The 72089-nt window shown below is 40.2% G+C and overlaps 1 protein-coding gene across 1 annotated transcript; it reads right to left on the bottom strand.

Moving 5' to 3' along the window:
• Nucleotides 1–35001: 35001 nt before the first annotated feature.
• Nucleotides 35002–67609, bottom strand: rhbdl3 (rhomboid, veinlet-like 3 (Drosophila)). Its single transcript, XM_059561065.1, has 9 exons — nucleotides 67576–67609; nucleotides 66026–66141; nucleotides 60446–60628; nucleotides 58006–58230; nucleotides 55028–55176; nucleotides 52193–52305; nucleotides 40675–40775; nucleotides 38013–38084; nucleotides 35002–35456 (listed from the first exon to the last, which is right to left on the bottom strand). Exons 1-8 carry the CDS (start codon nucleotides 67607–67609, stop codon nucleotides 38016–38018), a joined length of 990 nt encoding a protein of 329 aa, XP_059417048.1. The 3' UTR covers nucleotides 35002–35456; nucleotides 38013–38015.
• Nucleotides 67610–72089: the final 4480 nt, after the last annotated feature.

Below are 72089 nucleotides of genomic sequence, written 5' to 3'. Positions count from 1 at the left end.
TGGCCAAACAGTGCTTACTTTATTACTCAAGATTGTTGGAAATGCATCTCTATTGGCACCTCATGCTGCATTACAATATAACAAAATTGAAGATTTACCTTATTATTTTTTTTAATTATCTTTACTACTGGAATATGTAGATAACAACTTAGACTGGTACTGTATATTGTGTATTAAAATCCAAGTAATGAAACACAGTCTAATTATTTTATAGATGTTTATTTCTCATTTGTAACATCACAGTACAAACAAACAACCTACCTTTTCTGCTATAAGTACAAACAATACTTTTCAGCGCCGAGTTTGTGTTCTGACTTAACTATCAACAATAAATAACTTTTTCCCTTCAAAATAACAGAAAATTGGGAAGGAAAGATGTAAACCAAGAGTGAAATCAAGTAGCACGTAATTTTGAAGTAAAAGTGTTGGATTAGAGTTAAAACTAAACTCAATCTAATAGATGTGAACACAGATATTAACCTAAATAGCATGGCTGTCTGGCAAACACTTGATTGGTTAAATATCTTGAGTAAATTTTTTCTGCTTTTCACCAAAAGCTAAAACAGTTTCTGGTCAATTCATTACATGAGAAAAAGTTAAGCCATAGGTGAAATACAAAAACATGCAGTAAAATCAGATCCTTTACAATCTAATCCACACAGTGGCTCTTACCTGCAGACCAGGAAATGCTTCCAAGCCATTGCAGAAAATAATACTGATAACTGAGAAATAACAATCAAGCATGTCACAGACAAATGTGTGGGGCATTTTAAATCCAACTTTTGATAAGATCATTCATGCAACTAGGTTACCAAGCACAAATGTGTACTGTTAAAAATATTAAGGAGTGATTATGGCTTTACTCTTTACTATAAATTATGTTTAATGGTGTTAACACAAAATATATTTATGAAAATTCCAGAACAAACTTATTACAGAGTGATTGTATCTGTAGCATCATTATGACTTTATCAAGAAAACCAACCTGCCTGAAGACTCCACTGTTTAGGAAACACACTCACACAAAAACAAAATCAAGAAAAAAAAAAAATTTAGTATTTTTTATTACAATACATATAGTACAAAACAACAACAAAAAATTCAAAAAAAGACATATTTACCCTTGTGCCATTTAAACCATGAATAAATGGATGCAAACAGTTAAAAGAAAAAACACCATAACAGTGATCTGAAGCCCTCACCAAGCTGATGTTGGGGAAGTACTGTAGAGTCCAACAGCACAGTATGCTGCTGTGAGGGCTTCACTACTAAGACAAAAGCAGAAATCTTACTGGGAACTTGCCTGGAGTATGGAGATACTGTTAGGCCAGCAGCTTCAATATATTATGAACCTTTGTCTAATATACTGTACTTGTACAACCTGAATGAAACACAATAGGAAAAAAGCAATACATGTATCAACTGTAACACTGATACTGCTGTTATCTTCTCGGTCTTTATTTAAGGGCTGAAATCCAAAACACTTGTGTGATATTAAATATCTCAAATGTCCAGTATGCAGTTTTTCTTCAGCAGTGGGTTTAGAGCTCATTGGATTAGCTACATTAAAAGCACAAGATGAGAAAAGGTTTAACCTCCAAACCTAGTGGGATGACAGCGCAGTTTCAGTATCGGCTGCCTGGAGACATTAAAGGTGGCTTTATCCCCATACGAGGCCCAGGTGGGCCAGCTTGATATGGAGGCACCATTGGGGCACTCTGTCCATAAGGAGGCATGCCACCAGCCATATAACCAGGCATGCCCTGTGGAGGACCACTATACTGGCCTGGAAGCAAAAGTAGTGACTAAACACCTAACCTTGAAGACTACCATACTTAATGATTTAGGTGAATGCAAAAACTTGAGCAAGTTTTTGCACTTAAAAGCACATTTTGCACTTAAAAGTCCCTTATTTTAGTAGGTCAACATGTGTTTATGGTATTCAGTGATGATCTATAGACAGTTTCATCAGGTGCACGCACCTGGCCCTAAGTTAACTTCCAGTCTGTGTTTGTTTATCAGACTTATCTGACTATGGCGCAGTCTACAAATGCAGTTAAAGTTAAGGTGATAAGTAGACTGAAGTTTGGCTCAAATGGTTGTGCTGTGGGATGCAACATTTAAAAATGATTTGCGTTTTCACATATCCGCGAAAACGGGCAAAAACGCTTTATTACGTATGCCAGGCCAGTAGTTGCCGCTGTCACCTAGTTAGTAAGCATTACCATTAAGGAAGTGACAATTATATGTTGTATATGATGCGCCTCTGCTGTTGGTTGTAATATTGGTGAAGTAAATCCACACTTTGCTGAAGAAGCATTAGCAAATTCTTGAGCAGCTACAGCAGTACCATGTACTGTGCCATTGTTGTCTATGGTAGTTCGCGCTTGCCTTTATAATCGACTAAAATCGTACTACGCAAGTGCATGGCATCACTGTTTTCAAAGATTCCCATATTGGGTGTTTACACAGAAATGATAACAGTGGCGTTTTCAGTCCCCAAAACGCTGTTGTCATGTACAGTCGTGGCCAAAAGTTTTGCGAATTACATAAATATTGGAAATTGGGAGTTTTTATAATAGCAATTTGCATATACTCCAGAATGTTATGAAGAGTGATCAGATGAATTGCAAAGTCCTTCTTTGCCATGAAAATTAACTTAATCCCAAAAAAACCTTTCCACTGCATTTCATTGCTGTCATTAAAGGACCTGCTGAGATCATTTCAGTAATCGTCTTGTTAACTCAGGTGAGAATGTTGATGAGCACAAGGCTGGAGATCATTATGTCAGGCTGATTGGGTTAGAATGGCAGACTTGACATGTTAAAAGGAGGGTGATGCTTGAAATCATTGTTCTTCCATTGTTAACCATGGTGACCTGCAAAGAAACGCGTGCAGCCATCATTGTGTTGCATAAAAATGGCTTCACAGGCAAGGATATTGTGGCTACTAAGATTGCACGTAAATCAACAATTTATAGGATCATCAAGAACTTCAAGGAAAGAGGTTCAATTCTTGTAAAGAAGGCTTCAGGGCGTCCAAGAAAGTCCAGCAAGCGCCAGGATCGTCTCCTAAAGAGGATTCAGCTGCGGGATCGGAGTGCCACCAGTGCAGAGCTTGCTCAGGAATGGCAGCATGCAGGTGTGAGCGCATCTGCACGCACAGTTAGGCGAAGACTTTTGGAAGATGGCCTGGTGTCAAGAAGGGCAGCAAAGAAGCCACTTCTTTCCAAAAAAAAACATCAGGGACAGATTGATCTTCTGCAGAAAGTATAGTGAATGGACTGCTGAGGACTGTGGCAAAGTCATATTCTCAGATGAAGCCCCTTTCCGATTGTTTGGGGCATCTGGAAAAAGGTTTGTCCGGAGAAGAAAAGGTGAGCGCTACCATCAGTCCTGTGTCATGCCAACAGTAAAGCATCCTGACACCATTCATGTGTGGGGTTGCTTCTCATCCAAGGGAGTGGGCTCACTCACAATTCTGCCCAAAAACACAGCCATGAATAAAGAATGGTACCAAAACACCCTCCAACAGCAACTTCTGCCAACAATCCAACAACAGTTTGGTGAAGAACAATGCATTTTCCAGCACAATGGAGCACCGTGCCATAAGGCAAAGGTGATAACTAAGTGGCTCGGGGACCAGAATGTTGAAATTTTGGGTCCATGGCCTGGAAACTCCCCAGATCTTAATCCCATTGAGAACTTGTGGTCAATCCTCAAGAGGCGGGTGGACAAACAAAAACACTAATTCTGACAAACTCCAAGAAGTGATTATGAAAGAATGGGTTGCTATCAGCCAGGAATTTGGCCCAGAAGTTGATTGAGAGCATGCCCAGTCGAATTGCAGAGGTCCTGAAAAAGAAGGGCCAACGCTGCAAATACTGACTCTTTGCATAAATGTCATGTAATTGTCGATAAAAGCCTTTGAAACGTATGAAGTGCTTGTAATTATATTTCAGTACATCACAGAAACAACTGAAACAAAGATCTAAAAGCAGTTTAGCAGCAAACTTTTTGAAAACTAATATTTATGTAATTCTCAAAACTTTTGGCCACGACTGTAAACAAACAGGCAAAACGCATAAAAAGTTTCCTATTTTTGGCTGAAAACGTTGTGTAAACAGACCCTTAGCCAGTGCATCCATTTATTGCCTTGTAACCATTCTGCTAATCATTCCTGAAGAACTACATTGTTTGGTCAAACTACATTTGCTATTTTGTGTGTGTGTGTTTATTTTATGAAATGTTGTTAGGTATAGGTATGTAGTTTTATACAAAGAATAATTATAGCAAAGCTGTGGTTTACAGTGATTTTAGATCAGCACAGTTTAACAATTCCCCTTATCTGCTCTAAAATCCCTGTAAACAACAGCTTCTAGTGCGTATTGCTTTAAATAAAAATTACATGCAAGTTTTGATTAAGTGAATGTTTTGCTTTCCAATGCAAGTGCATTTAAGAAGTTTATCATTTGCTGCAAATTGTTTGTTGTTGCTTTGTAAATGTCCTTCCCTTTAATGGGATGGAAACAAAAAAAATTATGCATGCTATAAAGCAAATAAAAATGTGATTTTAAATGCTGGGTTTTAATCTTTATTCTAAATAATTCCCCGTTTATTGATCATTATAGAAAGTCTGTTAGTCAATGGAAAAATCAAGCAATTTCATTGAGTTGTGTGATTTGATGTAACGTCATTTCAAACAAAACCCGTCCATAAAACTTCTTTGTACTACCATTGGTCCGTGAGGATTACATCATAGTTCAAGTTCAAGTCTGCTTTATTGTCAATTTCCACATGTACAGTACATACATACAGAGAATCGAAATTGCGTTACTCTCAGACCCCGGTGCATACAGATAACATTAACATTAAAGCCTAAAAAAATCTAGATCAAATATAAAATGTACTGTAGATACAACTATATAATAAGGGAATGTAAAAACAAAAAGGCATATAATAAAATTAAAAATAAAGTTAAATAAAGCAGTGCAAGGCAAATGACAGATATAGTGCAAATCAATGAAGTGAACAACAGTGCAGATAAAAGATTTTTAGTGCAAAAAAAATCACTTATTAAAAAATACCTTATTAAGTCTGAGAAAGTGACAAGTGACAAGTGACAAAGGGCTCAAGAGCAGTTATTTTATTTAACTGACTGATGAGGTAGTGGAATGACGTTAGTTCCATGCCGAATAAGGTAGTGAGCAGACCAATGCTGCACAAAGTGACTTGTGCATGCCATCATATAATTAGTGTGTGTGTGTGTGGGGGGGGGGGGGGGGGGGGTTCATAGTTCAGTGGTGCCTGGGGAAGAAGAGGGGAGGGGGGGGGCAAGTTCGGGAGGGAGTTCAGCTTCCTGACAGCCTGATGGATGAAGCTGTCCTTCAGTCTGATGGTCCTGGCCTGGAGACCTCCCTGATGGCAGCAGGCTGAAGAAGCTGTGTGATGGGTGAGTGGGATCACCTGTGATGCAGAGGGCTTTGCGGGTGAGACGTGTTCCATAGATGTCCTGGAGGGAGGTGAGAGAGACACCAATGATCTTCTCAGCTGCTCTCACTATGCGTTGCAGAGTCTTTCGGCAGGACGCGTTGCAGGAGCCGTACCACACAGTGATGCAGCTCGTCAGGATGCTCTCGATGGTGCCTCTGTAGAAGGTGTACATGATGGGGGCCGGGGCTCTGGCTCTCCTCAGTTTGCGGAGGAAGTAGAGACGCTGTTGAGATTTCTTGGCCAGTGCTGCTGTGTTTTCAGTCCAGGAGAGGTCCTCTGTGATGTGCACACCCAGGAACTTGGTGCTGCTCACTCTGTCCACAGTCGCACCATTGATGGTCAGAGGAACGTGCTGAGTGTGTGCTCTCCTGAAGTCTACAACAATCTCCTTTGTCTTTTCCAGGTTCAGAGACAGATTGTTGTCACTGCACCACTTGGCCAGGCGGCTAACCTCACTCCTGTAGTTGGTCTCATCTTTGTTGCTAATGAGACCCACCACAGTTGTGTCATCTGCAAACTTAATAAAGAGGTTGGAGTTGTGTGATGGTGTGCAGTCATGGGTCAGCAGAGTGAAGAGGAGGGGGCTCAGCACACATCCTTGGGGGGCCCCAGTGTTCAGTGTGATGATGCTGGATGTGTTGCTGCCGACCTGTACTGCCTGAGGTCTTCCAGTCAGAAAGTCCAACAACCAGTTGCACAGCGAAGTGTTGAGCCCCAGCTGAATCAGTTTGTAGATGAGCTGTTGAGGGATGATTGTGTTGAATGCTGAACTGAAGTCTATGAACAGCATTCTGACATATGAGTCCTTTTTGTCCAGATGGGTGAGTGCTGAGTGGACGGCAGTGGCGATGGCATCATTGGTCGACCGGTTGGACCGATATGCAAACTGGAAGGGGTCCAGGGAGGGGGGAGGGCAGACTTGATGTGGTGCATGACTAGCCATTCAAAGCACTTCATGAGGATGGGGGTAAGTGCAACAGGACGGTAGTCATTGAAGCAGGATGAGATGGCTTCTTCGGAACTGGAATGATGGTTGTAGTTTTGAAGCATGTGGGAACAACAGCCTGACTCAGTGAGATGTTGAAAATGTCTGTGAAGACATCAGTGATTTCTGCTGCACAGTCTTTCAGTACACGCCCAGGGATGTTGTCAGGACCCGGAGCTTTGAGAGCATTGATCCTTCTGAAGGATCTCCTCACACTGTCTGAGGTCAGCGTCATCACCTGGTCGCCGGGGGGAGGTCAAGTCTTCTGTGCAGTGGTGCTGTTTTGTTGCTCAAAGCGAGCGAAGAAGGTGTTCAGCTCGTTCAGCAGAGAGATTTTGTCGTCACAGGTCCGTGGTGGGGGCTTGTAGTCCGTAATGGTCTGTATCCCCTGCCACAGGTTCCTAGTGTCTCTGCTGTCGCTGAATTGATGAGCTATCCTCCTGGAGTGCTGTTTCTTAGCCTCTCTGATGCCACGGGACAGGTTGGCCCTAGCTGTTCTCAGGCCCACCTCATCTCCAGCTCTGAAGGCAGCGTTCCGTGTCTTCAGAAGTCTGTAGACCTCCCCTGTCATCCATGGCTTCTGGTTGGCCCGGACAGTGATGGTTTTTGTGACCGTTACATCATCAATACACTTGTTGATGTAGGCAGTGGCGGTCTCTGAGTACTCCTGGAGGTCAGTGGTGTTATTGCATGTGACAGCCTGTTTAAACATGTCCCAGTCAGTTGTGTTGAAGCAGTCTTGAAGAACCTCTGATGATCCTTCTGGCCACACTTTAAACTGTTTGTAAACTGGTTTGGCGACTTTAATGAGCGGTCTGTATGCAGGCACTAGCATAACAGTGATGTGGTCTGAGGATCCGAGGTGGGGGAGGGGGAGGGCTTTGTAAGCTCCACTCTGTGTGGTGTAAACAAATTTCAAAATGTTATTACCTCGTGTTGGAAAGTTGATGTGCAGTATTTTTGGAAACACACTCTTTAGGTCAGCATGGTTGAAATCCCCAGCTATGATGAGAAACGCATCAGGGTGAGCTGTCTGCTGCTCACTGATGTGCTGGTACAGTTCATTTAGTGCGTCGTTCCTGTTTCTGATAATGTTGAATGGGGGAATGTACAACGAAATGAGCAGTATAGCAGTATATTCCCTCGGCAGATAGAACGGCCGGCACTTAATAATCATAAACTCCACCAGGGGTGAGCAGTGTTTGCAGATCACAACAGTATCGTGGCACGACGCGTCATTGATGTAAACACAAAGCCCGCCGCCGCGGGTTTTTCCTCCCACGACGAGAGCTCTGTCCGCTTGATAGCACGTCAGCTGGTCGAGCTGAATAGCGCAGTCTGGAACGCTGTTGCTGAGCCATGTTTCCATGAACACAAAAACACAACAGTCTCTTACAGTCCTCTGAGTTGAGCGTAGTAATCGAATGTAGTCCAGTTTATTGTCCAACGAGCGTACGTTAGCCAGTACGATGGTGGGGATAGATGGCTTGTGTGGGTTAGCCGTTAGCCTAGCCCGGAAACCTCCGCGCTTACCCCTCTTCTGCTTCCTCTCATGCCGCTTGTGGCGCCTCCACTGTGGGCGAGATGCAGTAGTGGGGGTCGGTGATGGTGAAGGCCTCTGTAGCAGACCGAGATCCCGCAGCTGTTCTGCATGTGTGGAGTTTAACTGTAAAAATGCGGGTCTGCCGACATCGAGCAGAAACTCGCGACTGTATTTGCGCTTACAGACAGGTAGACGCGACGACAACGTACAAAAACACTGCGACTCACAAGGCAAAAAACGCGAAAACACCGTTCCGTCGGGACAGAGAGAAGCCGCTGCATCTGGACGCGCCACCATCTTGGTAGGGAATCAGGAGGAGAAAGGAGATGTGCTCTGAGGCTCTGCCTTTTTTATGTTGAACTCTTTTCTGGGTTCATTTTTGTTTGTTTGTTTTTTTGTTTATTTGAACATGTAAAAAAAAAAAAAAAAAAAAATACAAATAAAAATTTATATACACATACAGACATGCATACATAAATAAAATTAAAATTAAAATAACAGCCAAATTAAGTCATGTAGTTCTTGATAAACTCTAGAGCACAATCTTTCCATATTATTGTAAATAATTCAAATTAGAAATTCTCATGTTAAAAAGGAGTAGGAAGAAGTTCATAAACTTTTCAGGTCCTACCCGATTTCTCTATTTTTATCCTTTAATTAAATACAAAACAATTTGATGCTTCACTTATATATACATCTTTGCATACACCCTATATCTACCTACCTTCTGTTCACATAAACCTATACATAGATACAGATGCATACACACACATTCCCATTTTTTTCTTCTTTTCCATCTATCTATAACAAATCAAATAATAACACCTCCATACTATGCTTAGCATGTAGACCAATGAACCTGTATACAATACTATCACCTCAAGTCCTTTTCGTATTCATTTAATATATTCAGTTTAAATAGTCTTTTAAAATTACTTATTGTTGTACATGATTTCATTTCTTCACTGCAGCTGTTCCATACAATAACTCCTTTGCTTGTGATGCATTGATATTTAGAATTTGTTCTTATAGATTTCTTTTTAAATACAAATGTTCCTCTTAAGTGGTGATTGCTCGATCTCATAATGTGGAAGAATGCATATTAGCCGTCGGAAATATTGTTGGTCATGACTGTATTTTAGCGGCATCTAGGATGAATAATGCAATTGTGTTGTTTTTAAATTCTGTTGAGAAAGCAAACGAAGTAGTGGAGAGAGGTATAGTTATTAGCGGTTTGTTCACCCCGGTGCTTCCCCTCTCCACCCCCGCTAAAAAATCACTTTGTCTAACGTCCCGCCGTTCATAAAAGACGAAATGCTGACAAAAGAACTGTCGCGTTTCGGAAAGATAGTCAGCCCAGTGAAAAAGATGTTTCTTGGCAGTAAATCAGACTTGATCAAACATGTGGTATCTTTTAGGAGGTTCACTTACATGATCTTGAAAGATAACCAAGACAAACTCAACCAGAATTTGAAACTCAAAGTCGATGACTTTGTTTATTCTGTTTTCGTAAGTACGGATGTGATGAGGTGTTTTGGCTGCGGGAAAACGGGACACATATTACGAGTTTGCCCAGATAACAACGGTACAAATAAACAAGATGTTTCAGGTGAAGCCTGTGACCAAGTCAGCATGGGTAATGTTTCTGATCCAGGGCCATCCACTAGCGACCAAACTGAAACACTTCCTCACTCACAGACTGAGGTGAATCAGGACATGGCTGGGAATAATCGGGAGAATGATTTATCTATCCCTGTGCTTGAAAAAGGTGAACCTAAGGCTGGTGACAGTATGGATGTTTCACATGATAACATAGTGTCTGATTCACAGTCTCCTTCAGAGAAGGTCAACTTAAGTGATGATTTAATGATGTTTAGGGATATAGATCAGGCAGTTTTCAAAACCCCTTTAAAGAGGAAAAAGATTGATGAGGTCTCTGAATCAAAGCAAACTAGAAAAAAAGAAAATGAAAATGAGTTTGAAGTTGATAGAGATGATGGTAATGAGAGCAATGTCTCAGATTCTGGTGCTTCTAGTTGTTCTCAGACTGAATGGACATGTCTAGAGTATGATGCTGGTGAAATCAAGAAGTTTTTAAAGGTGTCAAAAAACGTGAGGGGAGTACAGGTTGCTGACTATTTTCCAGACATAAAACGTTTTGTGGAAAATACGAGGGCTTTCATGACTGAGGGATGTTTCACAAATAAGGAAGTCTATAGGTTGAAAAAGTTTGTGACCAAACTAAAAACTTAATGGTTAATGGCAGTACAAAGGATTCTTTTTTTGGCCCTTTATGGCTGTTTTTTTCTTTATGGTTTTAGTCTATTTCTTCATACTTTTCAAATGGGTGACATTCGCATTGCATCCCTAAATGTGAATGGAGCAAGGGAATGTATAAAACGCACATTAATATATAACACTATGAATCAGAAACAACTTGATGTTTTACTTTTACAAGAAACACATAGCGACACAGCAAATGTGGATGAATGGACGAAAGAATTTAAAGGTCTCTCTTTTTTTAGTCACAAATCCTCACTTAGCGGTGGTGTTGCTATTTTATTTTCCGATAGTTTTACTCCCTGCTCTACTGAGATGGAAGAGGTTGTGAAAGGAAGATTGTTAAAGGTTCGAGCCAAGGTTGAGAATCACACTTTTATTTTTATATGTGCATATGCTCCAACTTTACCAACAGAAAGAATGAGCTTTTTATACACCCTTTGTGAGACGCTGAACAAATGCAATGGTGAAGAGCAGTTATTTTTAGGTGGAGACTTTAATTGTGCAGAAAGTAGTTTGGATAGAAATCATGTAGAGCCACATTTACTTTCTCGCAAACGACTTATTCAGGTGATTGAAACAAATGACTTATGTGACGTATGGAGGAGTCTAAATGGGAATCTAAAGCAGTATACATGGGCACATGCTCGTGATAACAGGTTGTCTTTAGCACGTCTGGATAGATTCTACTGTTTTAAACACCATCTTAGTACTTTTAAAAATTGTTTCATAATTCCAGTTGGTTTTTCCGATCATAGTCTTGTTATATGTACAGTTACTTTACACTCTGTTAAGCCGAAAAGTGCATATTGGCACTTTAACAATAATTTATTAAGTGATGCAAATTTTAGAGAAACCTTCAATTGTTTCTGGAAGAATTTTAGGAAAGAAAAAGATGATTTTCAGTCTCTACAGAAGTGGTGGGAGTTTGGCAAAATACAAACCAAACAATTATGTCAACAGTATACTCACAATGTCACAAAAGATATAATAAGATCCATGAAAGAATTAGAAGAGGAAATTCTTAAATTTCAAGAAACAGCACAGTTAAGTGCAAATCAGACACATATTGAATCCCTTTTTTTTAAAGAAATCTGCTTTGTCTGACATACAAAGAATAAAGGCACAGGGGGCGCTAGTGCGATCACGTTTTAATGATATAGACCAGATGGACGTATCCTCAAAATTCTTCTTTAGTCTAGAAAAAAAGAACGGTCAGAAACGCTTTATACATTCTTTGTTTTCTGAGACCGGTTCTCTTGAATCAGACCCTATTGAAATTCGGAAAAGAGCAAACAGATTTTATGAAAAACTTTATAGTTGTGAGCACAGAGAAGATCAGGTTGTTGAGCAGTGTTTTTATGAGGAGCTACCAAAGGTCTCTGAGGACCCTAATGCAGAACTCAAGAGAGCTATAAGCCTTGAAGAACTGCACGAAGCCCTCCAGAGTATGGAGAATGGCAAGGCTCCTGGGATCGACGGAATCCCAGTTGAGTTCTATAAAGCCTTTTGGCCTGTGATGGGGAGGATCTGCTGGCGGTTCTCAGCGACAGTCTAGTCGGAGGACTTCTGCCGCTGAGCTGTAGAAGGGCGGTCCTTACCCTGTTGCCAAAAAAAGGTGATGTGAGAGACATAAAAAACTGGCGACCTGTATCATTATTGTGCTATGACTATAAATTGCTCTCGAAAGTTCTAGCTACTAGACTAGGAAGGGTTTTGGAAGAGGTAATCCATTCTGGTCAGTCGTACTGCGTACCGGGAAGATCAATCTTTGATAATATTTATTTTATTAGAGACTTATTTGATGTGTCAAAAATATTGGGAATTGACATGGGTTTGATTTCCTTGGATCAAGAGAAAGCGTTTGATCGTGTAGAACACGATTACCTTTGGAAAACTTTGCAAGCATTTGGTTTTAGTTCTGATTTTATACGTTATATTAAAATTCTTTATAATGACATTGAGAGTCTACTGAAAGTTAACGGTGGCTTATGTGCTCCTTTTAAAGTGTGTCGTGGTGTACGACAGGGGTGTTCTCTGTCAGGAATACTTTACACTTTGGCAATAGAACCACTTTTAAATAAGTTGAGAAGAGTTTTAGAAGGGGTATCTTTACAAGCCTGTAACAGCACTTTGTGTTTGTCAGCATACGCTGATGATGTGGTTATTATACTTAGTAAGCAAAGTGACGTGGATCTATTATTAAAAACATTAAGAGAGTTTGAAACCATATCTTCAGCAAGAATTAATTGTGGTAAAAGCGAAGCAGTACTAATAGGAAAGTGGGAAAGAGGGGTACCAGTACTCCCAAGTGGATTAAGTTGGAGAAAAGATGGCTTAAGATATTTAGGAGTGTTTTTAGGAGATGAAACAACTGTTCAAAAAAATTGGGAGGGAACAGTTGAAAAAATTAAAGGTCGCCTATTGAAATGGAAATGGATTGTAAAGAGTTTATCATATAGAGGACGTACTCTGATTATTAATAATTTAGTGGCCTCTTCTCTTTGGCACCGACTGGCATGCATTGATCCACCTGTATCGATAATTGTTAAAATTCAGTCCCTTTTAGTAGACTTTTTTTGGGAAAAGATTGGATACCTCATAATGTATTGTATTTACCAAAAGAAGACGGAGGACAAGGGCTTGTTCATCTGCAGAGCAGGACTGCAGCTTTCCGGCTACAGTTCATACAGCGTTTCCTCACTGGTCCAGAGACTTTAAGCTGGAGGCCGGTGGCCAGGATGATTCTAAAGACTGCTGAAGGACTATGTTTGGACAAGTCATTGTTCTTGTTAGATCCCGGAAAAATCAACACCTCCGGATTGCCACAGTTTTACAAGAATCTTTTTAAAGTCTGGGACCACTTTCAAATCAAAAGAACTGATTCTCCGTCATCATTGTTTTGGCTGTTGAAGGAACCTCTGATTTATGGATCACGGTTGGACATTCTAGGAGCGTGTGGGACAATATCAGCAGACTTTATTAAAGCTAAGATCACAACACTTGGGTGTTTAATTAAAGTGTCTGGTCCAAGCTTTGAAAAAGCTGAAGAGGTAAGCTGTTTTATTGGGTGTTAAATCCACTAGAATTGTGGCACAAGTGTTAAAAAACTGTACTCTGCCTTTACAACGGAAGAGAAAACAATGCTTCAAGTTTACTGTGAAGGGGAAGTTATCCCTAATGAGAGGGATCCGTTTCCGAATCTGTCTCTTTCACCAAATTTAGGTGAATATGCAGGAATTTTTCTAAAATCTGAAAAGTTGACAGATTTGTGTGAAAGCAATGGAAAAATGTTTTACAAAGATTGTGTAAAATCTTTTAATAAAAAAGAGTTACACGAAAGAGTTGACACACCATGGCGTACTGTTCTTAAGATGAGTGACAATGTCAGACCAGAGTGGAGAGCACTCTACAAGCCACCGTTAGCTAAAAGAGATGGAGATTTACAATGGCGAATTTTACACAGTATTATTGCCGTTAATGCTTTTATTTCTGTTTTAAATCCGGATGTTGGCAAAGAATGTCCTTTTTGTTGCCAGAGAGAAACAGTTTTTCACACCTTTCTGTACTGTTCAAGACTAAAACCTTTATTTGATAGTTTGCAGAATCTTTTTAGTTGTTTTAATGAGAAGTTTTCTGTACAAACTTTTATTTAAAAAAAAAAAAACAAAAAAAAAAAATTGTAACAGGATTTACATTGTTTTTATGTGAATATTTTTGATAAATAAAGATGATTGAAAAATCAAAAAAAAATCTCTCTCGCGCGCGCTCTCTCTCCCTCTCTGTCTCTCTCGCACGCTCTCTCTCTCTGTGTCTCTCTCGCGCTCTCTCTCTCTCTGCCCTGTTAAACTTGCATGTGTTTTTCAGTCCTGTCAATGAAAAAACTTTCACTCTATGATGGTTAAGCTGTGCAATTAATCTGCGAATCACATTCGTCAAGGGCCGGGGAGCAGCTGGCCCGTACAGTTAATGAATAACAGATCAACTACGACAGCCTACATCGTGGATTCGTACATCGCGATATCGATGCTTAAACGACACATCGTGCAGCCCTACTTCCAACATAATTTTTAATCGATTATTACTCCCAAAAATTTAAGTTCTTTTACTCTATTTCAATATCATTTATCCTAAGCTTTTTGTTTAAAGTTGTAGCACGATTACCAAAAATTATAAATTTAGTTTTACTTAAGTTCAGTGTTAGTTTATTTGCATCAAACCAGCTCTTCATCTTTTGTAATTAATTTTCCACTGTATCCAAGAGTTGTTTCTCCAGAACGGATTAAATTAGTATCATCAGAAAACAAAATGGTTTTCAGTGTTTTTGACACCTCCCATACATAATTAATATACAAGTTAAACAACAATGGTCCCAACACTGACTCCTGGGGGACCCCAAAAGTAATTTTCTTTGACTTTGAAATATGGTTTTGCAGTTCAACATATTGTTGTCAATTGTATAAGTAGCTTTTTAACCAAGAAAGTGCATTCCCCCTAATTGCATATTTGTGTAATTTCATAATCAAGAAATTGTGGTCTACTGTCTGTCGAGTCCTTGGAGGTGAGATGTCCGCGCAATGGAGAGCCACTTTATAGTAGCAAATTAAGTTTTGCTTTTGATGAAATGAGACACTGGTACTGTTTAGGTTTAATACTGCTGCTTGCTTTTAAGCAATATATTGAATAAAGTGCTGTGTAAATACCATAGACTGTATAAAAACATGGACGTAGTGTCCGTGACGTCACCCGTAGACTCTTTAAGTGTGTTTTTGAAGCTTAAAGTGTGCGAAGCGGGCCGTCGCCATCTTGGCAGCGCGTCACCGCGCGACTCTCCCGGATAATCAAAAATGGGCAAACAGGCGGGAGCTACTTGCTGAAGCCACGCCCACCTAGCGTGACGGCAGTGTCAGCAGCAGCAACCCACCTGTCACTCAAGGGGCCACGCCCTTAATTATGCAGAACTTTAAGTCTTAATATAATTTAAACGGATGAGTTATAAAAAAATTTACCCCCCTCACAGTTGTCATGAAGGGAAAAATTAGCTATTTAGACCAAAATAATTTTTTTTGCACCCGGCTGTAAACATTTTTTTCTGCTGTAAAGTTGGGCATTTTAACATGGGGAGTCTATGGGACTGACCCCCTTTTGCAGCCAGCCTCAAGCGGCCAGTCGATGAATTGCAGTTTTAGTCACTTCCTTATTGGCCTCGCGAGAGAGAGCGGGAGGTTGGCGCTCGGTAAATAAACATGAAGTAACTTGTAAAGTGCTAACATACCATGTTGCTATGAACAGATTTTTATGAATAAATATTCTTGCCGTTTTCTCCATTTTTGTTGTGTTTATTTTGTTACTGAGGAAAGCGTGCGGCACATATTTACATATTCATAGAAACGTTGCCTTCACCAGAGTGGGCACTATCGGGATGTTCGAGTTCAGTTTATAAACAAAATAAAAATAAATCTTGAAAATGTATGTGTATTTACGATACCAATAATAAATAAGAAAAAAAAGGAATATTAAATAGAAATAATATGATCCACAGACATAATCTCACCATGAGATGCATGTGCGTCAGTTTGGTTTGAAATGTGGTGGGGACAGAGACGCATTCAGAAGTGCATTTTCAGAAGTGCTGGGTACAACGATGCATTTTTTTTTTCTCTTTCGCGCAGGTCATGTTTTGAAAGACGTCCTGTATCTTATTAATGTAAATAAATAAAAATGTATACAAAAATGTGATGATGTCCGACTCGTTTTATGAAGAAGAAAGCCGTACAAAGCATTAAACATATGATATATGACCCACTAATCTGCTTCATATCATCATATAAGTACCATGTTGACAATATGACATGGCCATGATGTGGTTTAATGTACCTAAACAATGATTACCAAATTTCTCTTTCATGTTGCTTTGTTATAACCACTGAAAACGGGGAAAAGAATCTAACCCAAAATTGGGCCTTGCTCTACATTATCCCGCTTATTACATGGCTACCCACCAAATAAATCAATAATTTGACACAAAATATTGATTTAAAAAAGAGTTTATTGATTTAAACACGATTGTATTGCTACCGCTAAAGAAAATAGTTCTGTCTCTATGATTAGAATCCTGCCGCGTCCATAGCAACGCTCTGTTTTTCATGGCAACGGTGTTATTATCAAGAAATAACAGACTTCATTCTACAGTGGAATTCAACCAAGCCATGTAATAATTTGATTTAATTCCCAGTACAATTTACCATATCTACACACAACACAACTTAAGCACTACAAATTTTATCAAGATTGAAAAAGCAAAAATACGTGTAGCACAGATGAACACTATTGACTATCACACCATGATCTGACTGCTCTCAATTCACAACAACATGCATCCATCCAATCTACATCAGGCATTTTGACTAAAACTTGATCCATTCCTCATCATCATCATCACAACTATTCCAGAATTCAGCAATAGATTCAAGCAATAATTAAACAAGATACTGACTACTCAACAATCATCTCCCCCAATACTTGCTGTATGAACGCAAACCATAACTAGGTAATTAAGTTGGTGGCTAAGGAAGTCTAACGTAACATTAATTGCAAGAGAAGAATTAAAACAGCCGATCCCTTGTGTGCAAATGCACAAGACCTAGCCATAATACCAGCAAATCTTAATAAACATAAGTTATCGCGTCTTACCTTTGTGTCAATGGTCTGCAGACCCATGCTGTGTGTACAACAACATCCATTTGTTCTACAGGTTATCACTTTGATATGTTATAGTCCATGGCACTAGGATGCAACCTTGTGATATTGTATGAAGGCTAAATGACTTGCTCGTCTATGATACATTCGCCAGAAATTCTGGCCAATCCCAGCAAAGACTAGGTAGCCTCGTTCCCGCTCATTCACTGTCCATTCCAAACTGTCAACTCATTTGAAAAACATTCTTTAAAAAAAGAAGCGCGAGGCACGTCACTTCCTGTTTGTTGTTGGCGGCTGTACTGCGTTTGAGCTCCGTCACTATATTCTTTTCATTGACTATTTTTAACCCAAAAATCAATTTTATACATCATTGTTTCCGTTTATATAACGTGTGAATATATCCTCTATTGTATTCTACAACAAAAACAATCAGAGCGCCTCACTATCACTAGTTTTATTTTGATCTCCCGGGTCCGCTATTAGCTTTTAGCCCGTTAGCATCAGCGGCGTGGTTGCAGCTAACTGCGCTTACATTGCTAATACTCTATTCACACACATTACCACTGCTGTACTCACTGTTACTTGCTTTAATGGCGGATGAATGTCTCCACTCTGTGCAGCTCGAGCTCGAGGCCGTGGGAAAGCAGATTCGCGACCTGGAGGTGAGGCAGGCCCAGCTGAGAGAGCGGAGAGCCGCACTGGATTCATCCCGGGCTGACGCTCACAAGTCCGGGGTAAGTATACAGCGATCTGCTAACAGTCCCACCACGTCTACTCCGTGTGTTTCTCTGCACAGGCCCGGTGCACCCAGGACGCGATCTTCCCAGATGTCCTTCACTGCGACGCCGGGACACCACGGACCCTGGGTGCATCCACAGCGGAGGACGCGAGCTGGGTCCCGGGCGACGACTTCTCCCCCTCCTGCCTTCGACATCTCCATCCGGAACCGCTTCGCTCCCCTCCGCGAGACAGGACGCGACGCTGTGATCATCGGAGACTCCATCGTCCGACACGTAAGTGCTACGTTAGCCGAAGGTAAAGTGCACACTCATTGTTTGCCTGGTGCTCGTGTTCTCGATGTTTCTGCGCAGATACCCGCGATCCTGAAGGCCGACGAGAGCCCCAGAGCGGTCGTGCTTCACGCCGGGGTTAACGACACCACGCTGCGGCAGACGGAGACGCTGAAGAGGGACTTCAGCAGCCTGATCGAGACGGTTCGCAGCACGACGCCCGCGGCGACGATCGTCGTGTCAGGACCACTGCCCACGTATCGACGAGGACACGAAAGGTTCAGTAGACTTTTTGCTTTAATTGAATGGTTGTTGTCATGGTGTAAAGAACAGAAACTGCTATTTGTTAATAACTGGAACCTTTTCTGGGAGCGCCCTAGGCTGTTTCGCGCTGATGGATTACACCCCAGCAGAATCGGAGCGGAGCTGCTCTCTGACAACATCTCCAGGACACTTCGCTCCATGTGACTAGTAAGACAATTCTCTAATAACTATTATGATGAGTTTTGTTCCACCCGCTTAAATGATAAAAGTACTTGCGCTGTAAAAACTATTAAGACTGTGTCTGTTCCCCGAATAGTGAGGTCAAAATATAATGTAGGATCTAGAAAAAATCTTATCGTAATTAAACCAGAAAAATGTAAAGTAAATGAACAAAAACAATTTTTAAAGTTTGGGCTCATAAATATTAGATCACTCACACCCAAAGCAGTTATTGTAAATGAAATGATCACAGAAAATAGTTTTGATGTACTCTGCTTGACTGAAACCTGGCTAAAACCAAATGATTATTTTGGTCTAAATGAGTCTACTCCACCAAACTACTGTTATAAGCATGAGCCCCGTCAGACTGGTCGTGGCGGAGGTGTTGCAACAATATATAGTGATATTCTCAATGTTACCCAGAAAACAGGATACAGGTTTAACTCTTTTGAAATACTTCCGCTAAATGTTACACTGTCAGACATGCAAAAGAAGTCTAATGTATCTCTTGCTCTGGCTACTGTGTATAGACCACCAGGGCCGTATACAGAATTCCCTAAAAGAATTTGCAGATTTCCTCTCAGACCTTCTAGTTACAGTTGATAAGGCGCTAATCATGGGAGATTTTAATATTCACGTTGATAATGCAAATGATACATTAGGACTTGCGTTTACTGACCTAATAAACTCCTTTGGAGTCAAGCAAAATGTCACCGGGCCCACTCATCGTTTTAATCATACACTAGATCTAATTATATCGCATTGGAATCGATCTTACTGCTATAGATATTGTACCCCAAAGTGATGATATTACAGACCATTTCCTTGTATCGTGCATGCTGCGTATAACTGATATTAACTATATGTCTCAGCGTTACCGTCTGGGCAGAACTATTGTTCCAGCCACCAAAGACAGATTCGCAAATTGCATGGAAAAACAGTATGTCCAGCTATAGACAGGCTCTAAAAACTGCTAGAGCAGAGCATATCCACAAACTCATTGAAAATAACCAAAACAATCCAAGGTTTTTATTTAGCACAGTGGCTAAATTAACAAATTACCAGACGCCACCTGATTCAAATATTCCACCAACGTTAAATAGTAATGACTTTATGAATTTCTTCACTGATAAAATAGATAACATTAGAAATACAATAGCGAATGTAGATTCTACAGCGTCTAACACTTCAGTTTCATCCATCACACCCAAAGATAAACTGCAGTGCTTTACAAATATAGGACAGGAAGAGCTAAATAAACTTATCACTGTATCTAAACCAACAACATGTTTATTAGATCCTGTACCCACTAAATTACTAAAAGAGCTGCTACCTGTAGCCGAAGAACCGCTTCTCAATATCATTAACTCGTCGTTATCTTTAGGTCACGTCCCAAAACCATTCAAGCTGGCGGTTATCAAGCCTCTTATTAAGAAACCAAAACTAGATCCTAGTGTACTGGCAAATTATAGGCCTATTTCAAATCTTCCATTTATGTCTAAAATTTTAGAAAAAGTTGTGTCTGCTCAATTGAGCACCTTCCTGCATAAAAATGATCTGTATGAAGAATTTCAGTCAGGTTTCAGGCCCCACCATAGCACGGAAACTGCACTTGTTAAAATTACAAATGACCTGCTTCTTGCGTCAGATCAAGGCTGCATCTCATTTCTAGTCTTACTTGATCTTAGTGCTGCGTTCGACACCATAGATCATGACATACTCATAGATCGATTACAAAACTATACAGGTATTCAAGGGCAGGCTCTAAGATGGTTTAGATCCTACCTGTCCGATCGCTACCATTTTGTTTACTTAAATGGGGTGTCATCTCATTTATCATCAGTAAAATATGGAGTGCCACAAGGATCCGTCCTAGGTCCCCTTCTATTTTCAATATACATGTTGCCCCTTGGTAATATTATTAGAAAATATGGAATTAGCTTCCACTGTTATGCTGATGATACTCAGCTATATATCTCAACGAGACCAGATGAAACTTCCCAATTATCTAAGCTAACAGAGTGTGTTAAAAATGTAAAAGATTGGATGCCAAATAATTTTCTCCAATTAAATTCGGATAAGACAGAGATATTAATTATTGGACCAAAAAACACCACACAGAATCTTGTAGATTACAATCTGCAACTAGACGGATGTACTGTTACTTCCTCTACAGTCAGAAATCTGGGTGTTATATTGGACAGCAATTTGTCTTTTGAAAATCATATTTCCAATGTTACAAAAACTGCATTCTTCCATCTTAGAAACATTGCCAAGCTACGAAACATGTTATCTGTTTCTGATGCAGAAAAGCTAGTTCATGCTTTCATGACCTCTAGACTGGACTATTGTAATGCACTTCTAGGTGGTTGTCCTGCTTCGTCAATAAACAAGCTACAGGTAGTCCAAAATGCAGCAGCTAGAGTCCTTACCAGGTCAAGAAAATATGATCATATTACCCCAATTTTACAGTCTCTGCACTGGCTACCTATTAAGTTCCGTATCAGTTACAAATTATCATTACTTACCTATAAGGCCCTAAATGGTTTAGCTCCTGCGTACCTAACTAGCCTTCTACCACGCTACAACCCATCACGCACCCTAAGGTCACAAAACGCTGGACTTTTGGTAGTTCCTAGGATAGCAAAGTCCACTGAAGGAGGTAGAGCTTTTTCAAATTTGGCTCCCAAACTCTGGAATAGCCTTCCTGATAATGTTCGGGGTTCAGACACACTCTCTCTGTTTAAATCTAGATTAAAAACGCATCTCTTTCGCCAAGCATTCGAATAATGTATCTCTTAAATTGTGAGTGTAGTTGCATCTGCATTTTTATTCTTTAGCTTGGGTTAAACTAATTTTACTTTGTTGGATCAGCAGCTATGCTAATGATGTCTCTATTTTGTTTCTATGTTTTGCCAACTAGGATTTATACAAGCTCCAGTCTGGATCCAGAACACCTGAGAAGAGATGATGCTGACCCTCAGAGGACCCCAGATGATCCTAACCTTGAATCAACAAACTAACAATTATTGCTACATGTGTGACTGCATCATATAATTACTATTAATTAATAATATTGATAGTTCATCATCTAGCTGACTACGTCTTGTATTATTATTATTTTCTAAAATCCTGTCAAACGTGCACAAACTACTAGCTACTACTAAATATTGTAGAAACATAATTTTCTGTAAAGTTGCTTTGTAACGATTTGTATTGTAAAAAGCGCTATACAAATAAACTTGAATTGAATTGAATTGATAGTCATATAGAGAAAATAATAACAGCATTATGTCAAAAAGAAGTGGACAGGACATCAGAGCTTTTTTTAAAGCCAAGCAGACATGCACAGTAAGTGCCGGTATCTTATCGGCTAAATGAATAACCCATTCTGTCACTCTTTTTGACAAACAATGTTATTAGCTAGCTAGCTAGCTAGCAGTTACCCATGCAGTTACCGCAGCGCAGTTTGCTTTGCTCTTCATGTGGGTGTACCACTTGTTAACTTCCCGGTCAGAAGTGACCGCACACCTAAAAATGGTGCCATCTGTTGATAGAAAATTAAATAAAACTTGTTATTTCATGGGTTTACCACTAGATGCCTGTATAGCTCTCTATGGAAATTTTTGTGAAATCTAGTTGTTTTTGAACCCAATTACTTACTTTTAAGATGTGGATTTGAATGTATTTTTTTAGATAAATTCCCAAATAATACTTTTTGCCAAGGTTTATACATTATTTTTAAATAAATTTGATGTGAAGTGTACACGTTTTTTGCATTATTACTACAGTCAAACCTGAATACAGAGAAAGCATTTTGTTACAGGTAATTACAATTCAATAAAAATAAAATAAAAAGCAATGCTTTTATCACAGCTTATTATTATTATTATTATTATTAAACATTATATTAATTTTATAATTATATTAATTATAATTATTATGTTATGTTTTTTACTATTGATGTTTTAAAGGGTCACCCCTTCATTGCGGAGCATTTTATTTTCTGCATCGAGGCCTTTTTGTAGAGAATATTTGTGCTTTTGTCAATTTCCCATTCATTTCCTATGGTCGGTTCGAAGAGCAAAAGTGTGACAATTTTTTGTACGACCACTTAGCCTGTTCGAATCACGCCTTCAATTTCCAATTACTTAATATTAATTATTACATTTACGGTTTGGAGAAAAGAAGAGAAGATATTACAAGAACTGCTGTAGACTGTTGGGCGTACACAACATAAAACCACAATAAAAATGACACAGGCCAAAATCAATGGGGTTATCGATCTTTTAAAATTTGTTTTATTAGGAACAGGAACTAAGTGAAAGCCAGGAACTGGTGGAAGACAGTGACGAGGTGAGGTATTACATTCAAAAACAGAAACAAAGTCCTTAAAAGGAGAAATCCAGGCATTATAAAAAAGTGTTTGTTTAAAAAAGCACAATAAAAATGAGACTGCAAAATCAGTCAAGTTACCATCCATCTTCACTGTATTGTTTACATTATTAGGGACAAGAACTTACTGAAGGTCAGGAACTGGTGCACAATAGAGAGGTGAGGTCAACACACAACTGAAAAAAAATGACAGGTACAGGTTAATGAACAAAAATAATGCAAAACAAGTTGCATTACATATGGTTTATATCAGGAACAGGTCCCAGGTCCATCTGAAAGAAAGACTGACAGGCAGGAACAGACCGATGAGCATGACGAGGTGAGGTCTGCATATAATTGGAGAAAAAAACCTATACAATTCAAATAAACAGACAGCAACAATAATCTTAAAACAAGCAACATTACTGTTTGATAAAAATGATTCCACTTACTAAACTACTACATTATTTACACAAATAACTATTTACAAAAATGATGCCATTAACTAAACTACTACTCAGTTACTCCATTCATATCCAATGAACTAATTACATTTCAGGAGCAGCCAGCTACTCATAATGAGGGGATCCACCTCCATCCTTTAGACTGCCCGCACCAGCCCAGTGCAAGGGATATTGAGCCACTTACCAAATCAAACCGGACGCTAAGGTTCCAGGACAGCTGGTACAAAGCGTTCCCCTGGCTACACTTCAGCCATCAAATAAAGGGGGTTTTGTGTATTCATTGCATGAATACCTTTGCGCAGAAAACCTCCACCTTGGCCAAAAGTGCTGAACCAACCTTTATATCGGCAGGCTTCAGAAACTGGAAAAAGGGTAGGGATGCTTTCAGTAGGCATGAGATCAGCAAGGCACACATTATAGCTGTCAACACACATACGCATCTACAAAATTCTGTAAGAATGCAATTATGCAGCCCATCAGCAAGTGCTCAAGAGGCAGCCAGGTCTGCTCTCTTACAAATTGTAGGTGCTCTGAGGTATCTCTCCAAACAGGGCTTGGCTCTTAAAGGCCATTCAAAGAGGGAAACTTCCAGACTTATCTCAGGGATAAGGCAGAGGATGACCCCAACCTGGCAAGCTGGCTGCAGAAGCATCACACCTACACCAGCCCTGAAATACAAAACGAAATGTTGAGCATTATGGGAAACACCATAATTAGGGGGGTTGCTGAAGAAATTTCTGCCTTACCTGTACTGCAGTACTCCCTCATAATGGATGGAACCCAGGACATCAGTGGAACGGAGCAGATCTCCATCTGCCTCCGCTATGTCGACAAAGACCTGGAGCCAAGGGAGGAGTTTGTGGGGATGTACAAGGCCTCTTCCACAACTGGCACACATCTTTGGAAAATTGCCTCCGATGTGCTGCTCCGCCTCAACCTCCCGCTCTCAGGTCTTCGGGGCCAAACTTATGACGGAGCGGCAAACATGTCGGGGCACATAGCTGGGATGCAAGCTTTGGTCCGTAGAGTACAGCCGCTTGCCATTTTTGTCCACCGTGGGCCGCATTGTGTGAACCTGGTCACTCAGGCAGTCTCCTCATCCGCACCAGTTGTGAGTGATGCCCTCACATGGATCCATGACCTGGGTTGTTTGTTTGGCCAGTCTGGGAAGTTCAAGTCCATCTTCAAACAGATAGCCATATCTGAAAATGGCTCGTTCACCACCATTAAGCCATTGTGTGCCACAAGATGGACTGTGTGCACACCAGCCATCAAGTCGGTTCTCACACAGCATGAGGTAGTCCTGGCTGCACTGGAGGAGATTGCTTCAGACAAAGCGAGTGTCTCAGATCCTCGAGCAAGAGGCCTTCTTGGCCATTTTCACAAAGGCACCACCGTCCTTGGCCTTGTAATGGGGCAGGATATCCTACTGAAGCTGAAAGGTCTCAATAAAAGTTTGCAAGGGAGAGCAGTATCATTTGGCGGGATGTTACAGGCTGTGGATTGCACCAAGAAAGCCTTCCTGGCGAAGAGAACAAGTGAGTCATTTATGAGTCTTTACTCGCGAGCGGTAGAACTCGCCTTATCTTATGATCTCGAGGCAATAAAGTTGCCACATATTAGGAAACCATCCAACCGATATGGTGGGCCAGCTAACAGTCACATCCCATCTTCTGCAGAGGAGTACTTTCAAGTACAGTTTTTCTGTGCCACCGATACAGCTGTCACTCAGCTAGATGACAGATTTAGCCAAGAGGGCCTTGGCCACCTGGCCAAATTGGAGGAACACCTTCGGACAGGTGAGTCGAGTGAGGTAGTGGAGCTGTACCCAGAGTTGGACGCCGAGGTGCTGCAAATGCAACTGGCTATGCTGAAAGCAAGCTACCAGTTTCATTCTTGCCAGGAGGTCAGTGAGATCCTGAAGACCATGGTGCCAGAAGTGAGACGTCTGTTTCACCAAGTGGAGGCTCTGGTTAGGCTGTTGCTTGTAGTCCCTGTGTCTTCTTGCGAAGCGGAGCAGAGTTTCAGTGCCCTGCGACGTTTGAAGACCTGGCTCCGCTCCACAATGGCACAGTCTAGGCTCAACAGTGTATCAGTCTGCCATGTCCACAGGGAGAAACTGCAAAAAATGGGCAGAAAAGAAATAGCTGTGGCCTTCATTGGAACATCCGAGAGGCGTTCACATCTCTTTGGAAAATTTTAGTAGAGTTTTTTCCAAATCCTGCTGAGATGTCCTTTAACCCTTTCTATATTTTTAAGCTGATAATAGGCTGATTTTTTAATTGTCTTTTAATCGTTCCTCTTTTGCTCGTCATTAATTTGTCGTTAATTTGTTCAATGCATGTGTACTCAGTAGACAGTTGTCCAGCTTGTCATTTACACAAGTGCATTTTGTGTTCCATTTTGTGTTCTGCAATTAAAAAGCAATACTTAATTTTTTTGCAATCATTAAAAAATCTGCTGAATTCACATGCACTTAATTTATTTTTGTTTCTTTTATTTTTTTTTACAATCAACACACACACACACACACACACACACACACACACACACACACACACACAGTGTTCTGCTAGAAATAGTAGCCTAATTAAAAAACAGCACTCAAATTCTGTTTAGCAAACAATTCAAAATCTGCTGAATTCACATCCATACCTGGTCAGATTTGGCCACCTCTTTTCAGTCCAGTCCACACACAAAGGCTGGAGCTCAACACTGGCTGGAATGCATAAAGAAGGAAGGACCATAATAAAATGTATTGGATTGGCATCAGTGACAGAAATATAGGCAATACACACAGCAATTAACCGTACATGTTTGAATCGACCGCCTGATCCTACCTGGTTTAAGTTAACCACTAATAAATCACTTTTTACATAAAATAACATGCAAATGCCGCAACTCCATAATTTTTACTTTGTTAAAAATACAACACATGGGAAGACTGGCAGAGGGTAGCATAGATAATTCATTTTGAACTCCTGTGTAACGGTCACTTTGTGCTTTGATGTTAACCTGAGGTAAAAAAAAAATTAGAACTGCGCATGCGTGAGTGTGAGGAGAATAGATAACCGCTCTACCGACCTTTGTACTCTTTCTTTTATTTCCTTTTATATTTGTGACCAGAGTTTGCAACTTTACTGTGACAGTTAGCAGCTACTTGGCTTCTAGAAGCTGATGTTGCCGGCTAACCTCAATGATAGAATTTAGCTGCTAAAAGCTATCAATCTAACGTGCTGTTCTTTGTCAAAACTACGAGAAAGGAGTTTTTACTGATTGTCAAGAATAAATTAATACGTTACCTCCTCCACATGTTCATGCAGGTGGCCAGTAGCACCACGAACAAAATGGTCCAGTCCGGAGAAGAAGCGAAAGTGAACAGTCACGTCAGCTGAGCTGCACCTGCCTCAGTGACACGATGACTCCCCCAACCTAGAACGTATCCCAATGTTACAGTTGTTGCAGTTTTAATGAACAGAAAAGCGTGTAGCCAGCGCAGCAGCAGAACGGCTAAATTGAACTCAAGGTTTTCAAAAAAAAAAAAAAAAAAAGTGGTGGGTACAAAATGACTCATGACGAAATCCCCCCCGTCCCCCCCGAAATCGACGCCTATGATGAGATGCCTTATTCCAGGCTGCTGAGGAGGTGTAACCCGCTAGGCAGGTATCATTCCTCCCACTGCTCCACTAGGGGGAGCTGAGGCAGCAACTGCTGCAGGCTGCCCAGGACGAGGGATTAGCTTCTGGTACCTAGGCAGCCGTCTCTCTTCCTGAATTGGGGTCAAGATAACAACAATGTCATCAGTCACTTGCAGTAACAAAAACACACTCTGGACTGCATGTATTCTCATGAAGTCAGTTAACTCTAATTCGTGCTTCAACTCATAATACCAGTTAATGCATTCACAATTACTTACTGTCAAAAAAAAGTAGTTAAAGCAAAACTCAAACACTCACCAGCGAGATATCCTCATCAGGGTGCATCAACTTACTGGAAGCACTCAAGGTGGTGAGGGTGGCTGGCTTACTTGTGACTGTGACAGGATGTTTAGCCACAGTGCTGGAGGAAGCAGCAACAGAGGGAGTTGAGGAAGGCTGGGTGTAGGCTGGGAATGTCACTATAGGAGAATCAGAGGTGGTTGATGACCGTCCCGTAACCATCTGCTGTGTCTGAAATTAAAGCATCATTTTCAAAATAAACTCACAATAAAGGCAAGGGTCCTACCACTGCCAAAACATCCACAAAAAATAAAAATATAAATAATAATAAATAAAGTCAAGGAGCAATAATATTGTTGAAAATAGAACAAATCCTACAAAAACAAGGACAACATCTTAAAGTCCAAAAAAGAGGTTAACTGGTGGTTAAAAAAGACTCTTTGCCAAAAACAAAACAAAAAACAATTTTTTTTGTTTTTGTTTACAAACACATATTACATTACATTTATTCATTTGGCTGACGCTTTTTTCCAAAGCGACTTATATATGTCAGAGGTCGCACACCTCTGGAGCAACTAGGGGTTAAGTGTCTTGCTCAGGGACACATTGGTGTCTCACAGTGGATTCGAACCTGGGTCTCTCACAACAAAGCCATGTGTCTTATCCACTGCGCCAACACCACCCCACCACCCCTTGTACATATGCATATACAAGTGCTGGATATCATCAAAAAGTTGATTTATTTCACTAATTCCATTAAAAAAGTTAAACTTGCATATTATATTAATTCATCACACACAGACTGATATATTTAAAATCAGTATTTCTTTTAATTTTGATGATTATAACTGATAACTAAGGAAAATCCCAAATTCAGTATCTCAGAAAATTTGAATATTACTTAAGACTTATACAAATAAAGGATTTTTAGAAATCCTGGCCAACTGAAAAGTATGAACATGAAAAGTATAAGCATGTACAGCACTCAATACTTAGTTGGGGCTCCTTTTGCCTGTATTACTGCAGCAATGCGGCGTGGCATGGAGTCGATCAGTCTGTGGCACTGCTCAGGTGTTATGAGAGCCCAGTTTGCTCTGATAGTGACCTTCAGCTCTTCTGCATTCTTGGGTCTGGCATATCGCATCTTCCTCTTCACAATACCCCATAGATTTTCTATGGGGTTAAGGTCAGGCAAGTTTGCTGGCCAATTAAGAACAGGGATACAATGGTCCTTAAACCAGGTACTGGTAGCTTTGGCACTGTGTGCAGGTGCCAAGTCCTGTTGGAAAATGAAATCTGCATCTCCATAAATTTGGTTAGCAGCAGAAAGCATGAAGTGCTCTAAAACTTCCTGGTGACAGATGAAATGGCACTGCAAACCATCACTTACTGTGAAAACTTTACACTGGACCTCAAGCAATGTGGATTGTGTGCCTCTCTTCTCTTCCTCCAGACTTTGGGACCCCCATATCCAAAGAAAATGCAAAAATTACCTTCATCATTGGAACACTCAGCAGCAGTCCAAGTCCTTTTTGAAGCGAGACGCTTCTGATGCTGTCTGTTGTTCAAGAGTGGCTTGACTCAAGGAATGCGACAGCTGAAACCCATGTCTTGCATACGTCTGTGTGTAGTGGTTCTTCAAGCACTGACTCCAGCTGCACTCCACTCTTTTTGAATCTCCCCCACATTTTTTAATGGTTTTTGTTTCACAATCCTCTCCAGGGTGCGGTTATCCCTATTGCTTGTACACTTTTTTTATACCACATCTTTTCCTTTCCTTCGCCTCTCTATTAATGTGCTTGGACATAGAGCTCTGTGAACAGCCAGCCTCTTTTGCAATGACCTTTTGTGTCTTGCCCTCCTTGTGCAAGGTGTGAATGGTTGTCTTTTGGACAACTGTCAAGTCAGCAGTCTTCCCCATGATTGTGTAGCCTGCAGAACTAGATTGAGAGACCATGTAAAGGCCTTTGCAGGTGTTTTGAGTAAATTAACTGATTAGAGTGTGGCATCAGGTGTCTTCAATATCGAACCTTTTCACAATATTCAAATTTTCTGAGATACTGAATTTGGGATTTTCCTTAGTTGTCAGTAATAAACATCAAAATAAAAAGAAATAAACATTTGAAATATATCAGTCTGTGTGTAATGAATAAATATAATATACAAGTTTCACTTTTTGAATGGAATTAGTGAAATAAAACTTTTTGATGATATTCTAATTATATGACCAGCACCTGTAGTGTTTTGAATGATCACTCTTCATTCCTGATTTTGTTAGATATGTTAATTATCAAATAATGAGTAACAAAATGCTTTCTATGTGTTCCCTTTCTAACAAAATTTTTAATGTTTGACTTTAATCATAATGTAAAACCTGATACTTATCTAACCAAAAATATCTAAACCTTGACAAAAAGTAATATTTTAGAATGTCTAGATATTGATCTAAATGCAAAACCTAAAAAAATTGAGAGATGAGGTCTAAAAAACTATGGGAATCCAAAAGCCTCCGTATATATCTATGTATTGTGCTAATACAAGAGGTTACGCAACATTACACAAGTATTTATTTTTAATGCCTCCAGATTGCCCAATTCTCACATCATGGATTTTAAATGCTTTCACTCTATTTTAATGTGAAATATTGCATTTATTAAAAATAGTAAATAAATAAAGAGATTTAAAAAATTATTAATTCTAATGGAGAAATTAGCTCATTAAAATTGTATAAATATTGTATAGTATCATAAAATTCCCTAAAAATCATAAATAATAATCAAAAAATATTATTGAACAAAAATATATGACATTGGTTTTCCTGAAGAAAAAAGTTACATTTCAAGGCTTCAGTCACTTTTGAATGTGAAGAAGGTAAGTGTGAATGTAAGTGTGAAGGTAAGTTGAATGAACGAGTACTTATGTCCTTTCGATTTCTTACAGGTTGAGTTATTGTTGCCCATAACACGCTATCATTCTGCTAATGAATGTGAATGTGTATGACGTCATTGACATTTTAAAAGATTTTTTAAAGCAAATAAGTGACTCTAAAAAATCTAACACCCAGCAATGTGTAATTTCTTTGCATCTCCTTTCGAATACAACATTCAAATTACTAGACAAAAAATTATATCTTGAGAAAAGTGGATTTTGAGGGGTATCTCTGGTTAGGTCCCTTCCTCTTCCTCTGGTATTGATGGTGGTTGGCAGACAAACTTAAATGGCGCATTCCCGCCACCTACTGGATAGGAGTGTGGAGCGCATAATGGTTGGGGACGGGTGATAGAGAGGGAGAGAAAAGACAAAGAAAAAACTTTATTTTAATTCAACGGTATCTTAAATTCTATTAACCAGACTGGCTTCTTTTAGGGAAATAATTAATTCATTAAATATTCTCGATTGTTTCATGACATTTTCTAACAGAACAGAGGTGACAAGTTATTCATTCCCAAAGATCTTGGTTGAATTAGTTGATATCTTGCTCATTCATATGCAATAAATACGTGTTCTATTGTTTCAACATGACCACATTTATCACAATTTCCAGTTTCATGCTGCCCCACACTATACCCAGATAAAATATTTGTTAATAACAAAGTAAAGGAAGTTTCATATAAAATATTGCATATAATTTATGCAGTGAAACATGTTTCGGAATGTTTTAAATTTAATATTGACTATTCTTGTGAATTTTGTAGTAATGAAAAAGAAACAATGCTTCAATTATTTTTTCATTGCAAAAAAAAAAAAAAAAAACTTAATACAGCTGTTAAACTGGGTGTGTCTGATATAGTGATATATTTTATTGAAAAGGATCTAGCGTATATTATTCAATTACTGGTTGTAATTGCCAGACATCAAAGGGAGCACGAAGCGAGGATATATATATATATATTTCTACTCTCACACACATACACTCTCCTTACACATACATACATTTCTACTCTCTCTCATACACTTACATTCTCCTTTCACATACATATATTCTTGCTTTACACACATACATTCTCCTTACACATACATAATTTTTTTTTTTGCTTTCACACACATGCATTCTCCTTTTACATATATATATATATATATATATATATATATATATATATATATATATATATATATATATATATATTTCTACCTTTTTTGGTATCCATTACTTCCTGTTTAAGCAGGACGTCACTCTCAGACCAGGAAATCCATGTGCAAGACCTGCTCAGCTCTTCCTCACAATTTTACAGTTATGCTATTCAAAGTCATCCTGTTTTCTTTTCAAGTACATATTTTAAGTTTTTATTTTTAACATATCATTATGTATCAACGTGTTCTAACGATCTGTGTACAAGTACTAAGACACTGATTTTGATCGTATTAACAGGGCTTAACGCTAAAGACATTTTCAACTGGTCCGGTTCGGCCTGTGGTTTATTTATTTTTTACTTGCCCTGGCAATATTTTCACAGGACTTGCCACAATCAATCAATCAATCAATCAATCAATCAATCAATCAATCAATCAATCAATCAATCAATCAATAAGACTTATTGTTTTCATTGTTGACTGTAACATTGTATTGTAATAAATAATAACCATTTTGCACAAATAAATAAACCATGCTTTTTCGGGTAGGCCTAACTATTCCAGTTAAGGATGCACTGATCAGGATTTTATTTATTTTACAATCAAATGAGCCGATTCCCATTCTCGTTGCCAATTTATTTAGTTCTTCTTCTTCTTTTTTTCTTTTTTACATGTATTAAATGTTTATTTTGCTCTTTTACTGGCCATACTAACCTTGAGCAAACAAACAAACAAAAAAATATATGCAACATGAAGCTAGTGCACAAAACAAAAACATCAGATTGGCTTAATGAATATTTTATTATTACTATTTATTATTATTAGTTTTATTTCCTTAATTATATGTGTGTCTGCACTATGTTTGTACTTTCTGTACTGGAAGCTCCTGACGAAATTTCTTCTGTGTGTAAACACTTGGCAATAAAGCTCTTTCTGATTCTAATGAAAATTGCTAATTCAATCTCTGACAGCAGGTGGCGCTTATAGAACACTAGTCTAGCACTGAGTGCATGCAGAGCTGCAATTGAAATGAGTCTTGAGTTATTTAAACAAAGATATCGCTGTCCCTAACTTGCAACATCCCACTTAATTAACTTCCTAAATTAAATGAAAAAAAAAAAAAAAACTTGTACGCTTATAATTCGTCTATCTGGCAACACGACTGAGGCTGAGCTCGCGTCCTCAATAACAACTCGCTCACAAATCACAACTGTAAAGTTTTCACAATAATAATATTTATTTATTTTTTAAAAACCAAGATAGCTTGCTGAAATACTTCTGCGGCTGCCTCATCTGCCTCAGCCTTGCTGATCAAGACCTGTACCGGTGAGTCTGATCGCGCCTAACCTGTCTTCCGTTTCCACTATAGCCTACTCTCTCTCTCTCGCACATACATACATTCTTCTCTTACATACATCTATATATGTATGTGTGTATATGTATGAGAAAAGAAAGTGTATGTGTGTAATAGTAGAAATATATGTATGTGTAAGGAGAATGTATGAGTGTGAAAGCAAAAATATATGCATATGAAAGGAGAATGTATGTGTGTGTAAAAGTAGAAATGCATGCATGTGTAAGAAGAATGAAAGTGTGTGAAAGCAAGAATATATGTATCTGAAAGGAGAATGTAAGTGTGTGAAAGCAAGAATATATGTATGTGAAAGGAGAATGTAAGTGTGTGAGAGTGCCAGAATGAATTAAGTCTTGCACGGCCCCTCATAATATATAGATATATGTTATCTATATATATATATCACATAATTGTGTATTTTATATTATTGTTTAAGCTATACATGACACCACGAGTTGTGGTCTCATGGGCACACATTAATTAAAATTAGATTATATCAGATTAGATATTGTATTGATCCCAACATCAGCCAAACAACCTAGTGATGACACAGTCATTGGATTTTCATATTGGAATATAAGTCTATGTAAAGAGATTTACACTATACACACTATAACAGAACCACTGTCTTGATTCACAATGAAAGCAAAGAAAATGTCATTTCCAATCACAAATTTTTAAGGCACTCTATATTAACATATCAAATCTACAAAAGAGGTGCATGTTAAAATATGTTTGGTGAACTCATTATTTCCAGTCCCATAGCCCTTTACACACAATTCCAGGTTACTGGTACAAATGTTCCGGGTAATTTCGGTGGAAATGCGGCATTGCATTCCAGCATTACATTTTGACACTGTAAGGTCAGCACAATGCAAAACAAAAAGTATACTGGCACTTCAAAAGTATCTTAAACACACAGTTAAAGCAGATCCAGTTGTCACAGAATACTTGTATAAACTGGGATTGATGTACTAGATTAAATAATTTTCAGAAGTTGAAGATTTTATTTAGAGTTTCCTCTTTTCCTGTTAGCTTGAGAATCAATGGCAACACACTAAATGCAGAAAGATACTCAGAGTACACACAAAGCTGTACCAGGATCAGTTTTGTTTTAAAGAGTGGCTGTGCACAGAACTGAGAGGAGCTAACCAGTTACTGGAGGCACATACATTCAGCAACCTGTCAATAAAAATAAACTTCATAACATTGACCACTTACAGTATTTGAGGTACAGTAGATGTCACACAATCACAATTCATTAAAAAAACTACTGCAATACATGCTATTATATATCAAACAGCAGAACAGATAAATTTAGTTGAGCATGTTTTGTAGTAACATTGTAGCATATATGCCATTGCCAAAATACTAGGTTTTTTTGTTAGTATTGCGTTGATCAATGATTTGAAATTGAGATCTGATGACTCCCTGGTGATGCTGTTGTTCTACCAACACATGATTCAAATATATAATCAAATATGATATGAATAAATCTAATTGATGTGGTACTGCAAATTACATTTCTTAATAGCAACAAAAAGAATGAACAGTGTCACTCAGTCAAAGGAGTTTCATTCACGAATGCCAGTGTTTCAGTGTGATGGCTCTACTGATTAGTAAATCGACAGAATGGATATTCAAATAATATTCAAATAATGCAATGTAAATGTCAAAAGGGAGAAAAAATAAATACATTTTACTTCCTTTGGCATAAATGAGAGGTAACCATTCAAGCTAACTAGCTTTCGGTATTATTTAATATCATGGAGACTTTCAAACATGTAGTCCAAACTCTAATCAGAAAGATAATAACCTGTCATTGATTATCAGGTTAATTACTAATATTTTTAGATATTAGGGAGAAATCTTCTGTTGCATGGGTACATGATTATCAGTAATACAATCTAATCTTTATTAATTAGATTAATCTTGATTTACATTTTAAAAATCAGTAAATTCTGTCACAGACTGCCACTGTTAATGGGACTGCAATCGTTTTTAAACTGACCTTTTAACACTGAAAAATGTATCAGAAAATAACATATTGTTTGTAAAAGAGAGAAATTAATCTAGTTGTTTCCTTGCTACTTCGGTTACTCTTAAATATCTTATTAAGGGTCCTTCACACATAATTGGGCTGTCACAGTGCTCTCATACAACCTCATGTACTTGTCTTTAGTTATTTATAAAAATATAGAACACTTATTAAATGTCCTGAAAAATGCTGATATTTCTCTTTGCTCATGCAACCTCAGATTCTGTGCTTTAAAGGAATGTATTCATTCCTTCAACAACTGAAAACCATAGATTCTAAACTCAAGTTTTATTTTTAAATGAAAACTTGTGCTATTGCTGTCAGACCTCGATGGCTGGCACAAAGTATGTCGCTGTAAAAGGCATTAACCTTTGGGCTTCTCATGCAAATTTATATTCACCATTGCTTAGAAATAGGAATGTGCTGTTTTAGCTGCATGCTTTCACATACACACACTCTGGGCTTCATGGAGGTGGGGGTAACTTGACATCCAAGAGACTGTAAGCAAAAATGTTCCAGAAGATTCCACAGAGGGTAAAGAGTGTGTAGACACTGAAGAAGATCCAGAACAAGGACTGTTCCTGCAAACGCTGTTCATAGTTCTGAAGAACCACGACGCCAAGGGTGAGGCCCACTGCCACACCCCCCAGATGGGCCACAAAACTGGGATTAGGGCTTGGCGGGAAGGCTGGGGGATAGAATCGAAGCCAGACGGCACGACCAAACTCTCAGTAGATACAGAAAGCGATGGGAAGGTTTACATATATTACACATTTCATTAAAAAAAAGAAGCAAATCTTCAATACAGTAAACTTAAAAGTGCACTAAGTAAATGTTTATATTTTTATGTTTCTTGAACTTATAATGACAGTGGATGCAAAAGGTTTTAGTTATCCGTGTCATTGTAGAAATGTTCTATTGGCAGGAATTTGGAACCTATTATTCTTGAATCTTGATAGGCCAAGATAAAGTTAGTAGCATTTAGCTGGTCATCTTATCTTGTATCTCACCTTATGTACAATAAAATTATGGGGAAAAATGACTTAATGTAGTTTCATTGATTAGAACAATTCTGCATGTATAGGCCTACTGTATCATAGTTCTGGAAGAACTGGACTATTATCATGAGTATGCTCTGTTTTGTTTTTGTTCTGTTCATGTTGTTCCCATTTTCCTGCTACTCATTTGTTTCAATAGCTTGCTTTAACTTCACACGTGTTCCCTGTTCCACTGATTATTCTTTCTGTGTATTTAAGTTCTTTCTGTTCATTGTTCAGTGTTGTCTGTGATTTTGTGTAGTTTGTGGTGTTGGTTTTCCTTACTAAATAAAGTGTCTACAATTTATTCAGTGTTGTGCATGTGAACTACAACCCCTGACAACTATTTTAAAATTCTATTTTTCTATTCTATTCTATTCTATTCTATTCTATTTAGTTAAGCATTGCAAAATTTTAAAATGGATTTTTTTTACATTTACATTATATCTACTCCTTTAAAATATTACAATTGATATTCATGGAAAATTTGATCTAACAATATAAAGAGGAAATGAAAATGCACAACTAAATATCCAATAAATAATAATAATAATAATAAAATATGATATAAGCAATATGGTATATATACAGGTCCTTCTAAAAAAATTAGCATATTGTGATAAAGTTCATTATTTTCCATAATGTAATGATAAAAATTAAACTTTCATATATTTTAGATTCATTGCACACCAACTGAAATATTTCAGGTCTTTTATTGTTTTAATACTGATGATTTTGGCATACAGCTCATGAAAACCCAAAATTCCTATCTCAAAAAATTAGCATATCATGAAAAGGTTCTCTAAACAAGCTATTAACCTAATCATCTGAATCAACTAATTAACTCTAAACACCTGCAAAAAATTCCTGAGGCTTTTAAAAACTCCCAGCCTGGTTCATTACTCAAAACCGCAATCATGGGTAAGACTGCTGACCAGAAGGCCATCATTGACACCCTCAAGCAAGAGGGTAAGACACAGAAAGAAATTTCTGAACGAACAGGCTGTTCCCAGAGTGCTGTATCAAGGCACCTCAGTGGGAAGTCTGTGGGAAGGAAAAAGTGTGGCAAAAAACGCTGCACAACGAGAAGAGGTGCCCGGACCCTGAGGAAGATTGTGGAGAAGGACCGATTCCAGACCTTGGGGGACCAGCGGAAGCAGTGGACTGAGTCTGGAGTAGAAACATCCAGAGCCACCGTGCACAGGCGTGTGCAGGAAATGGACTACAGGTGCCGCATTCCCCAGGTCAAGCCACTTTTGAACCAGAAACAGTGGCAGAAGCGCCTGACCTGGGCTACAGAGAAGCAGCACTGGAGTTTTGGACAAATTTTGCATGTCATTCGGAAATCAAGGTGCCAGAGTCTGGAGGAAGACTGGGGAGAAGGAAATGCCAAAACACCTGAAGTCCAGTGTCAAGTACCCACAGTCAGTGATGGTCTGGGGTGCCATGTCAGCTGCTGGTGTTGGTCCACTGTGTTTTATCAAGGGCAGGGTCAATGCAGCTAGCTATCAGGAGATTTTGGAGCACTTCATGCTTCCATCTGCTGAAAAGCTTTATGGAGATGAAGATTTCATTTTTCAGCACGACCTGGCACCTGCTCACAGTGCCAAAACCACTGGTAAATGGTTTACTGACCATGGTATTACTGTGCTCAATTGGCCTGCCAACTCTCCTGACCTGAACCCCATAGAGAATCTGTGGGATATTGTGAAGAGAAATTTGAGAGACGCAAGACCCAACACTCTGGATGAGCTTAAGGCCACTATCGAAGCATCCTGGGCCTCCATAACACCTCAGCAGTGCCACAGGCTGATTGCCACCATGCCACGCCGCATTGAAGCTGTCATTTCTGCAAAAGGATTCCCGACCAAGTATTGAGTGCATAACTGAACATAATTATTCGAAGGTTGACTTTTTTTGTATTAAAAACACTTTTCTTTTATTGGTCGGATGAAATATGCAAATTTTTTGAGACAGGCATTTTGGGTTTTCATTAGCTGTATGCCAAAATCATCAATAAAAGACCTGAAATATTTCAGTTGGTGTGCAATGAATCTAAAATATATGAAAGTTTAATTTTAATCATTACATTATGGAAAATAATGTAACTTTATCACAATATGCTAATTTTTTGAGAAGGACCTGTACTTGTACATTGTTTATCCCCCTTCATTCAATATCTCCAGCACAGAATTGCAGTCTCATAAACAAAATACTATTTTAGCATGAATAACATAAAAAAACAGTTTACATACTGCACACTAGAGCCATTGTCACGCGTAAGAGCTTGAACTGACACTTCATCCCTGACCAGTTCTGTGAAGAGTGGGAGACAAATATCAAATTAGGAGAAATTAAAAGAAAATTGGTAAAACACTTCAGTATTTGTTCTTAGACATTTCGTGTGTTGTTCCAGGGAATTGGTTTAAAAGGTTATTTGTTCTGGCATTTTCAGTGATGCAGTGACATCTGGCAAAGGGAGCAGCGTTAGTACCTGTGAATCTTCAGCTACTTCAAGGTTTGAATTGCTGTTTTGCGGGTTTTAAAAATAATAACCGAGTCAGATATGACCTCATGAGAGATCAGTTTTAGTTGTAGACAGATTATGTGTAATCTGAGTCCATACCATGTAACAGTGCTGACTCGGTTCTAGTTCTAAAGTTCTATCTGAAGTTCTGAGCAAGTACAGAAGGGTTCATTATCTGACTGGAGGGAACTGTGGATAGTCCTGGTGTTAATATTTAATGACTCTGACCAGGTCAAACAAAACACCTCCATTCACCTTCCAGCTTCCGGCAGTAGCACAGAAGTCTTTGATTGGCCAGTGACAGAGGAGGAGGAGCTACAAAGTAGACAATTATTGTACTGTATAGTTATTTCGAAATGCATATAAGTTACACAACATACTACATACTGATTCTTTATTGACTGAGATAATGCAAGAGAAAAAACTAAATTATGTTTCTGGGGAAAATTAAGCATTGGTTCTGACCGTGCTATTTGGATACTACTGAAGTAAACAGCAACAAGAAGTGAACAACTATAAAAAGTATAATGTCTTTATGCAGTGATCAAGGCAAACACAACCTATTATACAGTGCTCTTTTATTTGGAAAATAAATCTGCATGTTTTATCTTTTTGATCTTTCATTAAAAGTATTTACATTACATTCTAAAGTATATTCCCATTTATATTATTGTTATTATTTATTTTAGCACACCAGGATGACTAGAAGCACGGAATTGTCCCACCACTTCCTGTTTCACAGGATTATAAATAGAAGGACACAATGGACAAATTCCCTTAATCATCCATCACAAAGAGTAAAACCAAAGAATATAGTTCCGATGTGTAGAACTGTGACGACTGGGTGAAGGAGGAGCTGGAAACAAGTGCGAGTTAAACAGTTTAATGAATATGAAACAGACAAACAAGGGTACAACACGATGCTGGGAAGACGACAATCCAAGACGGTGGTGAGGCGGTGAGGAATCCAGATGGTGACAGGGACTGCGGGGAATCGAGCCGAAGGTAAGTCGTGATGATTTGTGGAAGTGCGGAGAGTGGATGAGGTTCTGGGGGTAGACACGGACATCCAAAGCAAACAACACAGAAGCAAGGGACAGAGATCAGACATGAAACAACGTTCTCACAAACACAAGACGTGAGACAAGCCAATATATAGGGAGTGTGTAATGAGTGACAGCTGCTGCTGATGACAATTAACGGAGACGCCCACAAACTAATCAGTGCAGACGCGAAACACAAAGACATCACCACAAAGTGCAAAACCCAGAGATCACGGTTTACCAACCGTGACAAGAACAAGATTGTTGAGGTTCAGAAATAGAAAGTGACGTAGATGTTTCAAATCTTCCTGGAAGAGGACATGTGTCTATATCATCCCAATGGTGAGGAGGTGAGTTTGAGTGGCCAAAGACTCTCCCAGGATCACAGCTGGAGAATCGTAGAGATTAGTTGTGTCTTGGGGTTAGAAAGTTTTAAAAAATCACATAGCTCCTACATCACCACATGTGTTTCGGGAGGGTATCAAGAAATACCCTCCTCACTCATCCAGCAACAAACTCCAGCATATTTAGTTGTCAGACACGACTGGAACATCAACAGGACTGGCTATCTATTGTCGGATGACAAATCCACTAGATGGGTTTGGTGCAAACGGAAATAACCCATGGTTAAAAATGCCACTTGACCTTAATGTTGTGGGACTATTTGGACAATGATAAAAAACAAACATAATCAACACAAAAATGGGTCACTGAGCACCAAATGAAGCTTCTGCTATGCCCGTCATGGTTCCCTTACCTGAATGTTATAGAAAATGATTGGAGTGAACAGAAGAAGCACCAATAGGAGCTGGGAATCTGAAGGATCTGGAATGATTCTGTATGAAGGATTGGTCTCGGATGTCTTATTAGGTGATCTCCAAACTCAGCAGGCATTACATGAGAAAACTCAGAGCTGTTATCTTGGGAAAAAGACATTACAATAATTGGGTCCCAATAATTGTTGCCATCGTGAACTAGAGAAAAACATTTATTTCATAATAGGATTTTTTTTAATGAAAGATCAAAAGGATGCAGATTCCTGCAAAGTCACCTTTGCTCATATTTACCAAGGGTGCCAATATTAGTGGAGGGCACTGTATATATCATATGCATGGCTAAAAGACAAACCTTACAATACAGTCTGAGTCATGGCCATCCTGATATTTTTCAAAAGGGATTTTAAACAGGAGCTGAATTAAGATTGAAATCTATATTCTACACATATAGTACCACTAGTGTCACCTCTGTGATTAATGGATTATTTGATATTTCTAAGCATAATATTGATGCTGAACAATATTAATTTTCTAAATTTCTATAGTCATTTCTTGATTACCATGACAATGTTGGCTAGGTGGGCAGAGACCAGAGCGTAGACTCCGCCAGATGCACCGACCACGGGTGCTGTCATGTCAGCCACTGACACAGCCAATGAACCTGCAGGAAGACAATGCAGACAAAAGTCACCATGAAACAAACATTTTTTAAACTGGAATCAAAATCTTTTAAACTGGAATCAAAATCATATGAAACAAAACCATTGTTTACCACTGACATTTGAACTACATTTACCAGATGCTTTTATCCAAAGCAACTTACAGTGCATTCAGGCTATACATTCTTTACCAGTATGTGTGCTCCCTGAGAATCAAACCCACAACCTTATGCACTGCTAATGCAATGCTCTACCACTGAGCCACAGGAGCACTAGCAATGGCACAAATGATGAACTAATGATGGCAAATAAGATTTAAAAGCTGGCAAACGGAAAAAGAGTATCAATGAACAATGACTTAATATCTATCGTAAATTAAGACATTCTGCCTAAAATCTCCTGGAGTTGGGATGGGTGTGAAAATTACAAAATTTTAGTAAAATTGTAACTATTCCTTAACGTGAGTATTTTAAATAAAATCATAACAAGCTTTAACCTAATTTACTGTATCAAGGCATCCCTGTGAAGATTTTATTCATGACCATTGACTCGAGACTTCATGATAGAAATTGAAATAGAACATATTTTTAAAATATGTATTCATTATAATTTCTTATTTATTGCTCCACATTTTATCAATACTCAAAGTAGCAAGAATGACAGACAGTCTGCATAAATTAACACAATTTTAGGTAACAGTGGGCCCACATTATATCCAGACAATAATTTGAGTTAGCAGAATGTTACAGCTGTGCACTGGATGTACACATTTAAATATATATATATTTTGAATACCTGTATGTACATAAATGATTAATCATACTCGGAGGCACAAGATGGTACAAATAAAGGGGGTACTGCTTTATCTTTCGTGAATAAGCATTTTGCAAATACCATGTTGACTTCAGCAAGATTTATTCATCGAAGGAACGAGACGCTGCGTCAAAAACGAATGGGGAACGCGTCTAGCGTGGTGTCTCTGAATAACGTGTATAATCAGTCCAATGGAAGGGCGAGACGTCATAGGCGGGGGACGTCAGAGACCAGGAAGCATAAAAGCATGAGCGGCAAAGCCGGTAATCAGCCTCAAAGGATGAAGCAAGCGCCGGCCAGAGATGCCGGAAGTGTGGCACTGTGACGCAGCGTCTCGTTCCTTCGAGGAACCAGGGTTACATACGTAGGTTGGACAGTGTTTTCTCTACTTCCTGTTGTCCTTCTATTGCAAATCGTAGCTCCGTGTAGCTGTTTTTATTTTATTTTTTCTCTAGAATCTTTATCTTACTATCACTCTCTGTTTTTTCTCGCTCCAGTTTTTCACAAGTTCATCAAACAACCGCAGTAAGAATATTTCATCAAGCACGGTGAGTAATGGCTTCTCCTGTCATTGTTACTTGCACCTCTTGCCACATGTACAGTTTATCTATCTCTGTCGGTGATGAGGGATTCACATGTGATAAATGCAGGGAAATAGTTAGGCTGACAGAGAAGATTTCAGAATTAGAGACACGCATCCAAACTTTAATTGAGGACAGTAAGAATGTTAGGGCTCTAGATACGCTTTGGATGCGTCTAGCTCAGGGATTCCTGTACATTGTTCGGTTCCGGAAACAGAGCCCCTGCAGCAGGGCAACTGGGTGACGGTGAGGCAGCGTAGTCGTGGGTCAAAACACCGCTCTTCCGTTCCGATCAAAACATTAAACAGGTTCTCCCCATTCAGTGATGCACCCACTGAGAAACCTGATGAAAGTGCTCTAGTTATTGGTGATTCTATTGTACGGAACGTGAATATAGAGACACCAGCCACCATAGTCAAATGTTTACCGGGAGCCAGAGCGCATGACATCTTGGCAAATTTAAAAGTGCTGGCTAATGCTAAACGTAAATACAGTAAGATTGTTATTCATGCTGGCGCTAATGATGTTCGACTTCGCCAGTCGGAGATCACTAAAAATAACATTAAAGAGGTGTGTGAACTTGCAAGCACGATGTCAGACACTGTAATATGCTCTGGTCCCCTCCCTGCTTACCGTGGTGATGAGATGCATAGCAGATTGTTATCACTCAATGGCTGGATGTCTAAGTGGTGCCCACAGAATAAAATAGGTTTCAAAGACAATTGGACGAGCTTTTGGGGCAGACCTGACCTGTTTAAAAGAGATGGTCTTCATCCTTCCTGGGGTGGCGCCACTCTTCTCTCTAGAAATATGGCAAATAGTCTTAGTGTTTATACTTGACTAACTGGGGCCCAGGTCAGGAAGCAGACAGACTGGCTAAACCGACCATCTGCTAGCTGCCTCCCGTCACAGAGGTCAGTTAATTCTCAGCACATAGAGACATTTTCACCTAGATATCACACTATAGAGACTGTGTCTGTTCCCCGAACTAGAAAAAACAAAAAACGTCCAAACCAAGTTAAGATTAACAATTTAATTGAGGTTCAACAAATAAAAAACAGAAGCAATATGGATAAACAAATGATAAAGCTTGGCTTATTGAATATCAGATCCCTTTCTACGAAAAACACTTTTTGTAAATAATATGATCACTGATCATAAAATAGATGTACTCTGTTTGACAGAAAACTGGCTAAAACCTGATGATTACATTATTTTAAATGAGTCCACCCCCCAAGATTACTGTTATAAACATAAGCCGCGTCTAAAAGGCAAAGGTGGAGGTGTTGCTTCAATTTATAACAACGTTTTCAGGATTTCTCAGAGTGCAGGCTTCAAGTATAACTCGTTTGAAGTAATGGTGCTTCATTTAACATTATCCAGAGAAACAAATGTTAATGATAAATCCCCTGTTATGTTTGTACTGGCTACTGTATACAGGCCACCAGGGCACCATACAGACTTTATTAAAGAGTTTGGTGATTTTACATCCGAGTTAGTTCTGGCTGCAGATAAAGTTTTAATAGTTGGTGATTTTAATATCCATGTTGATAATGAAAAATATGCATTGGGATCAGCATTTATAGACTGTCACATGGAATTGATGTTGATGGTGTTGAAATTATTCAGCCAAGTGATGATATCTCAGATCATTATTTAGTTCTGTGCAAACTTCATATAGCCAAAATTGTAAATTCTACTTCTTGTAACAAGTATGGAAGAACCATCACTTCTAACACAAAAGACTGCTTTTTAAGTTATCTTCCTGATGTAACCAAATTCCTTAGCATATCCAAAACCTCAGAACAACTTGATGATGTAACAGAAACTATGGACTCTCTCTTTTCTAGCACTTTAAATAAAGTTGCTCCTTTACGCTTAAGGAAGGTTAAGGAAAACAGTTTGACACCATGGTATAATGAGCATACTCGCACCCTAAAGAGAGCAGCCCGAAAAATGGAGCGCAGCTGGAGGAAAACAAAACTAGAGGTATTTCGTATTGCTTGGCAGTAAAGTAACATATCCTACAGAAAAGCATTAAAAACTGCTAGATCCGATTACTTTTCTTCTCTTTTAGAAGAAAACAAACATAACCTCAGGTATTTATTCAATACAGTGGCTAAATTAATGAAAAATAAAGCCTCAACAAGTGTTGACATTTCCCAACACCACAGCAGTAATGACTTTATGAACTACTTTACTTCTAAAATCGATACTATTAGAGATAAAATTGCAACCATTCAGCCGTCAGCTACAGTATCACATCAGACAGTGCACTATAGACCCCCTGAGGAACAGTTCCACTCATTCTCTACCATAGGAGAGGAAGAATTGTATAAACTTGTTAAATCATCTAAACCAACAACATGTATGTTAGACCCTATACCATCTAAGCTCCTAAAAGAGGTACTTCCAGAAGTCATAGATCCTCTTCTGACTATTATTAATTCCTCATTTTCATTAGGATATGTCCCCAAAACCTTCAAACTGGCTTTTATTAAGCCTCTCATCAAAAAACCACAACTTGACCCCAAAGAACTAGTTAATTATAGACCAATCTCGAATCTCCCTTTTCTATCCAAGATACTAGAAAAGGTGGTATCCTCACAATTATATTACTTCTTAGAGAAAAATGGTATATGTGAGGATTTCCAGTCAGGATTTAGACTGTATCATAGTACTGAGACTGCTCTCCTTAGAGTTACAAATGATCTGCTCTTATCATCTGATCGTGGGTGTATCTCTCTATTAGTTTTATTGGATCTTAGTGCTGCGTTTGACACAATTGACCACAACATTCTTTTGCATAGACTTGAACACTTTGTTGGCATCAGTGGAAGTGCATTAGCATGGTTTAAATCGTACTTATATGACCGCCATCAGTTCGTAGCAGTGAATGAAGATGTATCCTATTGATCACAAGTGCAGTATGGAGTACCTCAAGGCTCAGTACTAGGGCCGCTACTCTTCACGCTTTATATGTTACCCTTGGGAGATATCATCAGGAAACATGGTGTTAGCTTTCACTGTTATGCTGATGATACTCAGCTCTATATTTCTTCGCAGCCCGGCGACACAAAAATTTGAAAAACTAATGGATTGCATAGTTGATATAAAAAACTGGATGACGAGTAATTTCTTACTGCTAAATTCTGAAAAAACAGAGGTGTTAATTATAGGACCTAAAAACTCCGCTTGTAATAACCTAGAACACTGTCTAAGACTTGATGGTTGCTGTGTCAATTCTTCATCATCAGTTAGGAACCTAGGTGTGCTATTTGATCGCAATCTTTCCTTAGAAAGCCACGTTTCTAGCATTTGTAAAACTGCCTTTTTCCATCTCAAAAATATATCTTAATTACGGCCTATGCTCTCAATGTCAAATGCAGAAATGTTAATCCATGCATTTATGACCTCAAGGTTAGATTATTGTAATGCTTTATTGGGTGGTTGTTCTGCACGCTTAGTAAACAAACTACAGCTAGTCCAAAATGCAGCAGCAAGAGTTCTTACTAGAACCAGGAAGTATGACCATATTAGCCCGGTCCTGTCAACACTGCACTGGCTCCCTATCAAGGATCGTATAGATTTTAAAATATTGTTTATTACTTATAAAGCCCTGAATGGTTTAGCACCTCAGTATTTGAATGAGCTCCTTTTACATTATAATCCTCTACAAACGCTACATTCTCAAATCTCAGGCAATTTGATAATACCTAGAATATCAAAATCAACTGCGGGCGGCAGATCCTTTTCCTATTTGGCACCTAAACTCTGGAATAACCTACCTAACATTGTTCGGGAGGCAGACACACTCTTGCAGTTTAAATCTAGATTAAAGACCCATCTCTTTAACCTGGCATACACATAACATACTAATATGCTTTTATTATCCAAATCCGTTAAAGGATTTTTAGGCTGCATTAATTAGGTAAACCGGAACCGGAAACACTTCCCATAACACCCTATGTACTTGCTACATCATTAGAAGAATGGCATCTACGCTAATATTTGTCTGTTTCTCTCTTGTTCCGAGGTCACCGTGGCCACCAGATCCAGTCTGTGTCCAGATCAGAGGGTCACTGCAGTCACCCGGATCCAGAACGTATCCAGACCAGATGCTGGATCAGCACCTAGAAAGGACCTCTACATCCCTGAAAGACAGCGGAGACCAGGACAACTAGAGCCCCAGATACAGATCCCCTGTAAAGACCTTGTCTCAGAGGAGCACCAGGACAAGACCACAGGAAACAGATGATTCTTCTGCACAATCTGACTTTGCTGCAGCCTGGAATTGAACTACTGGTTTCGTCTGGTCAGAGGAGAACTGGCCCCCCAACTGAGCCTGGTTTCTCCCAAGGTTTTTTTCTCCATTCTGTCACAGATGGAGTTTTGGTTCCTTGCCGCTGTCGCCTCTGGCTTGCTTAGTTGGGGACACTTCATCTACAGCGATATCGTTGACTTGATTGCAAATAAATGCACAGACACTATTTAACTGAACAGAGATGACATAACTGAATCCAATGATGAACTGCCTTTAACTATCATTTTTGCATTATTGACACTGTTTTCCTAATGAATGTTGTTCAGTTGCTTTGACGCAATGTATTTTGTTTAAAGCGCTATATAAATAAAGGTGACTTTGACTTTGACCTACATTGACAACCCGTCCAATGGCCAAACTTCAGAAGGAGTGAGTCTTGACCCCCAGGAGAGGGGAGATCAGAGGACTCGAGGACTAGGATAACATCCTGATCACCGCTTAGCATAAGCTTCTTCTGGCCGGAGGCCTCAGCCTCAGCGCACCATGGAGGAAACATGTAACCAGAGGGTTTCTGCCCACTGACTGGCCACCGAGAGGGGCGCAGTAGGCCACCATGGCCGCCACGTAGACCTTCAGGGTGGAGTGGGTCAACCCTGCGGAGAGCCTGCAGGAACTTCAGCACTGTACCATCCGGGCAGTTAACTGGGTCGAGCTGGCGGTCTCCGCACCAAGAAGTGAAAAGCTTCCACTTCAAGGCATACAGTTTCCTCATTGAGGGAGCTCTGGATTGGAGAACGGTCTTACAACCTCGGTTGAGAGACCGGAAGCTAAGAGTTGTGCTTCCTCAGAGACAACACTTACAGCCTCTAAGCTCAATGCGGGGGCGCACCCTCCGCCTGCGAGAGGAGATCTCTCCTGACGGGAACCTCCCATGGAGTGCCGTCAAAAAGAGAAATCAGGCCCAGAAACCATACCCGGCCCATCCAGAACGGGGCTACTAACACTTACAGCCTCTAAGCTCAATGCGGGGGCGCACCCTCCGCCTGCGAGAGGAGATCTCTCCTGACGGGAAACTCCCATGGAGTGCCGTCAAAAAGAGAAATCAGTCCCAGAAACCATACCAGGCCCGTCCAGAACGGGGCTACTAACAGCAGCCGGACTCCGTCCCGGCGCACTCTCTCCAGAACTCCCGAGAGCAGAGCAATTGGGGGAAAATGTACAGATGAAGCCTCGGCCATGTCTGTACTATGGCATCCAGCCCCAGTGGAGCTGGATGAGTCAGAGGAAGCCAGAGGGGACAGTGTGATGTCTCTCGAGTCGCAAACAGATCCACCCGAGTCTGGTCAACATCTCCAACTCTGCTTCATCGTCAGTGTGAAGCTGCCATTCCCCGGGCCTCTGCCCCTGCCTCAACAGGATGTTTGCTCCCATATTAAGATGCCCAGGAATGTGAACTGCTCTGAGCAAGAGGAATTCGTCCTGGGCCCACACAAGGATCTGGTACGCTAGTTGTAAAATCGGCGTGAGTGCAGACCTCCTTGGTGGTTGATGTAAGAGACCACCGCTGTGTTGTCGATGTGCACCAACACATGGTGACCTCTTAGGTCTGGGAGAAAATAACGAAGTGCACGAAGCACGGCCAGCATCTCCAGGCATTTGATGTGCCATGTCAGATGGCGACCACTCCACAGACCACGGGCAGGGTGGCCACTCATGACCGCACCCCAGCCGGTGAGGGACGCGTCCGTCGCTAGCATCACGCGCCGCGTGACCTTTAGCATGCGAAGTGGGTTTCCCCTCAGGGAGAACCCCTTGGTCTTGAGCCACCACTGTAGGGGTCTCACGTACAGCAGGCCAATAGTATTCACGTTGGACGCAGCTGCCATCAGACCCAGCAATCTCCGTGACTGCTTGACAGTGAGTGACCGGCCTTCTCTCACTCTCGCGACTGCAATGAGGATCGTCTCGATCCGAGCAGGTGACATACGTGCCTGCATCGTGGTCGAATCCCACACCATGCCCAGATAAGTGGTTCTCTGAACTGGAGAAAGCACACTTTTCTTGGCGTTAAGTCTTAACCCCAGCTCTTTCATGTGAGCGAGAACGACACCTCGGTGCCGAACCATCATCTGCTCAGATTGAGCTGATATCAACCAATCATCAATGTGTTTGAGTCGTGAAAGTGTGGGGTGAGAATGTAAGGCCAGTGGAAGATCCGTATTGGTAGCCTTTTGCCCCCAAAAGCAAACCTCAGGAACTTCCGATGAAGAAGGATGGAGATAAGTGAATCTTTTGATAGATCGTGACACACCAGTCCTCGGACTTGGCTTGTGCAGGCGTGCTAAACTTCAGTCCCCTGACTGAGAGGTTCAAAAAGCACAGATCTAGAAAAGGACACAACACCTCATCCTTCCTCGGAACAGTGAAGTACCGGCTTTAGGACCCGGACTCTGCAACCCAAGGAGGGACCACCTCGATGGTCTCCGTCCTCAGAGAGAGTCTACTTCTGTTCCATTACCAGAGCCTGCTTGGGGCCCACCAGAACTGTATTCTGTGGCCTCTTACTACAGTGTGCAGGACCCACTGAGACACATTTGGCAGTAGTTTTCATGCTGCAATATAGTCTACTAAGGGAATCAGCCTCTCAAGACTGATCTCTGGTTGCATCAGAGCAATTAGCTCGGTGCCCTGAAGCAGCACACTGGCAGGAGATGGCCGAACTAGCTGCTCTGGAAACCTCCCAGGAGGTCGCGAGCCTCTTAGCACCACTACGTTTCCGGACGGTAACTGAGAGAAGCGCTCGCTGGAGACCACTGCGCCGGGGACACCGGCAGGGTTGGCAGATCGATCTCCTGAGGGCACTGAGGAGAGACGGGCACCGTATAATGCGGTGTACACCGCTCTTCACCAGAGGGGCCTGCCCTCCGAGGTCCTGAGCTGCAGCATCAGGACTCTCGTAGCTGAAGTCTCCCAAAAACGACGGTCCTCAGACCCACATCGTCTGCTAGGAAGACTAGACCAGAGCCTGCTCTAGGCAGGACGCCGTGAAGAACACTTGCCAGGGGCTCCCACACCGCCATGTGACCTCCTAAGGGAACCAGTCTCGCGAGACTGGCCTCTGGTGCGCCTAGAGCCACTAGTTCGGTGCCCTGAAGTGGTGGACCGGCAGGGGACGACCGTACTAGCTGCTCTAGAGACCTCCGTGGAGGTAGCGAGCCTCTCAGCACCGCTACGTTTCCGGGCGGTAACTGAGAGAAGCGCTCGCCAGAGATCGCTGCGCCCTGGAACACCGGCAGGGTTGGCAGAACGATCTCCTGAGGGCACTGAGGAGAGACCGGCACCGTGTAATGCAGTGTACACCACTCTTCCCCAGAGGGAGCTGGCCCTCAAAACGTCCTAGGCCTAGGCATCAGGAAGTTATGATGAAGGCTATCCAGCGAAAAAAACGGTCCGTTGAACTGCTTTCCACTAGAAGCCTTCGGCCTGGGAGCGCTACTTTGACTCTAGTGTCTGCGGAGTACAAAAGTGACACCCCCGGCACGTGGGGCTGGAACACGGTTGGGACTGCTCCGCCCAGCAGCCCCTGACTGCCTCAACCTCCTCAGAGGAAGAGCCGTACACACGTGTTCTCACACAAGAAATCACATCCCTAGAGCCCCTGTACATCTAACTTCACATAGTCAGATAAATATGTCATTTTATTCCTTAGAATTAAATGTAGTCAGCAACCAGACTAGTCAACACGGTCTGGTGTAGAAAAAACTCACATAAAAATGAAACAATGTAATACACGCGTTGCCTCGGCAGCGCTCATGTCTTTTTATTTATTTTTTATTTATATATATATATATATATATATATATATATATATATATATATATATATATATATATATATTATTTCATGCTACTCAGTCACACAAACAACATCAATCTTCTCAGAGAAAGATGGATGCTGCAGCGAGCTGTCTCAGAGGCCAAAGAAACCGCAGCACTGGTTTCCAAGCCTCGAGAACGAGCTCTAGATCTAGTGAACATGGGTGGAGATAGGACGAGCCGTTTCCAACCCGTTCGCCAGATCATGTGCGATTCCCGCTATCGCGGTCGCTGCCGTGCCTCAGCAACAGCGCGACCGCAACTGCAAGATCGCATGCACGGACACACTCCTCGGAGCGTGCCCGGCGAGACAGCATGCAGCAGCAGCAGCGAGCTGTCTCAGAGGGCGAAGAAACCGCAGCACTGGTTTCCAAACCTCGAGAACGAGCTCTAGATCTATTGAACACGGGTGGAGATAGGATGAGCCGTTTCCAACCCGTTCGCCAGATCATGTGCGATTACCGCTTTTGCGGTCGCCGCCGTGCCTCAGTACCAGCAAGACCGCAACCGCAAGATCGCATGCACGGACACACTCCTCGGAGCGTGCCCGGCGAGAGCGGAGCGCTTAACAGCGAGAAAAGCACAATCAGCCCCCCGAGAGCTGACTGCGTGAGCTCCACTCTTCATTACTGCTGCTTATGTTAATATTAGGCATAATATGCTTGTGTGACTGGTGCTCGTGCAACTGGCGAGCTCATCAACACCTTTCCACATCAGTCTCCTCAGAGAAAGACAGGCAGCGAGTCGCGCCCTCTCATCGGGGAGAAAGTACCGCAAATGCGGGCTTCCGACCACCGAGAGCGGGTGCCGGATCTGGTGGCTAAGAAAGAAGATAGGGACTTGCCCGTCTTACATTCCTTCCAGCAGATCCGAAAGCGAATCCCACGAGCACAACCACCGCTCCACCTCGGCGAAAGCGGGGCTGGCACCGCGAGAAACACCAGTGAAAGCTCTCTCCTCAAAGAGAGCCTTCTGAGAGTGAAGCAAAGGCTCGCATTGCAGCCGTCAACTCCCTCGAGAGCTGACACTGCGCGCTTCACTCTCAAGCAGACAACACACGAGCTGCGTGTGTCCCTACCTTTTTTTTTTTTTTTTGGCAGGGAAAACACACAGCCTGAACGCTGCCTGCTCTCGCCCAAAACCTCTCTTGATTGAAGTTTTGACAATGGAGTTTATCAGTGGACAAAAGACAATAAATAAGACTCACAAACAGATAGCGACTTACACACACACACACACACAGAGCGCTTGCTGAAGACACAAGGCTGATTACCGGCTTTGCCGCTCATGCTTTTATGCTTCCTGGTCTTTGACGTCACCCGCCTATGACGTCTCGCCCTTCCATTGGACTGATTATACACGTTATTCAGAGACGCCATGCTTGACGCATTCCCCATTCGTTCTCGACGCAGCTCGAGTTCCTGAAGAGGAACAGATATTTTCTAGATATGGACACAACACAAACCAAACTCTTCTAGGCTATGACTACAGTTTTTGAGGGCGGGTCAAAGAACACGTTGTTCATAGGAAGCCAATGAAGACAATATGTGGAAATTGTTAATTAATAGATGTTTTTTTTATTTTATTTTTGTAACCTGTGTAACCTGTCTTGTTTTTGCAGCAAGTAAATCTGAGATTACTTGTGGCTTGTTGGCAGTTCAGAATTGGTGCTTATTTTGGAGGACACATTGTTTTTGCTTTGATCTTTGAAAACATTTCAGACTTTATAATTCACAAACAGCTATTTTACACACTACATGAAAGGTAATATTGTAAAATGCATAAAAGAGGACCTTTAAGGAGTTTGCAAAAAAAAAAACGAAAAAAAAAACCCTGCTTCTCATCACAAACAGAAACCCTTAAAATTTATGCTGAGTTCGACTCACCTGCCAGTATGCCACACACATACACCAGGCCTATTCTCAAAGCTCCGTGGACCATCTCTAATGGCACACCCACCAAAAGCTGCATGGCCATGTTTAGACCCAGGTGTTCAATTCTGAAACATATAAATCAGCCATTAGCACAATTACAGATGTGTCTGAGGAAGGGGTTAATACTTTTTTCCCCATTAGATTACAGTGTCTGTATATTTAGTCATTTTCAGCTTGATTTTTACAATTTGGTACACTCCCATTAAAACCTCAGCCATGCATTTTTCACATCGCATTTTTTGATGTGCTCTACGTATCTCATCAATGTTTATAAGTAAATAAAAGCCTTAATTAAATCTGTTTATCATATAAAGTAATCATGTCTTTTCAGAAGACTTTGATTACATTGTTCTTTTCATTTGGATTATTTTCATTATATCTCCATGTACTTTTTGAAGGTTGTGTGGACTTTTCATTTTCTCCACCTGCCGTTATCAACCTCCAGATTTAAGTGGTGAACTCAAGAATATCTGGTCATTTAAACAGTCTATGGGTAACTTTAAATGACACTATTAGGTTCAATTAAAGAAGAACAGTCTAGTTTTCTAATACATTTTTGTTTCTTTACAAGCTCTTGTTTCGATAAACCTTAATTTATGGAAGAACTGAAAATGCTGTTTCTGTGATTCTATATTAAAAATTTCAAATACTTTTCAGAATAGAGTAATGTGCAGAGATTAAGCCTGGTAGTGGGTGTGCTCTCACGCGAGTGATCTGATTCAGGCATGAGTCACTTCCCAATTCCACCCCATTCCAACTTTGTTTAGCCCAGCTTTTTTTCTAAAGCCCTAATCACTTCACCAACTGCTCTAATTATCTGACTTTCAGCACTGCACATGGAAAACTGTTACACTATTTGTCCTTCACATCTACCAACAGCGTACATGACTTTGGCACTTAATAGTGACATATCTGGGTGACAGAGGAACACTTAATTACGGGTAATGTTCCTCATGTCACATACTTGGCTCTCCTCAGCATTGCCAAATAGATCTGATAGAAGCCCAGTGGGGAAAAATCTGGACCCTGATCTAAAATAATAAGAAGCAGGACAAGGTCAGAATAATTATTCTCATAGAACAAGAACCTGAAATTCACTAAGCTTCAGATAACTGGGGCATCTACGATGATCATACAGAGCTAAGAATCACTGACAAACAACTTACTCAGGATGCTGATAAAGACATCAGCCTGATAGACAAAATAAACAAAGAAATGAAACTGGAGAGCAAAATAAAAAGGTTAGTGGACAATGCAAATAGAACATTTCTGTTTCTGCTCCAAACAAAATGATGTTTGATACAACTGCTGAGCATCTGAGTCAATCATGTGTTGTTTAATGCTGCAATGCTGTGACACCATCTCAGAATGAATCATGTCCTATCCTGCTGCTAATGAAACCAGGTTAGAGAGTGACTTTTGAAAACACCTATGTGTTCCATAGACTGTATAAAATCAGGTGTGTTCTCCTATGAACAACTCTGAAGTCGTGGACTAGTGGTTAGAGAGTTTGACTCCTAACCCTAGGGTGGTGGGTTCGAGTCTTGGGCCGGAAATACCACGACTGAGATGCCCTTGAGCAAGGTACCAAACCCCCAACTGCTCACTGGATGCCGCAGCATAAATGGCTGCCCATTGCTCTGGGTGTGTGTTCAAGGTTTGTGAGTGTTCACTTTGGATTGGTTAAATGGTTTATGGTTTGATTGGTTTAGCTTGGGTTAATGGGGAGATTACTCTGTAGATGAGTGTAATATAAAACATTAAACATCACAGGGGCTAAAGCAGGGGAAACAGGCCTTCAATCCTCCATGTCAAGCTGTGGAAATGTGGTTAAATGTAATTTTGTGTGTTTGAAAATGTTGCATTAAGAGTGTACGCATTTTAAAATGCCAGAAAAACAGCATATCAAAACAGTATATAAAAATGGCATGAATTGGCAGCAGTGAGCTACATTTTGAGGCTGCAATACTTTTGGACGTTTTGAGATACAAATAACTCTTTAAATTACAACAGAGAAAATGGAAATGTATTTATTAAGTACCACAAAAGCCTCATATGCACCCGAGAAAGGTTTTATTCCTGCTTTTTTACAGGTCTGTATTTATGTGTAATGACCACTAAACTGTAACATACCAGTTGTTTGTTGTATCTCATATCACTTAACAGACCTTTTGTTTTTTATATTTTTTTGTTTGTTTTACAAATGCACTCCCAAAAGCATTAACTAGAAAATGAAATAATATTAGGCTTGGAGAACTCTAATATTTATTTTAATACATATATGGTACAGTAAGCATATACAATTTGATAGAAGGCTAAACCCAGAGGACTGTTGCTGGTTTTAGTGGCTATTCAGGCAAGTTTGAGTTTAATTCAGCATTTTATTTAGTTTCAAGAAGGTGGATGGTTTTAGCTGGTGTTCATGGTAACGTGCACTACATGCAATGACTAACATGCTCAGGAGCAGGTTTCATTGTGGGTAAGAGATCATAAAAGACATGATGATTACTGTATTTTGGCTAGCTAAAATGCAGAAAAGTAACTTCAGTTCAATACTTAATTACTATTGTATAAAAGTACTATACTATATATAAATTGAGATTTAAATATTGTTGCCAGGATGATTGCAATGGACTATTTTTTATGTAAAAGAAGTTTAAGCTAATCTCACTTTAACTTTAAAATAATTTAAAGTCAAATAAATATTTTTTGTTCATGTATTGACATAATCATATTAACATAATCAGTCACTGTATCCTGTTATAATATAGCTAGTTTGTAACTTACCCTGCATGCATGAAGATGTAGCTAAGGTAGCGCCAGGCCTGAGCTCTGAGCTGCGGGTGATATGGCAATGGGCCCTTCAGGAAGTATGGTGATGAGACTTGGAGAACCCAGCGGTTAAGTTGTAATCCATAATACATAAAGACAATAACCTGAGGAAAATGTGGAAAGTAAGAGGCTGTTACTAATGTGAAACTTGTGTTGTCCTTCAAAACATTGTTGGCTGCCTACAGAAGAAGCATTTTAAGTGCACTCTTCACACAGTGGCTGTTTTGAATGGTAGGAAACATAATTATGCTGCCTCAGAAGCTAATTGTAGAATTTTAAGGAAGCATAAGACATAGTACATACCATCCAAAAATTAGGGGCCTCTTATGCTCAACAAAGCTGCATGTATTTGATAAAAAATACAGCAAAAATAGTAACATTAATAAATATTATTACAATTTAAAATTATTTAAAATCATTTTCTACTTCAATGTACCATTAAATTGCAATTCTGTGTCACATGATTCTTCAAGAATCATTCCAATTTGCGCTTTTTTGTATATTATGTAATAAACTTATTAGCTCAGTGGAGATGGTGAGAAAAATGTTAATGTTAAATATTAGTAAACATTTAATTCGCTACTAAATAATAAAAATATTTATTGTATTTAAACATTTATTATTTTACCCAAAATCTGTGTTTTATGCTTATTAGAGCATTAGATTTAGCTTATTAACATGTTAATGTCAAATGTATTGAAAATGATTTGCTAGTCAAGCCACCCATGCAGGGGGTACAGTGACTTTGACTCAGCTACCCGCTGCACTGTCACCAAAAAGGTCCCCGGTTCAGGTCTTGGTTGAGCCAGGAGGCCTTTTAATTTAGAGTGACTGTTTTTCTCAGCATGGGTTTTCTCTGGATACTCCCACAGTCTAAAGTCATGCAGGTCAGATGAATTAGAGACACTACATTGCCAGTAGGTATAAGAGAGAGTGTGAATGTGTGTTAGGCCTGTGATGGACCAGCCATCTCTCCAGGGTGAAAAGGGAGGATGGAGTCTCTGGCGCAGTGCACAATTTGGAAAGTTCCTGCCTACAGTATGTAGTTCGCTACAACAGAGGTAATTATTCAGTTGCAGTTGCAGATTTAAGTGTTGAGGCAGCTTACTAGAATCTGTTGAGCTTTAATTCATATTATCTCCTACTGAAAAGTGGGACCTGGTATAAAGATTTGTATACGTATAACTTGCATTTTTGCTTGAACTGGAGGAAGACTTTCCATTTAATGACTCTCTATTCATTATTTGTTCTTGAATTTTAAATTTGAATTCAAGCACAGACATTTGACTAGTGTGCTCTCTAGTGACTTTAATCTATTTAGAACAGCACTTTATACCGCATTATATATTTTAATCTACTGTGTACTAATATTTAAATTGATCATTTGATACAGTCTTTCAATTGTGTTCTTACATTGGTTTACACTACTTTTAAAAATACCTGCATATAATTACATTTGTATTTAATTTCTGCATTTGCATGTATAATTACAATAACTATCATACCCACTGATCTATATAATGACTGGATTGCTCAATGTGTTCTAAACTGCCAATTTGGTGTTCAAGCTGCTATCTTGCTATTCCCTACCGGCAGAGAGCATCATTGACTGACAGCCAAAACACTGACCTAAAATTACCCTATTTGAAGCGTATCAGTCACACAGGATTAGTTTTAAAAATATGTGTATGTTTATGTTTTTTGGGGGTCAGGATGAGTGATATATTGAAATCATTAGCTGCACACTGCCGACACAGGTAACTGATCTAGCACAAAATAGATTTCTTTATGTACATAATTATGCAGGAAATAATTAGCATGAACATATAGCTGGTATTAGTATCAGAAATTTATTTTAATATACAATGAATATTACACTACAAGCCTCTGTTACTGTGTGTTATATTGAAATTCAGAGCTTAAGTTACCATGCGCCATCTTGGAAATAAAGCTTCATGTCCTTAAGTCCGTACTGTATGTAGTCAGCATTATTTTTCTGAATAAGTTATGTGTATATTTTTAATGTCCTGATTATTCATATCAGACTCCACACACAAATTATATGGTTAAATAGCATTACAGTTTCCATAGGAATAAAAAGTTACTGTATATATAGGCCTATATGTTGAATTAATCATTAATTCAACCAATGTTTAAATCACTACCTGCTTCAAAATGAACAAAATCATTGTTGAAACATTTGCAGTTAGCCTACTGTATGAATAAAAACACTATAACAAAATTACATAAACAGTGAATAACTGTACAAGGCGAATTAAGTTATGTCTGTACAAAGCATAAATCTTCGTTCAGATTTCGTGAGCACTTTAACATTTGAAATTCATATGTAGAAGATTCCATCCATCTTATGTTCATCATTTTCATCTGATGTTCACTACAGTAATGTATATGAACGTAACTTTTCAGTTAATAAGTAAGTGGAAATTCATGACATTAAACGAATTACTGTTTACATGCATAGTGCATTTGTGCTGTACGAATGTACAGGCACACTTCACAAACGCTGACTTGTTAAGTGCATTTTCTCATTACGATTTCCTATTAATTCAATACAATGTGAGGGAATACTAGAGATTAACAATATGGTGGTGCGGTGGCTTCACTTTTATGACATTTGCAATCACGTTCTGTATTACAGATCAGTGCCCATACACCTTAACCCATCTTTAAACCAAACCTGTCTGTAACCTTACACTTATCCCACCTCAATAACAGCTTTACAATCCAACATGAACACAATTTGTACAATAGGTACGCCTACATAGTAGTCACCTAATAAAAAGTGTCTATAAAGTATCTGATGTTATGTTTTGAGGTTCAATAAAAAAATATATATATATACTCATAGAAGTTTTATAGAAGCAATGAAAAAAAATATTTTGATAATCTTCAATAGTAGAGTTCAATCTAACCTCTGCTATAGTGATGGCCAGCATAAGCCATGGTGGTGGACAGTAGTTGTAACTGTCAAAGTACAACTTTCGGTCCACCTCTCTTGGCAAAGTCTCATAGGCAACGTGACGCACAAGTCTCCGAGACAGACCCAATCCCACTTCCTCTCTCAGTGCCGAATTCCTGAGCTGCCGACTCCCCTGAAGGATTGCTCGACGGAAACTGTTTGAATGCTTGTTGCTCACCTGACAAAAACAAAAACATGACACAAATTGATCAGTCATGTTTATCATTACTTTCATGTAAATATGCATATGGTCATGTATCAGTTACCAAGTCAATCAGTATTGGTAGTCCCTTATTCCTGCAGGTTTTTATATACAGGCTGTCAGATACTTTTATATTTATGTGTGAGGGCATTAACTGTAATCCTTAATCTTTATGGATGTGTTTTTTTTTTCCATTCAGAAACTGTGACACCAGGGATTTTTGGGGAAATATATCTGATGTTATTGGTCAATAAGGTGTCTTGCTGTCTTTCACAGTACAACCCATCCTACATCCCACCAAACCCCCCCCCCCCCCCCACCCGCCTGCCACAGACAGCATGCCACTGTTGTCACTTAGCAACCGATTAAAGATTCCACACTCGTCTCCAAGAGCAGCTGTGTAACAAACAGTGTGTAAGTTATTGCATGTGTGTGTGTTTGTGCTTATGAGACAATGCTGTTCAAACAAGCTTTTCATTGCTGAAGCAAAAAGCCCTCCTCAAAAACCTGGAATGTTCTGATATCCCATGCCAGGCTCCTGATCAGGAATAAAGGTTATGCATTATGTAAGTTGTTGAAGAGGCCCTGAGAAGGATGAAGACATTTAGTTGGAAAGACCCTAAAGATGTTGCCTTTGCCATTACATTGGGATCAAATGAAATAGTTTAAAACATGATGAAGCTGACCTACAAAGCTTACAGTTTCACATGATTCACATGGTAAAGCTATAAAAACACTACTCGGTTAAATGCAGGAAAGAAGACAACTTTGTAAATAACTTAAAAATAACTACCACAGACCCCTGCCTGCATAACAGCTCATCTCAAATGAGATTCTGTGGATGAAAATGTGCACACCATCATCTGCAAGCTGTTTCTACTGATGTTACATCAGTACCTGTTTGTTTGATATAGATATACACATGTACACACACAACAAATACGTACACACACTGATCAAATTTAATATGGATTATAGTTAAAAAATTAAGGATCAGTTTTTTTATCAATACTTTCATTCATCTAGGATTCATTACACTGATCAAAGGTTACAGTCAATGTTGTTCTTCTGAATCATCATCATCAAAAAAAAAAAAAATAGCATCATGGTTTCCTCAAAAAAAAAAATGTAAGCAGCTCAATCCTTTTCATGTGTGATAATAAGAAATATTACTTGAACACAAACTATTATAATATTAGAATGATAATATTAGAAGGATTTCTAAAGGACCATGTGACACTGAAGACTGGAGAAATGGCTGCTGAAATTTCAGTTTTGCCATCACAGGTATAAACTTCATTTTAAAATATATTAAAATTGATATTTTGACAATATTATTGTTTTTACTGTATTTTTTCCATTTGAACGGTATGGCATCAAATAGTATACCAGTATAGTATAGTATTGGTGTTTTCATATGTATATATAATATTGAATAATTATATAATGACAGGTATTTCCATGATACTCCAAGATACTTTAAAAGAATACCATGGTTTTTCAAAAAAAAAAGTCATATTTCATTAACTATTGTTAAGGCAAATATGAAAATGTTAAAAACTGAATTTTTAACACATTAAAAACCACTGTTCACAATAAACAATGAATGCTGTCGAATTGTTCTTATTTTTTTTCTTTATGATGCATAATCCATATTCTTAACAACAAAAGTGTTACCAGAATTTTTTGTTAGTGAATACGATTAAGTCACTGAAGATGGAAACATAACCACAAAATTATCAAGATGTGAAAGATCTTGATTATCTGTTATTACCCTGTTTCTCTTCTCACATTGCTATAGTGGACAATGAATGAGACCTGTACAGGAAAAATAGATGTGTGGAGACCCCAACTGCATGCTCCTCATTCCTCTCTGTCCCACTTTCAGAAGACCTGCTACAGCCAATCAAAACACAGAATCCGATTCAATGTTTTACTGCATTGCTCTATAGCACTATAGATCTATTATCCAGCCACTGCACAATGAGACTCTTTGAAAAGTTGCTGTATGTGTGAAAGAAAGACTGAGAGAGAATGTGAAAGAGACAGGGAAAAGGGCAGAAGAGGGTGTGAGACTGAAGATGGGTGGCATTCAGATTTCCCACAGATTTGAAGGCATTTCCATGCAAGTGGAATGGAGTATTCCATGTTTTGGTTTTAAGTTCAGGGTAATAAGTTCTACAAACCTTACCTCAAGTTCATTTGCAGAACTCACCAGGTTAACAAAATCCTGGTAGCCGATCTTTCCATCAGCATTTCCATCAGCCAGGGCAATAAGAACTTCTAGCTTGTGGGGGTCTAGTTCTGATCCATAAGCCGCAAGCAGGTCTCGGAAATGCTCAATACTAATGCAGCCTGAATTCTCTGGGTCATGCTGAACAAATCACACAGGAGAAACAGGAAATTAGAATTCATTTTCACATTCTGATTCTAAAACATTTCCAAAACACTCACTGGGTGAACATTATAAGAACATTTAAAAAACTTCAAAACAAATTCTGTCAGCCATCTTTGAACTCATAACATGATGATATTCATTACTGAGGAATTTATCCATCATTCCATCCGAGGACAAAAACAGAAGGACATTACTGGATTTCATTTATTAAATAAGTTAGAAAATAAATGTCAGGGATTGCAAAAGTTAATGTTTATACACTTAATATTGTCATGTTAACGCTGTCAAGTCTACACTTTAAAAATGATATATAATGTTTTTTGTTTTTGCATTTGCAAGTTTATTGGGGCAAAATTCATAGTTAACATTAATGAGATTTGGTCCCCAAACTAAGGTCTCACCATTGGGGCTTACAAACATAAATATTTGTGTTTAGGTAATCAAAAAGATAAGGATGGTTTAATGGCATATGTCAATAACATAATCTGTACACAAAGTTCAACGAGCTCATCATGTTTTAGTAATTGGTGTCAATGTGTCAGCCTTTCAGGCTTTCAAACATTAGTTCACTGTTTGCTTGGGCAGCTAAGGTCACAAGACCATCAACAACAGGCTCAAGATTCAGAGTAGCAAGCGGTCTTTGAAAACCCTTTAGTGCAAATGCAAACATTAATGCAAACACACACTCGCACTCACACACACTCGCACTCACACACACACAGACACGCACACACACACACACACACACACACACACACACACACACACACACACACACACACACACACACACACACACACACACACACACACACACACACACACACTCTTTAATTTCTCTCACTGAATGGGAACATTGATGCTTTAAATGTATGCCGACATGTCATGTCAGTGCAAAACATTCTGCAATGTCATTTAAGTGATGCTACAAACAATTGATTTTAAACATGATTTGCAGGAAAATGGACTTTAATGTACAACCTAATCAACCACTCATACTTTATCAAGTTTTACACTAATTTTATGTGGGCTACCTAGAACCCTCTAGAATCATTGTATTGCACTGACTCATTTTCTTTTCTTTCTTTCCCTTCCTCTTTTTATTTATAAAACAAAAGAAAAACGTACTCGGTTACTAACGTAACCTCGGTTCTCTCTAGAAGAGGGAACGAGTACTGCGTCTTAGCTAAGACGCTACGGGAAAGTCTCTTTTCACGAAATACTGAAGCAAAAAATTATCCTTAATTTTGAATTGTTGTAAAGCGCATTTGCAACAGCACACAGCCATAGGCGAGATGGCTCGCTCGCTCATTGGCTGCTCTGCGGCAACTGCACAAGCCTATCGAGCGCAGGCTGATGCAACATCAGGGCTTCGCGCCCTTCTTGCCACTTCCCGCCGAAACGGGTGTGGCCCAACCCTATAAAAGCGACTCGAAAAGGCTGACTCACCTGATTTATTTAATCGCCAAAGCGAACCAGAGTGAATCTCTTCTAGAGAGAACCGAGGTTACGTTAGTAACTGAGTACGTTCTCTTACGAGAGCTGTCTCGTACTGCGTCTTAGCTAAGACGCTACGGGAACCCCATGTAAAGCGCCGTGCGCACAGGGATCACACACCAATAAACCTGGAAGCAACGCCCAGGATTAACAGTGCACAGTCACCCGAGGGACTCACAGAGAGCCCAGGACAGGGGGGGGGGGAACCCTTCGTCCCATATCTAGCAGCTCCCGTAGACGTGGCAATATGACATCACACAGTCGAGGCAGGGCCTGACCAATGTGGCAATGTGGGTCTTACGCAATACTGCCCATATAACAGTCGGCAGCGCATAACACTCGCGATCTCAGAGTTCCAATCAGGGCCCTGATTCGACAATACCGACAGCAACCTTGCTTGCAAGGCGGGAACCTCCAGGTTATAGAACCTGATAAATGTAGACGGCGAGGCCCAACCTGCCGCCATACATATATCCTGCAAGGAGATCCCAGTAGACCACGCCCACGACGAGGCGACGCCTGTTGTGGAGTGTGCTCTGACGCCCAGTGGACACTGAAGGCCCCTGGAAGCGTAAGCTAACGCTATGGCGTCAACTATCCATCTGGATAGGCTCTGTCTCGAAACAGCCATTCCTTTGGAACGTCCACTGAATGAGACAAACAGCTGCTCAGTCCGTCTAAAGACAGCGGAGCGAGACACATAAGCTCTTAAAACCCTAACAGGGCAAAGAAGACTCGAGTCTCTATCCTCCCCTGACACCGACAGGGCAGACAGGGCAATAACCTGAGCCCGAAACGGCGTGTTGAGGGATTCCGGCACATAACCGTGCCTAGGTTTGAGTATGACCCTTGAGTCATTAGGCCCAAACTCCAAGCACGACGGGCTCACCGAGAGCGCGTGTAGGTCACCCACACGCTTCACCGAAGCGAGAGCCAACAAGAACACTCTCTTGAACGACAGATGCTTGAGGCTAATCTTTAGGATAGGCTCGAAAGGGGAACCTTTCATGGCCTCCAAAACCGTTGCGAGGTCCCATACAGGGACTGACGGAGGTCTGGGAGGATTCAGCCTCCTAGCTCTTCTAAGGAAGCGGATGACCAAATCGTTCCTTCCTATTGACTGACCGAGCGCTGTCTCAGAAAACGCTGCGATAGCCGCCACGTATACTTTGAGCGTGGAGGGGGCTCTGCCCTTATCCAACAGCTCCTGTAGGAAGGAGAGAACCTCCGTCACCTCACAACTAAGGGGTGAACATCCCCGATCTGTGCACCAGCTGGAGAACACCGACCACTTCGTGTCGACGGAGCTCTAGCCTGAGTGATGGTATTTAGCACTCCCACTGAGAGATCAGCGGGTAACCGTTGAGCGCCCACACATGGAGGGACCACAACTCCGGTTGAGGGTGCCAAATCGAGCCCCCGGCCTGCGAGAGGAGATCCCTCCTCAACGGCACTGGCCACGGGGCGGTGTCTGCTAACTGCATCAAATCTGGAAACCATGGTTGGTTGGCAGCGCTCTCAGCCAGAACTGCAGGGGGCGCATGCGGAGCAGGCCCAACTGAAGAACTGGTGATGCTGAGGCCATGAGAAATTCTCTAAGCGAGACGGTCGCGCCGCAGCGGAGAGAACTCGCTGCGCGCTGAATGCCCAACACGCGCTGTGGAGACAGGCACAGAGGCATCTAGGGACACCAGAACACCAGAAATTACACCTTTTTGGGAAATATCTGGGTAGCCGTGATAACGTTTTTTTGTGTGCAGGCAAGCGGGCAACCGTGCAGGCTTGCGCATTGCTAAAGACGCTGAGACAGTCACAATCCCTGGAACTGAAACAGCGGCGCGCTTGGGTGAGAGTTCGGCCGCGGCGACTCGTACACCGGCGCTTTCCTAGTAATGCTAGGATGGCTTCGGGGCTTCCGGCCTCACCGTAATCCTCTGCCGTGGTCCCCACGATGCGGGGCAACGGCCGGTAGAGCGAGAACGGGGTCTCGAGCTGCGTTGCTGACGCTGCTGTGATAACGGCTTTTGTGTGCAGGCAAACGGGCAACTGTGCAGGCTTGCGCGTTGCAGAAAACGCTGAGACAGTCACAATTCCTGGAACTGAAACAGCGGCGCGCTTGGGTGAGAGCTCAGCCACAGCGGAACTCGTACACCGGTGCTTCGATGAAGCAGCAGGAGGCGGGGGGTACGGCTGAGAGCTTTGCGGGGCCGGTCTAGCACGACTCGCTGCAGAACCGGAGCGCTTGCCATGTCTGAGAGCGTCAGCCCTAGATGCCTCTCAGCCACCATAGCGGAAGCCATAACTCGTCCCATGGCCTGTGCAGCGGATTCAGTAGCGAAGAACTCCTAAAATCCGCGAGACAGATAGCCATCTGTAGTGCAGACGCAGCCTGCCCAGCAGCAGAAGATTCGCACGAGCAGAGATGACGTTATGCGGCAGGCTTTAGATGGCAACACCGCTTTCGTCCGCCGTCCAGCAGAGGGCGGGCAAAGGTGCGTCGCTATCGCCTGTTCCACCGGCGGAAGTGACTGGTAGTTCCTGTTTTTAGCATCGTCCAGTGTGGAGAATGCTAGTGAGACAGACGAACGAGTTCGCGCTAAATATGGAGCGTTCTAAGCCTCTGCCACCTCTTCGTGAAGCTCAGGAAGAAATGAGGCGGGCTTTGAGTTCGCTAATCCGAAAGGAAACTACCATCAAGCCGGGAACGAGAGGAGGGGCGCTGGTGCAGACCACTCGAGGCCGAGGCTCGTCGCGGCCAGCGTGAGCACTCGCATCGGCTCCTTCTCGATGTCAGCTCGTTTGCTGGGCTTCTGAGCAGAAGGCGCGAGATCCCCGGAGCTCGCCCAGCCCTCACTGCCCGAAGCTAGCAGAGAGCACGTGTCCTCTTCCCCCGACGCGGCCCTGGGATCGACTTCCTCGGAAGACGCGGCGGCAGAGAGCGGGGGCTGACCATCGGGAAGCGATGCAGGGGAGGCCGGTGAAGCAGGGCGAACCGGCAAGCTCGGTTGAGCTGTAGGCGGTTCCGGAATCCGCTGGAAACGGCGCTTTTACGGAGCCGCAGCGCAGCGGAGAATGCAGGCTCAGAGAAAATTCCAAGCGAGTCCTCAGAGTCACCATTGGCAACAGCTCGAATAGAATTGAAAGGATATGGGCGCCGGAACGCGCAGCAGGAACGGCAGTGGAAGGCGGCGTTGGCCAGCGGCTTCAGAAATAGCTCATCCCGCTGAGATGCTATCTGACGGCGCTTGCTTCTTCTTGTGATCCAACGATGCGTGAGCTTCTCTGAAGAGATGAAAAATCAGGTGAGTCAGCCTTTTCGAGCTCCTTTTATAGGGTTGGGCCACACCCGTTTCGGCGGGAAGTGGCAAGAAGGGCGCGAAGGGATAATTTTTTGCTTCAGTATTTCGTGAAAAGAGACTTTCCCGTAGCGTCTTAGCTAAGACGCAGTATGAGAGAACTCTCGTAAGAGAACATTAAATTAATACATTAATCCCAATATAATCAAATACATTTCTAATTATAACATTCATTATTAATAATGAACAATTTTATAACATTCAAACAATTCATGCTACAATTATTACATTAAATAACATAATAAAGTTCATTAGGATGTTTCCGGTTGCCAAGTAACACTGCAACCATGTGCACTGATATGGAACAGGGTGTCTATTCTTGCTCCTGGAGGGCCAACATCCTGCAGATTTTAGCTCCAACGACACTTTCACAGAAGTTATTTTAATTAATGTACTTGTGGAATAGGACTATAAAATAATATGCCACCATCTAGAGATAACTAGGGATAATATTAGAGAAAATATTTCTACTGTTATTCAGACATAAAAACGCACAACAGCCTCTCTAAAGATTCACCCACCTTCTCTTGAATGATCTCTGCTAACTTCTGTGTGCTGTTACTTTTGTCCACACAAGATTTTATGGTATGATCTGTTCCTGTCCCACACTGTCCCCATAGAGGGAGAGAGTGAGAAGCTGGAGACAGAGACAGATACTAATCTTTACCCACTGGGGATTTACAGATCAGTGCAGACCCCCTCCCCCAGAATACACACAATCAAACACCCACCCAACCACCACAAACTATACCCTCAACCCCTTAACCTACATTCTTAGTACCCGATCACAAATAAACACACTCTCTGTCCTGCAGAAGAAAACACACATTCATGGTGCCATACCTTCATTAACTATTTTTAGTAAACTGGCGAACAGACAGAGATGAGAGAATCCAGCTCCAACAATGGGGTTGGGATGGCCTAGCCTTCTTACCTAATTATACATCACACACATACATACTCTCTCTGCTGAGCCTCACATGCAAAAAATATAACAGATGAATCTTACAAAATGACCACACTAAATGTAAGTGTACTAAGTCCTTTCCTAAAATATAATTTCAATCAATTGTTTTGATGCTTTGTGAAGTTGATAGTGCTCTTATGAGACCCTGTTGTACATAAAATTTATTATATTGTAAACATCAGCCACTGCAGCCCTGATAATTAAAAACCACATTGACCCTTCTTCAAGATGGTCCTGAGACTGATCTTTAATTACAGAGCTAAGAAAAGGAGTGCTGTATGTTTGTGAGACCCCTGGAAAGAATAGAGTTCATCAACTGCCACAATCTGTGTATATGTGTGTGTATGTGTATGTGTTTGTTTGGAAGGGGAGTGATAAAAAAGGATTAATACATCTCCAAAAAATAGTAACAATAGTTGAATTATTTGATACATATGGAAACCAATTCCACCCCTGAGTAAAATAATAATAAAACAATAACTGTGAGATAAGCTTAAAAAAATAAATAAAAATACAAATAAATAAATAAAATCTGCAGTTGCAAGAAATCACACTGGGAGATACAAAGTCACATACAAATATATAAAGCTACAATTACAATTACAAAGAAAAGTTGTCACAGTTGCAACACGCACAACATTGTGGTCAAGTCGCAATTGTAAGAAATGAAATCACACTGGAAGTGTAATGTGGGGAGGCGTGACAACAGAGTTGAGGATCCAAATGCAGCTTTTATTCACAAGAGTGGTCAAAACAGGCAAGGTGAAACACCAGCGAACAGGTACAATCCAGGGTGAGACAAGAGTAACCTGATAAACAGTCCAAGATCAAAAAACAAGAAGACAAGGCAAAGCAAGGCAAGGAAACACGGAGTCTAGGAGCAGGGTACAGGCTAAACAATAATCAGCAATGTGTTTGTGGATGAGTGCAACCTTTATAGTGTCACTGATAGGAAATAGGTGTGATGCAATTATGAGTTCCTAGGCAGGTGTTTATGGCAAATGGAGTCTGGAGAGAACAAAGACAAAACCCCTTATCGTGACAGAGCCCCCCCACTAAGAGCAGATTCCAGATGATCCAAACAGTATTATGCGAAGATCTCACAGTCCACGGTGGAGTTGATGGAGGAAGGAACCATGAGGGCAGTGAAACAGGTCGTTTCAGGTGTCCGACTGACAGAAATGAAGCTTAGATTCAGAAACACACTATAGACACACTGGAACACTGGCTATCCCTCTTCAACTCAAAGTCATCACAGACCTCTGTTACAAGACCTTCTGTTCTCTCATTAATAGCTAGACCAGAGGCTGGTGACTCTACAAATAATGAAATGAAACAATAGCAGCAGCGTCACAAATGTTGTCAGGTGTGAGTTACAGCCTTCATACAGCATTTAGATGAAGAACTGTCCTGACCACCAATAATTAAAAGCTGTTAATTAAAAACTACTGATCAGAGGGGACTCAAAGACAGCATTCACAAAATCATTAATAGCAGAAACACTGTGCCCAGATTACTGTATGATGGCTTTAACAACGTTGATTAAAAGAAATGTGAAAACAGAACACTGTCCAGGGAGTGTGAACATAAGCTAATTTTCACTGATTGGGAGCACAGTAATTTCGTGGGTGGAACCTTCAGCACTGAAGACACTAATCAAAATTACAAAGCAATAGTGTGTGGAAACAAATCAAGAATGTACAGACAATCGTAATTACACTTCAAACAAAGGGTGTCAACAAACATTATGCATAGGAAAAATGAAACACTTTTGGGTGTTCCGTTCAACTGAGCTATTTTTCTCAGCCTCCAGGGCTTTGCATATGTTAGCTACTGCTCAGCTGCTTCAGAAGACAGTACTATAAATCGGCCCGGCCTTCATGCTGTGAACCAACAAAAGCTGCACTGCATGTGTTGTACAAAACCACCCAGGCTCATTGAAAAAATTTGCCTGTGGTGCCATTTCTGCAAAACGATATTATGTTGCTTCTTGACACTTTGAAATTGAACTGAAACAGATTAATATGATTGTGGCGAAGTTTTATTAAATTGGTTGTCGTTAAATTGGTTGTCGTACATATTTATGCAGTTCAGAAATGAAATTTCAAGTGACTGGTGCTAAGGTTATTCATTATGAATGTTTCTCTCTCTCTCTCTCTCTCTCTCTATTTATATGTATATATAATCTTTCAAGTAAGATGCTGCACAACAGAACTGTATAACGTAGTTAAAAATACCTTGGTTGTATGATATTCCTTAAAATAATAATAATAGTATTATTATTTTGACAATTATATTTTTGTATACAATAGTAATATAATTTTGTCATAATTTCTTCAAGTTAAACCAGACTTTTATTTTTTTTCAGGTTGTTGTGAAGGTCTTTCACTTTTACTTTCCATTTCAGTGCCTATTTGATGGTAGTAGTTTCTCAAATGAAACAGTGTGGAGCTGGTGAAAACACAGATACACACAGAACATGAAAACATATGCAATGACTGGCTGCTTTTGCCTTTATTTCTGCTGTGTGATAGACTGTTAGATTAATCCATATTGAGTAAAAATGTCCAAAGCTTATCGTCATTACCAACATGATATTGTTTATTGCCCAACCCTACAATGAATGATTATTAAAGTGTTCATGAATTAAGAAATCAAATTCTCCTTGATGTTTTGACATGTAAGGGGTCACTGTACCTCTTCAGAATCAGATCAACGCCTAGTTCTACATCATCATGTCTTTGGCCCTGCGCACTGAAACATTAGTGAGATGAGAAGGATAGAAGAGCAATACAGGATCACTGGACTAAAAATAACATTACCTTCCAAAGGATCCTAATTCTCAGAAAGTGATTATTTATTTTTAACTTAACTTAATTTAGTTAATGAAGACTATGACGAACAATGTTCGTTGACAAGCTTTTTACACATGACTAAGACGTGACAAAGACGAGAAGATAGTAAGATCAATAAACAATAACTAAGACTGCATCAACATGCAATTTAATTGATGAAATAAGACGAGACTAAAATGTATTCAAAAAGATAAAAACTTTACCAAAAAAAAAAAAAAGGAGACAAAATTGCAGACTGCTCTACTACACTCCTCCATTTCAGCCCGACGGGCCCCGAATTTTTTACGCCCTTTGGGCCGGGCTTCGGGCCAATTTTCACATCTAAGTTCAGACGGGGGCTGGACCTCTGACCTGTTTTAGGCTGAAGAATTCTGCATTCAAATGCACGCAATGGGCTATAGCTAGCTGCAAAGCCCCAGCAAAAGTAATTACCATGAATGTGTCAGGGGGAAATAGTAAGGAGATATTTGAATTATTAACTAATAGACTAGTGTTTTCTGAGTCTGTGTCGCAAAGATGAAGATGACGATCCTGACTCACCATCTCTTCATTAGACGCACCTTTAGAGAGAAGTGCATCTTTATGGATTATGGTTATGATTAAATAATTTTTGTTTTCGATTTGTTTTATTTTGTTAAGTGGTAATTTAAAGCTTTCTATAGATTTATTTATCATGAATCACTCGCAAAACCCCTCAACCTCTCTGTTCCTCTTTGGTGAAAAGAATTGCCAACCTCAACCCAAACTGCTGAGATCACATCGGTGACGGTTTGAGTAAAACAATGCATTAGAAAAGATTTGCATCAAAGTCCCTCGTCACATCCACCTAATGAGTCATCAACACTATATCAAGATCTTGCAAAACCTTGTCAGAATGCACAGATAATTTTGAACAGCTTTCAGTACTGAAAGACTGTTTTAGGAGGCTGCGTGTAGTTATGCTGTCTTCCAGCAGCAGCTAACTGGGCCATGTTATCCAAACTTCATGCATCACAGCAAACAGTATGCAATGGACACACCCCCCAGCTGAACTCCGGCTGATTTTTTTTTCTCCATGACGATCTTATGGATATTTTCCTTCCTTGCCACAGTGGCTTTAACAAGCTAAAACTAATTTGAACAGAAGAGTTGTCTTGTGTGTGTTAAAAGGATTATAGGATCTTAGTCTGAGGATATTCTGTTACTGTGTCTTGTATGGGTTCCTACGATGTAATTGACATAAACCACTTGAAATAGCCAAAAGATCAAATTTGGGCATGATCAGTCTAGGTGGAAATGAGTGTAGTTCAGCTGGATTTCTTCCCACTAAAACAAAAAGGCACATAAGACAGCTTATCAAGGCAGTACGGTCTTAGCTCACTGCCTTAAACTAAAGACAACCTGTACAGCCTATGCTCTGGATGTTTTCCCACACAGCAGCTCTGACAGGAACTAGGAAACATGTTTAAAAGTTTACATCAAAGCCAATTACAGCAGAATAAACTGAGTTTTTTTCGGTGCATATGTTACTCACAATTATACTTAGAATAAAAGTAAGGGATAACTTACTTTTTTCATAAAATAGGACCCACATGCAAACAAGAAGGGTCTTGTAAATGAAATGTTGCTTTCAGTATATATGAAAAGCATTAAACCAGCACAGCTCTGTTGAAATCCCTTGCCAGGGTCTACAGTCAAAAATATGTACTACATTTCTAATATGCTTTGTCTCTTTCTCCTAGAATTCTGAAACCAGACATCATTCGTCATGTTTCAAATGCTGCTCTGAGTTAACAAGCAAACTAGTTATTTGTCATCAATGAAGCCACTCTGAACTGATGGATTAACAGTCAGGGGCACCGGCGTTTGTTTGCAGGCCATAATTCACACAATTATTTGCCAAGACACCATTTCTAACATCTTCACTAAAGGTCATGTCTGGCCCAGATTGGCCATAATCATGCAATTAATCTCTCCGAGGATAACTTTTACAGAAATGAAAAGTGTAAAATACTATTACACTTTATTGTTCTATGTATATTAATCTGTATACACATATGCAAAATTTAGCCTTTATCTCTGCTCTATCTGACCAAATTATTATGTCTTTACCATGTGTTTAAAAACATAAAAATAGGCATTTTCAACATAAAATTACAAATTAATTGCAAATCTAATTGATTGAGCAGTGCTGTATACTGGCATACACAACATTCTTTGACATTCTTTGCATAGTCTGCAGAGACAGCTCAGAAGTGAGCCCCATATTTGGCCTAATTTCATGGGATTGTAACAACTCTCCATCTTGCTCGCCCCTCTCAGTGAAACTTTTTCATAACATAATGGGACATTTTTTCCAAACAGCTCTCTGTGCATCATAGAATCTAGATAAATGGTCAGCCTATAAAAAAAAAGGAAAAAGCCAAAAATGGACCAGGGATGGTCATAGCACCACACATTACAGATCAGGGTAATGCAATCACAAAATAAAACATGCCGGTCTCTCTGTTTTTTTTCTTTTTCTTTTCTTTTTCTTTTTTTTCTGTGGAAGACAATTAAATAATGTTGGTAACCAATTTTGAGACATTAACAAAAAAACAAACAAACAAAAAAAAAGTTATGAAAAAGTTATGAAATTTAGATTAAAAATATGAAGGCCTAAAAAAATGCATGGATTAATTATTCACATTTGTGTTATTTTGAACACAAATTATGTTTTTGGTTTATGCATGTGTATAGATAACAAATCAGTAAATTCTCATTTCCTTTAGACAACACTTTAAA

Source organism: Carassius carassius, chromosome 10, assembly GCF_963082965.1.
Source record: "Carassius carassius chromosome 10, fCarCar2.1, whole genome shotgun sequence".
Lineage (NCBI taxonomy): Eukaryota > Metazoa > Chordata > Actinopteri > Cypriniformes > Cyprinidae > Carassius > Carassius carassius.
The sequence above is the reverse complement of the archived record's forward strand: the minus strand, read 5'-3'. Positions and strand labels throughout refer to the sequence as shown.

Coding starts and splice junctions, on each gene's coding strand:
- rhbdl3 (XM_059561065.1), bottom strand. CDS start 67,609: ATGGTTCCTTCCTCCATCAACTCCACCGTGGACT. Junction 66,142..67,575: donor CATCAACTCCACCGTGGACT/GTGAGATCTTCG, acceptor CTCTGTCTCCAG/CTTCTCACTCTCTCCCTCTA. Junction 55,177..58,005: donor TGGCCATCACTATAGCAGAG/GTTAGATTGAAC, acceptor CATTTTCCTCAG/GTTATTGTCTTTATGTATTA.